Consider the following 72,089-nt stretch of genomic DNA (forward strand, 5'->3'; position numbering starts at 1 on the left):
TATGTATGTTTTCATCATGCGAGGTGGTTTTGGACCTAAAGATGAATATGTGCTTAAAAGGATGGATTTAGAGCTCAAAAGAAGATAATGAAGATTGGAGATTTGGAGATCATTAATGAAGAATTCGCATGCCAAAGATCCAAGAAAAATAAGTACATGGGATGGAGAAAAGATTGGAAAAATCACAAGTCCAACAATATAATAAACAGACTATTCAATCCCGCTTAAGGTCAGTTCGGTCCGACCGAAAGTGCACAAAACAATCTAGCAAGAAATTGTGGTTTTCATAATTAATTCGGCTCGACACTTCAGTTCAACCACAGACAACTTCGGTCTCGCCTAAGAAAGCTTAGGTGGGACCTAACTTAAACATATTCTACCGATATTTTTCACATGAAATTCGGTGTGATCGAAAGCAACTTCAATGCGACCAAAACATACTGAATTGTGAGAGTTTGAAGTCAGTAAGTTGGTGCGAACTTTTATTATTTAAAGGATTTTTTTTAGTTGTTTTAGATAAGAATTAGAGCTTGGGAAAGAGACCAAGGGGTGGCGGAGTCTCTACGAAGTCGTTCTTCTTCTTCTTCGACTTCTTAATTCTAGTTTGTCTTTCTTTTATTTTTCTTCTAGGTTATTAGCCATGTTAGGCTAACGTCTTAGCTAAGGATAAGGGATGAAGCTTGAAGTTTATTATACTATTTAGTTTATTTCATTTAACAAGCAGTGGTTGAATTATGATATTAGATTGAATTGATTTAAATTTACTTTAAAGTCTTTGAGTTGTTTATTTCTAGATTTGTTGTGCACTCCATGTACAATGAATGCTTTGATTTAACAATTGTTTAGCCTTGATTTAGAGAAGAATTCAATCTGTATAATTGCTTGATTTATGGTCGCCTAAGGGGGCGTTTGGTGCATGGTATTAGATAGGATTAGGTGGGATGGAATTGCATTTGGTCTTGTGCTAATTCCACTCAATGTTTGGGAAGAATGGAAAAGCATGGAATTAGATTAGATGGAATTACATTGGGTCTCATGCCAATTCTACTTAATGTTAGCAAGTTGCGTAGGTCCCACCATGATGTGTGGGCTATATTCACACCATCCACCCATTTTTCGAGATCATTTTAGAACATGGGCCAAAAAATCAAGTAAATCTAAAGCTCAAGTGGACCCCACCATAGAAAGCAACGGGGATTGAATACCTACCGTTGAAAACTTCTTTGGGGCCACATAGATTTTGGATCTGCCTCATTTTTAGGCCCATGCCATAAAATGAGGTTACAAAACAGATGAACGGTTTGGATATAACACATATGTGTTATTCTCAATAGTTTCAAATGATGGTGGGTATATCTATTCAATGTACCACCGTATTACAAACATAGCATGGAATTAAGCTTATCCCATGGTAATAGGGGACAATCCCTGCCATACGTAATAATTATATTGTTTTAATCACATCCCACCTAATCCTTCCCAATACCATGTGGTAAACACCCCCTAAGGGTGCTATAGACACTTTTAATCCATGCGATTGATGTCCATGTGCTTCATGAGAGAATTGTTCAATTGAATTCATATTTCAATATTGTTAATGATTGGTTTAACCGCTCTATCTTTCAATTGGATAGGATATGACTTTGATTCCAATTAAGTTATAATCGTTGAATCAATAAAATAGATATTGTGATTACTATAAGTGGATTCCTGGATATATAGTCATTTTTCTTCTTGTTTAACACCATTTTTATCTCGATTGGATTAAAAACCCAAACCAAATCTTTAGTTTAGATTAATTCTAGCTGTGTTCTCACCATTATCCATGTGGATACGATCTCAGTCTCACCGAGTAAAACTACCATCGTATCCCTGCACTTAAGGTTGTCAATAAGTGGCACCGTTGTCGGGGAGAAATTGTGTTGAGAATACTTAGGTTTGATTTCTAGTTTTCTGAAAATTTTCTAATTAGTATTTTCTAATTTTTAAAATTTTAGTTTTATAGTTTATCTTAATTTTTTTCTAACATTATTTATTGTTTCTATTTTATAGGATCTTCACTCTAGTTCCTCTCTTCTGGTGACAACCTTCCTTACTCCATTACTTGCTTTCCTTAATGTTGTAGGATTTTTTTTTATTAAAATTTTTTTGTTAGGGTTTCATCTTATTCATGCTACAGTGGATACATGAATACTCTAATCAACTTCTAAGAGACGAGAGATTTATTAAAGGGTTGTTAAATGATTATGTTAGGAAACAACCTATATCTCAAAATTTTACTAAAACCATGATCCAGAACCAACTAGGATATGATTCTCTACCAGTTAAGAAGTCACTATGTGATTATATGAGGGAGGAAAATTATCATCCACAAGTTAAAAAGACAATGTGTGATTATATTATGGGTGATAACGCTTACCAACAACCATCAAATACTTCCACATATTACCCATATGACTTCAATTAGTGGAAACATCACAGTTTAAATTGGAGAGGTGAACTAGTCAAGGATTTTAATGACAATCTCCTTAGATCTCTTACTTATGAGATTCCACCAGAAACAACCCAAGAGGAGTCACTTCAGAAATTCATGGATGCTCAAGAGCAATTTAACCAACACATCATGCAAACAATCACAAATATTAAAACGTCATTAGAGTTACTTGAATCCTCCATTCAAGAAATTCAGTCACACCCCATTAATGAGGAAGAGTCTTGTCTAGCCCAACCTCAGTCCAATCTAAAATTGTTGTTAATCGCTATAAGTGAAGCTTGGATATATGTCTAATCGTCCTAGAGGAGGATGAATAGGACTTTTCAAATTTTAACTTTTTGCACTTACTTCTAATTACTTAAGTAAAGAGATTCAAACATGAGTAAGTGCGCAATACATAGTTAAGATAGTGACATACATCATTGTGGCATAATATCAAACATGTGTTGTGCAGTAAATGAGTAAAGCATAATAATCAATCATAAGACATGAAATAAATCATTCAACACATTACACAACAATATATAGTGGTTCAGCTACATGCCTACTCCACTCCCGGTTGACCCACTCTCTCCTAGAGTGTCCTGGATTTCACCATCCAATGGTTTTAAAATAGGTTAACCATAAACCTTCACAACCTACACAAGATTACTAAAATTGCTTACATAAGGCACTTGACAAGTCCTACATAAGGACAATAAGTTCAACACAAGAACTACAAAATAGTCCTACACAAGGACACTATATGTACTCTCCCATCGAAGGCCTACAAAAAGACTTAGTGAGTTTGAGGAAGGACAAAATCCGAATCCCAATCCTATACAAGGAAAGGTTTTCAAATACAAGATGGACTTGAGTACTTATGAAATGGAGAGCTTGCGATGTCCTAAAGGGGGGTGAATAGGACAATGCCAAATAATCGAAACAAGTGCAAAATATGTAAATAATACTTATGAAGCCTTCTTTTTCACCTTCCTCCCTTCTTCCTCTGATACCTTCAATCTTCTCTTCTTCTCCGGAGCTCTGATCTTCTTCAAAATCTTCAACAGTGTGCAAATGAGAGGGGGAGTGGGGTATTTATAAGCATCCACACGTGCAAACCCTCAAAATCTGTGTCGTGGGCCCACCTTTCATCAGATCTCAGCCATCCACATTAGCATGCCCAAACCATCACTTGAGCCTATTCGCACAACACCTAACCCCATTTACGTGATCCGCACAATAGTGTACTATTGCGTGGTCTGTCAATAGGACTACAACAGATTCAATCAGTTAACCCTTTGTGCAGGTGCACACAATTAAAAAAAATGGGATTTACGCCAACCCGCCCAACCAATACCCTTTGCGCGGGTTCGCACAATACCATGAGTCTTCACTTTCTTCATTCTCTTCTTTCTATTTTCATAACTTTCATCTTCTTTTTTTTATTCAATCTTGATCCTTTATTTTATGCCTCAATAGATGCCCCCTTAATCCTTTTTGTTCATCCTCCATTTAATGTAGAAACAGGATTAAAACTAATTTCACTACCTTTTGTGCGGGACCGCGCAAAGGACCTAATCGGGTCCCATCAATTGGATCTGGTCCAACATTCCCCTATAAATACCAGGGCCGGCTCTTCGTTTTCATCTTCCTTCAACTCTTTGTGGAAGCTTTGCCTCTTTTCTTCCAACCCGTGCAACTGCTTGTGTTTGCACATCCCCGCGCAACACACCTCCTTTTTCTTTCAACAAATCCACCTTTGCACACCCCTGCGTAACAATCTTGTCCTTGAGCATTCCTGCACAGGATTTCCAAGCCATTCTCCCCTACTTGCACAATACCACGCAACTGATCCCTGTTGCGCACCTGCGCACAATCATCTCTCAGATAATTTCTCTCAAAGTCTGAGAATTTTCAGATTTTGAAATCCTTCTCCTGCCCTTGAATCCTTCATTTTTCAAAATTTCTTCTTCATCTTGACAACTCTTAGCCCATAAACATGTATCGCTCGCAAGCTTCCTCTTCGAAAAGAAAGAATCACCCATCTTTTTCAGGATCCGAACAGCCTCTCCATCATTCTTGGAAATGTGTAGAGATGAACGAAGAAACTTTAGCGCTTCACAACCCTTTTACCAACAAACTAACCATTATTCTCATCAATCTGCGGCGCCACTGGTCAATCTTACACAATGAATCGTTTGACTGACGAAATATCTTTGTTTCTGTAGACAATTACATCATGAAGGAACCAAGAATTCTGACAGGATATTTGAAAGAGAACGGCCCTCATCAAAGAGCTGGTAGAATTCATATGATGAGATTTTTGTGTCCATGCCACGATCCTCAACAACCTTTCCCTGCCCACTATTTTGAAACTGCTCAGTAACGCTTCTTCTCTGAGAAATTACCTTGGAACACAGAAAAATTCTCAGCAATAGGCCTCCTATCTCTTCAAAATTTCTATAACGCTTGGGCTCGAGCTGTTATTCGAAGACACTCCGCCATTCTAGAGCAAATCAACCTTTCTGATGCAATCATAACTACATCAGAGCATTTTCACGTGGATGCTACTATCTTCAGAGGCTTCCTTAATCATTGGTCTCCAATCACCAACTCATTTCATCTTCCTTCAGGCGAAATGAGTATCACTTTATGGGATCTTCTTTTTATAGCAAGTCTTCCCATTATGGGCAACATTTTTGATGCATATGTGCCTTCTAATGGAGAACTTGCTCTAGCATCCGCGAGAGGAGGCACATCCGAGATTTCAAAGACCACACTTGAAGTCTTCAGTGCACTAGCTAACTTCCCTCACTGTGATCGTGTTACTTCTCTTGAATTGTTGGCTCACTTTTCTTGAAAACTGCAGTATATTTTTCTTCTTTCTATTTTTTTCACAATTTCGATCTTGTATGGTCTGATTTTAATGATCGCATTTTCATCTTGACAGCTTTGCAAGCCATAACCATCAAGAACTCAAGATCATTCGCGAGAACACTAAGAACACTGCTGAATATATTCTTTCTATAAACTAGCTGCTTTCTTAGCTTACTAGTTAAGCATGGTATTATTCCCGGATTCTGAACAGACAGACATCATTAGGCCATCCTTCTTTGTGGCCGCAAGCGCAATGGCGGAAGGCCAAAAATATTCACTAGCTCCTCCGGTCCTGTGTTCTCTATACCGTGCTTTCGGGGACGTTATCTCTGGCTCTAAAGATCCTTCTTCCAAATCTTTTCTTGTCGTGCACCCTGGCATTTCTTCATGGGTTGGCTCGGAGAATATTTTCCTTGGACATTTACTGACTCCGAAGGAGCGTATTCACATCCTAATCACCTTCCTCTGCAACATTATTAATTGAGAAATGATTAAGAAGTTGAATGGATGGGTTACTAGAAAAATAGAAAGCAATGATCCTATCGACTTTTACCAATTCCCTTTCTCTAGCTATCATGATGGCATAGCAGTCATTGATAATGATTCCATTTCATTTGGTGAACATTCTTTCCTTTTCTCTATCAGGTCCAGCACCCTTCCTTGGAGAGAACGTAGCGTATTCTGGCGCGAACCATACTATCCTAGCAGATTTGCTCGCCAATTCGGATTTGATCAGACTGTCCCGGAGACTTGTGATATTGTTACCAGAGCAATGAGAAGTTACAGCAGCGGACCGTATAATTGGGCTCTGATATGGAAGCAACTTTTGAATGTTCGCACCAGGTCACACTTCATAATTCCTGGCTATAATTACCCTTTTAGCGCTTCTTATTCCTGGATGCGGTGGTGGGTTCACCAATATTACTTGGTAGAACATTGTTACCCTGTAGATCATGTCATATGGATTCTTCCTCCTCGCCTAAGAGATTTCCAGAAAGACCAAGGCATTGGATATTTCGAAGAAATAGATCATGCCCCCTCTCCAGGCCAACTCTACATAAAAATTTCTTCCGCAGATAATATTTCTGAAACAAAACCTGTTGATACTCTCAAGGATGGATAGCCTTTGGTACGCCTTTGAAGAATACCCATGCATTTCCTTCAAAAAATAATGATTCTTTGCAATTCTATCCTCCTCCTCCTTTGCAGATTTTAAGAAATAATATTCCTTTGGCATCGGAAAGACATCGCCGTCCACCTCAGAAAGATAAACATATTATCATTGAAGACTCGTTCTCTTCAGAAGAATAAACATATTTTGAAGCACTTGGCTTTAGAATAGAAAATAGCAAATATTTTGATTAGACTTGATGTTGTCGTAATCTGTACCTGTTTCAAAAGAAACATATTTTATATGTCTATTTATTCGAAGTATGAAATTTTCATGACTTATGTCATCATATAAGGCAATTTGCATCTTCGAGCATATTTCAAGTAAACAGATGATTATGTATTTTTGCAACATTTTGATGCTACCATAGTTTAAGCTCTTGAATAATGGAACTAGTGTACTTTAACCGACCATACCTTTACTAGAATAGACTAGACAAAACTTGACTGGACTTGATTGGACAAAACTTGACTAGACTTTATTGGACTTTTTCACATAGTTTAAGCTCTTGAGTAGTGGAGCAAGCACAATTTCTTTGACTCATGTGGGAGTCGGGTCTTACACGAATGGTCTCTGTAACCCTCTAGAGTTCGTTGGACTTATCACGGTCGGGGAGTTCACAAACCGCGATCCATTAGAGGGGCCCATTGAAGCTACCGGGGCCGTGAACTCGGTGGGATTTACGCATAGGGTTGGCCACAGTAACTCTAGAGTTCACAGGGCGCACAAGGCTACCTTTAAGTACTAAATCTAAGGTCGTCAGTCCATCAATGACTAGGCTAAAAACCCTTCCTCATGAGTTTTTGCTGGAATCAAACTAAGAATCTGGGGGCTCTTACGCATGGTTGGCCTATCTATGGTCAAAGCCATAGAGCTCACACTGCGGCCCACTTTTCCTTCGCCTGCAAGGTCGGACCTATTCACGGGAGGGTATTTTCATCCCTCCCCATGACGCTATCGAAAGATCTATAGGCGGCATTGGTCTCACGCGTGACTGGCTGTTGAGGACTTTTTGGCCACTTAGGCTTTTAGTCATTGGCTTCATCCGCTGCCCGCATGGGTATGCATATGATGGCCCAGATGGGCTTTTTAAGGCCACTGGCTTCTCATTGTTGGCCGAATAATATATATAGCACTGATGATGATAAGTCTTATGTGTAGTTGGTCGTATAGGGCTTGACTAGGCTACCTTAAATGATAAGCTGCCATCGTTGTCGTCAACTTTATATGTGGTTGGCCATATAGTTTTATTCCACTGCCATGAATGGTGAATCGATAATTGATATTTCGCCATTGCTGATAATGTTCTGACAACATTCATGTTATATTTTTAAATAGTATATCAGCTTGGCGATGATAACAATTTCGATAAGATGAGTTTGTATGAGCGATTGATGATGACAGCGATAGTTGCTAATTTTGGCGATAATCATCGACGCTTAGCGATTTTGGCGATATCATCACTTGACGACAATCATCGACGTTTGGCGATATTTGACGATGACATCACTTGGCGATAATCATCAACATTTGGCGATAGTTGATGATGTACTTAATCTTGATATGTCTGATATGCTTGAGAAGCTTTGCTTGAAAATTTACGCCTTTTATTCATTCACACAGAGAGGATTACATGACTTTGTCTTTTGCAGCCATTTTATCTTTCAACTTGTCATGCCCCCTTTTGATTAGGAAGTATTATTCTGATAATCTTTGTAATTAAAATCATGATGTTGCGATCTTTAACAAATATACTGATGCCGCATTACCTCATACGGATTATCCAAAATTATCATTGCCCCCAGTCTTGAAGTAATCAGGCCTGTGTACTCTTATTTCCTCTCTTATATCATATACTTTCCTTATGAAAATTTCGCCTTTATTAATCATTTTCTGCAATTTATTCTTCAAGCTGAAGCAATTCTCAATTCGATGTCCGAGGAAACGATGATAATAACAATAATCACCTTCACTTATTTTCTTCATCTCCTTTAGACGTTTTAGCCATGGCAATTTGATCTTTTCTAATGCCAGCAATTTGTTCAGCACAGGAAGTATATCATCTTCTTCGAATGAATACTTCCTACGACCCTTGGGTTGTGCAAATTCTTTCTTTATTTTCTTGGCTATATGTTCATCCATGTTTCTTATATCAGATCTTTCTTGCCCGTCCTGTTGATCTTTCATTTTTCTTTCTTCTTTAGTTGTATCAGCTGAATTTCTCCTAAGATTCAGAATCAAGTGGTTTATACAAAAGTTAGACACTCTTGTAATAATCCTTTCTAAACTATAAGCCTTTGCGATCAGATCTTGAAATGTCTGTATATTTGAACCCACGGGACTTAATACAATACTCAGCTTTATGCATTCCATGCATAACTTAATTTGTTTTTTTTCTTCTTTCACCAGTCGCAAACGTGATGAAAGATCATTATTTCTTATTCATGTTGAGTTCATTTACATCCTTTGATTTCCCTTAATTCTAAGATAGAATATTCAGAATACAAGAATTGAGAGAGTTTGAATATCAAATTCGGTAGCATTTCGACTTGTGATTTGATCATCTCATCAAGAGGAATGTTGTGTAGATCTGATCATCTGATCTCTCCTTCTTGAGCTTATATCCTTGTGCAAAAGGAAAATCGAAGATTGCCAAGACTTCGGAGATCAAATCAACAGTAATTTTAGCAGCATTTCAACCATTGGACATTGATGGTCGCGCAACAGTGTGTTATTGTGCCGGCCCGCGTGGCTTGGCATGAAGCCTTCTTTTTCTCCTTCCTCCCTTCTTCATCTGATACCTTCAATCTTCTCTTCTTCTCCGGAACTCTGATCTTCTTTAAAATCTTCAACATCATGCAAATGAGAGGGGGAGTGGGGTATATATAGGCATCCACACGTGCGAACCCTCAAAATCCGTGCCGTGGGCCCACCTTTCATCAGATCTGAGCCATCCACGTCAGCATGCCCAAACCATCACTTGAGCCTGTCCACGCAACACCTAACCCCATTTGTGTGGATCCGAACAATAGTGTACTGTTACGCAGTCCGTCAATAGGAGTACAACAGGTTTAATCAGTTAGCCCTTTGTGTAGGTGTGCATAATTAAAAAAATGGGATTTGCACCAACCCGCCCAACCAATACCCTTTGCGTGGGTTGGCGCAATACCATGAGTCTTTACTTTCTTCATTCTCTTCTTTCTATTTTCATAACTTTCGTCTTCTTTTTTTAATTCAATCTTGATCCTTTATTTTATGCCTCAACACTAACCAATTATTCAAATATCAAAGTTGAGATTGATCAGCCATGATAGTGTGGTGGGATCCATTTCCTAGGCATTCTTAGCATATGTAGCCTAACACATGATCAGGCGATGATTATATCACAATTAGCTTATAGTATATAAAAAATTACCATAAAATGATTCACCGGGTACATGAAGGTTGGTGGTAGGGCCCATTTATGGAATGCATTTAATCAACATGGGGCCCACCATCACATCTTAAGTTAAAAGTTTCACCTCACAACAATATTCTAAAATTACTCTTTATAGCTAAGCTTAGTTACACATAGGCTTACCACTAATCATCATAATCTTATGGCGAGGTCAGAGAGATATCAAGTTCTTTTATGTTGGCCCACCATAATTTTAATGATGAGATATCGTAACCAACTAATTCATTTATATTTTCAAAAATGACTAAAATAAATAAATAACAAAATTTTAAATCTAGATGGAAAAACTCACATGTACGAAATCTTATAAAAGGGTAGGACCCACCCTTACCATTCATTATGTCCACACATCAGTCCCATGCGTTTTCCCACATAAGGCAACATGTGGGGTACCACATTGCTGCTTACATGACAACATGTGGGACTCACACATGCTAGTCTCATGGTGAGCCAATGGTTCATCTTACTTTTACATGTTGTGGGGCTCACTCGAATTTGATCTAAAATATTTAAGAGATATAACATTAGAATACTCACTTGATAAACAGTTTGGATCAGAAGGTGAGTTCACAAAACTTCTATTTTCATCTCTCTCTCTCTCTCTCTCTCTCTCTCTCTCTCTCTCTCTCTCTCTCTCTATTTAAAGTGTGAGTGCTTACGAGGAGTGGTTTGGCATGCTTTATATAGATGAACAAAAGCCCTCTTGCATTATTATACATGTATAGTAAACACTTGATAAATACATGGTAAACATGTAACCCTTATCTTAAAGGTGTGAGGTAATGAAGAGAGGTTTTAGGGTGGACGGGTACAAATAATATGTGTATACGTGCCATGGAAATGTGGATCCCACATGTACAATCTCCTTGATCTAAGCGCATGATTAGATTGTTTATATGTTATGCCCTCTTGTAAAAAATGATTTCTTGATTAAAATTATCATGGTTAATTATAATGAAATTATAAGTATTCGTAGAGGTGGTGGTGCACCTATTATTGTACACATGTTCATTTGAAGTAGTGTATATTAATTGAGTGTTTACATGCCACGATCGTGTGAGTCATACTAAAAGATTCTATGTCAAATTACTATATCAAAATAAAGTTTTATTATAAAGATCATGGGAAAAATAATTTCAAAGTATTAAAAAAAAAAGTATATAATAATATGGGTTGTGCTCAAATGTATGGTTATAATACATATGGATAATTTCTATAATTTTTCATATGCTAAAATAATTTAAAATCATAAACTTAAAGATCTACTAGAGTTATGAAATAAAAAGATATTATACTCTACTAGAGTCCACAAAACATGCTAAAAATCACGGTTCAAGAATTCTTGGCCTTAGATCTCAGCTTTTTATCCTTGTTCGAGTTAAGATTTTTATATGGCATTGTTAATATTGTGTCAAAGAACATATTAAATGGTGGTCTATAAAAAGATCAAGTGGTCTAATGAGCAATTTTTAAGATCTTGATGATACATCTGTCATATGGTAATTTTAACAATAGATTTGAAAATCGACAAGTTACTATTCAATGTAGATGGTTTGGTTCTAAGATTCATGATTTGGATTGGTGATCGAATGGATGGATTATCACAGATCTTGATTTAAATAGTATAAATGACCCACTTGATGATCGGTTATGATAAAATAATTGGAAAAAAAAAAATTTACCATTCAAAATTGATAGTATATTACAAATACAATGCAGCATTACTTTTCATCTCTACGTTGCATATCCTTCATTCACCATAAACACTTGTCATTATTATTATTCTTCAATCTAACTTTTCAACTACCAAGGCCAGTGCTATGCTGCAAAACTAGCCTAGATTGAGTAGATAAGAGCAAGATAGATTAGTCACCCTATGTCTACAACCACGTCGTCAGGTTTAAGATGATCCTTAGGTTTCGAACGGATGACCACTATGACCATCTTTCCTCTTTACCTAATGATTTTGCTCAACCATCTAGCCATGAAGTGTAATCAAGTTACAAACAGGTTGTCATTTAACTATGATTGCCTCGCGGCGGAGCCCGATCGAGTGACGAAAAGGTGGTCATTCCACGACAGCTTTGCCTAAAGAGTCAAGATCCAAGCAATGAATGGATAGCCATTTCTTTGATTGTCTCACCATGAAGTGTGCACTTGAAGCGACAAAAAAGGATTGCCACCCCACTAATTTGCCCACCAGACTGCCGTGCAGAGTAACAAACATACTGTCATTTCTCAACGACTCTCTCGCCATGAAATCATGTCATATAATGAACTGATTGTTGAAGATTCACCCACCATTGACCATTTTGCCATGAAACCCGGCCTTACGCGATGAATAGACAATTGCTACAACGGCTGTCTAACCACGAAATCAATCGAAGGACAAACAAAAGTCTACCCTTCCATGATAAACAGACAGTTGCTACAACGGTTGTCTAACCACGAAATCAATCAAAGGACAAACAAAAGTCTACCCTTCCGCAAACCATCAAGTGTCTCGCATAACAAAGTGCAATCCACAATAAATGAATTGTCATTCCTAACGACTATCGAACCACAACACTAGTTGAGTAGGCGTCCAACTCGTGCGCCTGACGATCTTCTTGTCATGAACAAACGGCCGATTCTAAAGACCATCTTGCTATGAATAGATTGTTGTTAGTTATCATTTTTCTTTTTTCTTATTTTGTTCTAGTCAAGTGTACTTGAAACTTATTTACTTAATTGATCGGTCTCAACCTAATTTATTATATATATATATATATATTCCTTTATTGTTGAATGGTGTAATGCAAATCATGCACTTAACTGTAAGTTCTCGTTTTAAAGGCAAAAGGAGCTCATTAGAAAGACAAACCTTTCTTTGCAAGCTGCTTGATTCTCCACAATGTTTTGCCTGAGTAGTCAAGTTGATCTTCTCATATCCATTCCTATGCCGACTATTTCGATGTTTGGAGTCACAGGGTGTTTTAGTTCGAGTTGTGTCAATATTGGTTGAGGCATGCCCGGCACACCCATACACGCATAAATAACACATCCCACCGTATTCTAAACAAAGCCCTAGATAGCTGTGTGACAACTTATTTCTACATACCCATTGGAGAATTAGCATTCCACTAAATGATTGGATGCAAATTTCCATAAAACACCATTTTGGCCAGCATGCCACTTAAGAGTATGAAATCCGTTCCATGAAAAAGGATAGGGCTCGGTAATAAAAATCATGTCATAAAAATCAAACTTGTAATCACATTAGGTGGACCTCTCATTTTAACGCAACGGTCCTAGGAAAAATACTGGTGGCTCATCTTTAGCAAAATGATTTTCATCATCGGTCCTAGTATTTGCAAATTATAAATATCCTGGACAAGTAGGAGGTTGGTAGGAAAGATAAGAGCTGCATGATAAGTAAAACATTGAGTTAAGTGTGAATGTGATAATTCCCTTTTTTGTAAATAATTTTTTGGCCAAGTTTCGACCGGCATGAAAAAGATCTAATCAACATGATTCCCCATGTTTTAATGTGGCACACGTGTATGAGAGTTTCAGATGTCCATTATATATGCATCCCACTTTATAGGTGCCTTTTTACTTAAAATCCATCTGCTTCACTTATCAAATGCGCATCCTTTTTTTCATGAATAATGCCATGGAGAGTCAAACCAAAAGTCCAATTCGTTGGCCCATTTGGGATGAGAGACGACAACGGAGGGGAACTGAACTCGCTCCTTTGTTCATCACATGGTCAGTGAAAGTTTGTAAAGTAGCATCATTCACCATCATGTTTAACCACGTCCAATTTATATTTATTTCCTTGGCCTCCAACAAAAACAGAATGAGATGATGGCAAATTGGACTGACTGATGCCCTAATTATGAAATGCTAGCAGGGGCTTCAGTGAACCAATTGAAGACAAAGCAAGGGAGTTTTGGGTGTGGCTGATAATTCTAGTATCGCATCCCAAATTTGGCAAAGCATATTTGTATACAAATGTTGTGATGTAGGATTCTTCTTCTACCTCCTTTGATCAAATGTTTCACATAAATCAGCTACGGTTGCTGAGCAAGACATCCACTTAGTCCCAAAGTAGAGAAACAGGAATGTGGGGTTCTACCATTTCCTCTATCCAAGCTTAAACCTAGTTGGACGACAACGGGAAGGACAGGCTTGTCTTTAGCATGTACAAAGAGACAAATCTATGCTGCTTTGTTGGCTGGTTTTGAAACAAGTCCATTCATTTGTCAACTTCATCTGGTCACTTTGTTTTATTGTTTCTGCCAAAAGTCCTCTTCCAGCTAGCCCAACTTCTGGGCAAGGGATCCATGCACTGGAGCCTACCTGATGGATGGCTCATACATTTATCATACGCACCACACTGGAAAGTATACGGGCTGCGCACTATACAAGCCAGTTGCATATCCCCAGGGCAATGAAGTCTTCCCTATTACTCGATAGCAACACTGATAGAGTTGTCATTTTGCCAATAAATCACGAACTTTTTGATGTTGCATTGCATCACAAAACTATGGATAAAAACGATTTCCTTATCAATAAGTCTTTGATATGCTTTAAATCCACACAGAAGTTCACCCCCATGCCAACAGTGCTAACTTATAGATCTTGCAACAACCCAAATCAAATCTATATGCTAAAACTACAGTGGAAGTACAAAGGTTCATCTGCATAGCAAGCCCCGCATTTGTTTACCTTTTGTACAAGGCCAGATGATTTCTTAATCACTGCCCCTCTCCTGATTCTTGTTTTGGAGCCTCCTTAATCTCATCACCAGCATCCTCCTAATAACAAAAATAACCGTGTCAAAAAGATTAAGCTGTGGAAGAAAGCAGATAGAAAAAGCCCACCCACCATCATCATCACACAGTACAAATGTTTTTTTTTTTCTTTTTTTCTACACTCCGCCTCATTGGTGAACTATGTCAACATTCACCGCCCAGATAATTGTGAATTTTGTCATTATTAACAGTGCATAAAAATCTTATGAAGAATTCTTTTTCCTTTTTTTTTAAAGAGAAAATCATATAAAGAATTGGCAACTAGGATCATCATATCGATCTCATATTTGGAATATGGCCCATAAAATAGGTAAGACGATAGGTCGAATGTTCCGGATCCATGAACAAATACACAGATTGTGGGGTGGTAATGGGGCACATCACACTTTGGTGGTGTATCCAATCTGGACAGTGCTGTAGATGGACAACTTTCTTGAATGGATGGACCACTTTCTTCAATGGATCATAGCTTGGATTATCCAAACTGTTCACTAAATCACATAAGATTTTGGAAACAAACAAGGGTCCAGGAAAAGTCTGTCACTCACAAGTTTTATGGCATCTCACAAGTTTGGGACTAACCCTTATCCAAGAGGCCAACCATATAGTGCACAGTCTGGATGGATGAACACATCAATAATAACATGGTTCAACAATGTGGTCAACACCAGTAAGACTAAATAGACATGCGCACACACTCATAGACAGGTCTCACACACAACTATGGATGATAGTGTTATCTTCCTATAGATCATGATTGTATGACATGCAACCACTCCCACAAGTTGGCCCCAACATGAAGATTACCAAGCACGGAAATCAGGTCAATCCACCAACCAGGTTGGCCACATGACATCAGGTGATACCAGCGTTGTCCATTGCTTTCTATGGTGTGGCCCACTTGATGAGTGGAATTCCCTGAATTTTGCACTAAGTTCTTCATGGTGCAGCTAAACTTTCAGACAGGTTTATGTTGTGCAAACTTAACACGTTCAACATTTTGGTGCTTTGGATGATAACACTAGCACACTTAACACGTGGGCCCCAACATGAAGATTACCCAGCACAGAAATCAGGTACATGCACCAATCAGGTTGAACACATAATTCAGGCAAAATGGGCATTTTCATTGTTTTCTATGGAGTGGCCCACCTGATGAATGGAATGCGCTGATTTTTGCACTATGTTCGTCATTGTGCAGCTCACCTTTCAGACAGGTCATATGTTGTGCACACTTGATACATTTAAATTTTGGTGCTTTGGATGATGCACACTGGTACACTTAACAAGTTGGACCCAACAAGAATATTACCTGGCACAAAAATTAGGTCTATCCATATATGGATGTTGTCCATGGTTTTTTATGGTGTGGCGCACTTGATGAGTGGAATGCCCTAATTTTTGCACTAGGCTCTTCATGTGCAGGCTTTCGGACAGGTTGTATGTTGTGCACACTTAACACGTTTAAATTTTGGTGCTTTGGATGATAGCATTATCACCCAACTAATGTTTGAGACTCCATATAAGGGGGATGCTAATCTCCCTGCTTCATGGGGACGATGTCCCATTTTTTAGGGTTATATGAGAGGCCTAATAAAAAATGCAGGGCCATTGATTCATTCACACAACTAGGGGAAGTATGCGAGAGGCCCAATTATCATCTTATCCATCATGTTTGTATGACATTGAACTGCTCCAACAAGTTGGCTCCAACATGAAGATTACCTAGCACAAAAATCAGGCCAATCCACCGATCAGGTGGGCCACACACATGCTTCAGGCAATATGGGCGTTGTCCATTGTTTTCTATTGTGTGGCCCACTTGATGATTAGAATGCCATAATTTTTGCACTATCTTCTTCATGGTGCAGCTAACCATTCATACAGGATGAATGTTGTGCACACCTAACACGCTCACATTTTGGTGCTCTAGACGGTAGCAAGATCATGCAACCAGTGTTCAAGACCACATATAAGGAGAATGCTAACCTCCCAGTTCATGGGGACAACATTTTTTTACTGGTTATATTGGAGGCCCAATCACCAATCCAGGACCATTGATAATTCAGACCACTAGGGGTAGGCTATGGTACAAAAGTCAGGCCAATCGGATAATACTAACCATCCAATGGATGACATGAAAAATGGATAGTTTGGTCATGGGCAACAGAGACTATGAACCGTGCCATTAGGAGTGAGTGGGTACAAGTTGAAGGCTCTGAAAGGGCAAGGGGAAGGCCCAAAAGTACATGGATGTAGTGAGAAAATATTTGATGACCTGTGGTCTAACTGAAGGTATGGCCCTTGATAGAGTAGAATGGCAGATCAGGATTCACATAGCCGACCCGAAGTAATTGGGATAAGGCTTGGATGATGATCATCATCAGCATCCTAAAACATCCATTTGATAGGTCCTACATGAATTTCTTATGATTCCAAATAAGCACTTGGGTTTGCTGATGCTAACCATTCAGTCTATGACTCAAATGGTGGTTGTAAAAACTGATCCACATTCGAAGGGTTAGGATCATAAAATCCACATAATTTTTTCACCATGGATTGCTCCCAATGGAATTAATGACCAAACAGTCCAGATTGATGACTAGCCATGCTACTTGCCACTTAAAAGCTTTGGGGATGTTACCAACGTCCCCACGAACACGAAGGTTGGAACACATGCATGCGCATACTTGCAAATGCATGCACACAGAATGACTTTTTAATGTACCCAGGGGCACCAACTCATGTTCTTTCCCACTTTTTTTTTTTTTAATGATAGGTAAGATCAGATCAAGTTGAAACATACCCTCTCTAGCATTGAGCTATGGGCTTGAAGCAGGAATCTATAAGCATTTCAAGATTTGAAGTTTCAGAAGTCCATTTTGAAATGTGTGCTTTCCAAAATAAAGTTTTCAGAAGTCCATTTTAAATGTGAGCTAAGATTATGGCAGGAGATGTGTGTTTGTGTGTCAAACAGATTAGTGTGTGTGTGTGTGTGTGTGTGTCTGAGAGAGAGAGAGAGAGAGAGAGAGAGAGAGAGAGAGAGAGAGAGAGACCGTAATGTCAGAGGTCCAGAGTGTCAAATTGTCACGGAGAAGCTGCATAATCAATGTGCTATCCTTATAAGATTCCTCGCCCAAAGTGTCCAGCTCCGAAATAGCCTCATCGAAGGCCTGGAAGACAACCATGAGTATCATGAGAAAAGAATACACAAAGATTTTATTTTTTTAATCAAGAATAATACTCAACAAGGAGTTTTTCAGGGGTGAACTAGAAGTTCAATTGTTGTATGTTCCAAACTACGAAACAAAGATATGTACAGAAGAAACTAGCCTCAGCCCAGGTCCGCAGCAAATTTGGCTTTGAATAGTCAGCCATTCCGTAACATGAAAGAAATCAATTCGAAAATAGTTTACAAACCTCTTGGGAAACCAACATTTGATGGTGATTCATCCACCAATACCAATTATCTTGATCAGTAATATGCATTCAAGTTCCCCAGAAGATGTTGTAAAAAAATTCACAAGAGCAACAGTGCAACAAACAACCATGAGGAAGAAAATTGAAACATTAACACCCTTAAGAAACAAAATAAGAAAGCAGGCACAAGCAAGAGCAAAGATTTAGTAAATTGTGTTTGTTGGATACAGGTACCAAAAACCATTTTGAGCTTATCCAAAATTGGGAGTCCTTGCTGCATAAATCACTTTTACAGAAATGGTGATGACAATGGACCCATGCCCAGAACCCAGGCCTAAGACCAATACCAAGGCCAGGCCCATAACTTTCTTGCAGGCCCAAGTGCCCATGGTCTATTCTCAAAATGTATAAGAAGGTAAAATGTTCACTTATCATCCACAAACGGATGGCCAGACAGAAATGGTGAACCAGATCCTGGGAAACCTACTTCGATGCTATAGTGGGGGATTGTTTCTCCACGTGGCATTTTATTCTTCCACCGCGGAGTGCCTATAATTGCTAGGTCAATCTTACGATAAAATGATAGCCACATGAGATTGCCAATGGGATCAAACCTAGGCAGCCAATAGATTCAATTCCTTTATCCGCGACTACTCGAACAAATAAAGATGCTGATGGATTTACTAACCACATTAATGATATTCATTACAAGTTTGATGGAAGATTGTTCTGAACACGGAAAACTACAAAGAGAAGGCTGAGTAAGAGATTTCCAACTGGGACATGCCACAAGATCCATTCAAAACAAACCGGGCTTTGCAGCATTCTCAAGAAGTTTGGGAGAAATGTTTATCTGCTAGAGCTTCTACCAAAGGTACGATTCGGCCCATCTTCAATGTCAAAAATCTCATTGCTAACTTCGGACATCATATGGATTTTAGACCAGAAGATCATGACATTTGACTGCCTCCAACGCCTAAGCAGAATGATGACAAGATTTGAGGATGTGCATGATGACCATTTAGTAGTTTGCATCTCTAGGAACTAGATTAAAACCATGAGAATGCGAAAACAACAGCTCTTTAATTTCACGTATCCTGAAAAACAAAAATGCTTCCGAGGGCATTGCTTACCATCGACACCAGAGCAATTGCACTCTAGAGTCTCTACAATGACAATTCTTTCAAGGGATCCAAAAGCGTTAATGGACAGCTGCAAAACAGTTATATTCGCTTCCAAATATGTACAATTTGGATCACTAAACCCAGAGGGGACCCTAAGAATACAAGCTCGGTATCACCAAGGTCGTCTATCACAAATCCACCCATACTAGATGGACCTAGGTTTCATAACAAACATCCATCCACATCATTCATATCAGCCTGATACGGCCCCATATCGCATATTGTCTCGTGCAGATATGGACACAATACGACCATATTGGCCGATATGATACCGATATTCAGATCTATCATATCGGGCAATATGGTCATATTGTATCCATATCTGCACGAGACAATATGTGATATGGGGCCGTATCAGGCTGATATGAAAAAACTAAACCGTATCAGCCTATCAGCCGATACGCCTATAAAAACCCAATTTTTATTTTTTATTTTTATTTTTTCAAAGTTTCAGTCGTCTCCTCTCTTCTTCTTCTTCTTCTTCTTCTTTCATTTAAAGCATAGAGGAAGCTTAAATTTCATTTTCAGCTAGATCTAGACCTATTTTGGGATCAAAACCAGTGATCTGAATGGGATTTGACAAATCGAAGCGAAGTGGACCATTATAGGAAAAATCAGAAAGAAGAGTAAAACCTTCACTTTCTTTTTGATATTTTTATCTTCTTTTTGTTGTATTTCAATATAATGGGCCCTAATTCACCAAATCATCCTTGCTTTGTTTTAATTTAGGGCCCATTTAGTTGACTTTCAACAAGTCAAACTGACAGACAACATTCTCATCAAAGAATGGTCCAATACACCATCATTGCATGTCCAATATATATATATATATATATATATATATATATATATAGAGAGAGAGAGAGAGAGAGAGAGAGAGAGATTCTTGGATATCTTATTATTCTTTTTTCTTCCCTGATATTTTCCTTAATTCTTTGGTCTTTTTTTTTTTTTTTTTTTTTTTTTGTTACCGATACAAGCCGATATAGTCCCAATACGAACCGATACAAATACACAATGCCAGTATTGTGTCGTTTTTTGGCCGGACCGATACGCCCCTCGATACCAATATTCAGAACCATGATCCACATTGAGCTTCAACCACCCTTAGGAGAAGAAGTCCATTAAACCATCACTTTAGGTGGCTTCCTAGAGTTGTTCAACACATCACTCTAATTGCTATCCAACTCAACGACAGAGATCCCCTTAAGTTCTTTCAACACCAGGCCCCATTCCGTGTGGAATAAAAAAAATTCTCAATGAGGAATCAACTCATAGGGCCCTATCTTCAAACAAATTTCACCAAACATAGGAAGCGTTAAAAGAAAACACTGTTGTCCGAGAATGGAAGTATCTATTTTTTTCTTCACCACGCAACAGTCCCCATTGCGGTTCTTCACTAATCTACATCAATGCAAACAGAGGCTCACTAATCTAAATCAACGCAAACAGAGGCTCACTAACCTCTGAACCTGGTTCATCAGCCCATGAATGCTAGACAAATACTAACTTTTACTATTAAATGACACAAATTTATCAACGAGTATTAAAAAACCAAAATTATTTTTAAAAATTCTTCAAAACTCCATATTTATCAAACTCAACAATGGCCAATGCAACATGCACCATACAAAAAAAAAAAAAAAAAAAAAACAAAACAAAACAAAACAAAACAAAAAACCAAAAAACCAAAAAAACAAAAAAAGTTTTATACATCAAAATGTATTTACAAGTTTTTAAAATTCATCCAGGGTGCTTGGGTCCAATAAAAAGAGATATTTGCAAAAATAACTACAATGATCATGTCAACTGGGTTTTCTTGGACTATATGCTTAGCAGATTGGGCAGTGGTGCCAAATGGAGATTGTGGATGAAGAAGTGTGTGACCTCGATCAAATTCTCAGTCCTGGTAAATAGATCACTGAACGGTTTCTTTCCAGCTTCTAGGGTTCTTCTCCAAGGCGACCCTTTGTCTCCTTATCTGTGGTAGTCATGGAAGCTTTTAGCAAATTGCTTGAGATATTTGTAGAGATTGGGCTGCTGGAAGGTTTTGGGGTAGATAATTCCAATTTTCAGATTTCGCATCTTCAGTATGTAGATGATACGTTGCTTTTTTGGACAGAAAACGAGTGGAAGTGCACAACCCTCGGTCCATTTTAGTGTTTCGAGGTGGTATTGGGTTTAAAGGTGAATATCAGGAAAAGCGAGATTCTAGGTGTCAGGTTATCTAAAGAAGATTTGCAAATCTTCGCATCGATTATTGGATGCAAGGAAGGCTCTTTTCCATCTACTTATCTACGGCTTCCTGTAACAACCCATACATTTTAGTACTCGGTTGTTACCATGAAGACCTAATTTAGCATAAACACATATCTAACTTATTTAAATGTTCACCTTCATTCTAGCTTGATTTGACCATTGGGAGTAATCTTCGTCCATAGATCAAGTCATCCATCAATTGATTTTCAAGATGAACCATCACATCATCATTTGTAACAAAAATTGGATAATCTGTTCACAAGACCTCATTTCTAAAATCCCAACCTAGACAAAACTTAGTGTGACACCCTATTGGGTAGAATGAACTGTCCTTTGTCAATCTTGAGACTTGAATCACAAGATCCACCATCCATCAGTCCATAATGTTTAGTCAATCAAAAATCCCCATTTGAATGTATTAGATTTTTTATTCAATTCAGTATTAACCGTCAGATTCCATGAAATCTTCAAAGATCATCTGATATTGTCATTTAGATGCATAAATCGAGAATTATGGTCCACCTTAGTTCTGGATCAGCCTCATTTTAGGACCCATGGCCCAAAACGGGTAGACTAAATGGATGAATGGAGTGGATCTTAGAAAACATCACTGTGGACCCCACTTTAGATATGGGATGTACACTAGCGAGTATACAACCGTTGCACACTGAACCTCAACACCCGGTCAAACCGGGTTTGACCCAGAGAAACTCGAAAAGGAGAGGCTTCCCTCTTCTTTCTCTTGTTTTCCCGCCGCAACGAACCCAACCGTCCATTTGAATTGTGGCCCACCTCCAACTCCTACTCGAATGATCTGAACCATCCATCTTGATGTGCTGACAGCTTCGACCAAACCCTAACTCGTTCTGTTGTTTGAAATGCACGTGTGTGCACACAACAGCAGGCACAAATCAAGCTATTCGTGCGGAGTTTTCCGAAAATGGAAACTTCGTTGTAGTTGTGCTGGAAATCTTGGGAGATTTTTCCCTTACATCTCAACCGTCCACCTTGACAAATCCTAACCTCACAACCTAGCCGTTTTAGGGTTTTCATATGCCAAAGGAAAGTGCACGGAAAAAAATTTCCGTTGTGGTGTGTTGGCTTGATCCCATTCGTTCATAAGCGTCTAGAAATTCCCTTGGAGCATCCTAGACGTTGGTTCTATGGCATCGGAAAGTGTCTCTCATGTCAGTTGTGCTCTTGCAGGAAATATCGTGGTCTTGCACGAAAACTCGCCTACGGCTAAAATTCTCACGCATCACCAAGATTTAGTGATATTTCTCTACGACGTGGGCCCCACAAGGTCTCTGTGGCCCATCTGGACCATCCAAAGTATTAGATCCAAAGGTCAACCACCTGATTCGGTTTTGCCATTAATGGGGTGGTCGATCATCATCTCCGTTTGATCAAGAAACCCACTTACTTGTATTGCGGCCCATTGGTTGATCAAAGCCACTCGTATGGTAGGCCAGGGTGCCAGTAAATCATCTATGTAAAATAATTGATTCTGTGCAGTCGTTGTGTCATGATTTTGGATTCCTTTCAACAGGAGTTCTCGAGCCTTCCTCAAATTAGCAAGTAACTAATCGCTTGATTAATTAGTTCCGAATCCTCTAGAAGATAATTAGTGGAGTTTATTTTAGGCTACTTTTTAGGGTGACCTTTCCAAAAATAGAAAAATCAAGAGAAAGGGTGAGCGTCGTTTCTGTCTACCACACTGAGTCTCGAGTTGAGCCGAGTCGTGGTCCGAGTCGAGGCTTGGGTCTGGTTCGGGTCGTTGGACTTCCAAAAATAAGAAAGAGGGAGAGAGATCATAGGAGCAGGAAGTTAGAAGAAGAGAAAGGAAGGAGTCAAGGCTGGGATCTTCTGGTCGGCCTGACTGACTCGCTAGGAAGTCAAGGTTTCGAGTTAATTTTAGTTGGATTGGAGTCGAGGTGTGTGTTGGTCAAGCCCAGGTTCTTCTAAACGCTCTAGAAGAAATGAAAGAAAGATTTTGAAAGGGGAAACTAGGTTTAGTCGAGTCTCACTATCGAACTCGACTCGAGGATGTCCGAGTTCCTCGACTCGATGACCTGTGTTTTGGCATGTTCTGAGCTGGTCTGGGTGTCCAGTATGGAGATGAAAGAAATAGAAGCAAAAGGAAGGAGAAATAAGAAGAGAATTAGAAAGAGAGAGGGGAAGTCATTGTTTCATCTCAACCGGGTTGCACCAGCTCTAAGTCAACTCAGCGAGTTGCGCTCTGAGTTCAGCTCTCTGGTGGATGTGATTTTGGGAGAAAAGAAGAGGAAGATGAGGGAAAGAGAGAGGGAGACTCTGCCGAGTTTAGGCGAGTCGACTCGGTGACCGATCGGGTCAAGATCTTGGTCGGTCTGGTTCAAGCATGATTTCAAGCCAACAGGCCAGGTTCGGGTCAAGTTGCACCAGCGATAGTTTGGTTTTAGCATGTCGCAAGGAGCAGTTTAAATCGAGTTGTGTTGAGCCAGGTCGACTTGGCAAACTATTAGGTGTGCTCGGGTAAACCTTGGTGAGTTGTTGTATCAACTATTATTATTTTTATTACTTGATCAACATTATTAATAAAAATATTATTATTATTATTATTATTGATATTGTTATTGTCGATTATTATTAAATTAGTATTTTCTTGTAATAATTAATGGTAGGATTATTAATATCAGACAATAATATTAAATTTATTATCAGTATTATTGTATTTTAATTACTATTGTTAATATTATCAATATTATTATTGTTAGTAGAAATTACCATTATCAATATCATTACTATTATTCTATGGTCGAATATTATTATTAGTTATTATAACTATTATTGGTGGTTATTATAATAATAGTTATTATTTACTGATTTTTGTTGCCTATTACCTTATTATTATTGTTATAATTGTTATTAATGATTACTAATATTAATTACTATTATTATTATTTTTATACCATTAATGTTCATTGTTATTATTCGATTATTATTTTTGGTAATTATTAATAATGTTATCAATTGCACATCAATTAGAGTGTGAATCTTAAAATCGAAGCCTAGACCCAGATTGCAGGATGAAACCCTAAATATACGTGATCTAAACCTTAAGCTTTGATCCTAACCGTATAAATTTCGTAACGTTATAATCTAACCGCTCAAAGTGTTCTAATCAAGGTGTCCCGTATCGGTATCGGTTGGCGTAACGGTGCCCTCCGAAACCGATACGGATACGGTGACGTAACGGCCCGTAACGGCGCAAATTTATTTTTTTTTGCCAAAAAAATATGAAAAAATATGGATTAAATCTGGAATATTCTAAGCATTCCAAATATGCATTCATTTATAAATTGGAACATGTTTATGGTGGTGTAACGGTCCACTCTTTGGTGAGAAGTTGTATCGGATTGTCTGATGAATTTATGAACCAGATAACCTGAATTTGACTACAAAATTCATATATTTATTTTTTAAAATATCTAATTTATATACTTAACGATTTGATATCATTTCCCCCAATAGTTCTTTAAAAAAATGAAATTAAATTCAGGTAGATGGCGTTGCCAATTTGGGGCTGACTTGGAGGACTAATCCATGCCCCAAATCAGCCTCAAATTCATGCAATTTATTGGAATTATCCCACTTATGAATTGGTGGACATTTATTGGATAGTGAATCATGAAAAAAAAAAAATCAAAAGGCCCTATTTTAAAAAATAAGCGTCCACAAATTAACAATTAAACTATTCAAACAATTTGATTTTGGCATTATGAGTTAGCAATTACAGTTCATAATTTAATTGGTAAATTTTAAGTTAATACGTGTCTTGTGTACAATTTTTTAAGGGCTCAAATTAGATAGGACTTGGATTGTGAAGTGTAGCACACGAGTGTCAAAGTTTTTTGGGCCCCACCCGTGATGAATGTGTTATATCCACACCGTCCATCTATTTTGCCAAATAATTTTAGGGCATGATCCCAAAAATGAGGCAGATCCAAAGCTCAGGTGGACCACACCATAAGAAACAACAATAATTAAACGTCCACCAGTAAAAATTTATTAGGGGCTACAAAAGTTTTAGATCAAGCTGACATGTGTGTTTTCCCTTCATCCATGTCAGTGTGACCCTATTAATAGGTAAGATGGAAAATAAACAATACAGTGGACCCTAAGAAATTTTTAATGGTGAGCATTCTATAACCACTGTTTCCTATGATGTGGTCCACCTGAGATTTGGATCTTACTAATTTTTTGGATCATGACTTAAAATGATGTGGCAAAATGGATGGACGGCATGGATAAAATACATATATCATGGTGGGGCCCATGTGGCATGTGTACCATTTATTAAGTTGTCCGTTAAAAGGGTGTCGCGTACCCAGTCCATTCATTTGACGTCAGCAACTCCTATGGGCCTGATCATGAGGTATGTGTTATATCTAAACCGTCCATTCATTTGACGAGCTCGACTTAAGGATTGACACGAAAAATAATACAGATCTAATTATCAAGTGGACCACACTGCAAAAGCAGTGGGGGATTGAACGTCTACCGTTGAAACCCTTTTTGGGATCACAGATGTTTTGGATCAATATAAAATTTGTTTTTCCTCTTCATTCAAGTCTTTTTGACCTTACGAACAGATTGGATGGAAAATAAACGTTACGGTGGGCCCTACGAATTGTTTAACGGTGAAAATCATTATCTCCACTGTTATTTTTGGTGCGATCCAGACGATCTTTGGATATGATTCATTTTTTGAGTAATGCTTTAAAATGATCTCTAAAATTAGATGAACGGTGTCGATATAATAAATACATCACTGTGGAGCCCATGTAACTTTGATCTCCTTTGAACCGTTCGTACAATTCGGAGCTCGAGGAGTGTCAGCGCTTGTCTTAGCATGACACGTACCTACAGCAGCTACATAGCTGGTGTGTGGTACACCAGCAAATCTGCTTCCCATTTTATTTCCGGCGCCAAATGAAAAAAGAGGAAAAGAAGAGGGAAACCTAAAAAAGAAAGAGGGAAAGAAGGGGGGGGGGGGGGGAGAGAGAGAGAGAGAGAGAGGGAAGAAGAAGGAGGCCACAGCCGCAGCCGCAGTAGTCCAGAAGAAGAAGAGGAAGAAGAAGAAGGAGAAGAAGAAGAAGAAGAAGAAAGAAAAAAGGAAAAAAAAAAAGGTACGTTTTTTTTTTCCCCTTTTTCTTTAGCCCGTAACGGCCGTTACGGTCACAAAATCGGGGAGGGGGGGGTACCCGTTTCGACCCCGTATCACGTAACGGTGTCGACCGTTACCGTTATGGCCGATACGTAACCGATTTGGGACACCCTGGTACTAATTTTGTTAGATTTTGATCCTAAAGTGTGTACAACTAACTATAGCATCATTGGGAGATGAACCGGCTCTTGATAGGTGAGGATCATCTTTCAAGCTTTCCTACATTATGATAATTAATTTATTTCTATCACTTACTCAATACAGTATTCAGTGGAATGAATGATAAATATTAGTTCCTATTTGAATAACTCTTTATCTAGGATTGATGCTTAGATTTCAATTCAAATATTCTAATATGTTATGGATCTCAAATTTCTCTATTCTGGTCTAACATGTGTATTTGATATCGATGTTGTATGTTGTTTTGATTGCAGCTTGTTTTGCCACTCGGAGATTACTGGATGGTTTTTTTGGAGTTCCTCGAACCAGTGGCCATTTATGAAATAGATTAAATAGAAATTGGATTGTAGACTTACTATCTCGTGGATCATTTGTGCCTATGTGGCTTTTGGGTCAACCCCTTTTTGTCGTATCCTTGAATAGACTTTTTGCCCAATGTAACTTTTGTTAGATTATTTCTGTATAAACTTGCGATGGTAAGTTCTACTTGTTGTATCATGATAGACCACTAGTTGTAAAGGTTACCATTAACATCATATTTATTGAAGTCTCATGAGTTAGGCATGGTGGTATGGAACGCTATGCCTGAGCTGTCGACTTATGCTGGGTGGCTAGCCCCCCATAGTGAACTTAAGCTTTCTCAATACGGCTGCTAGTAAATTGGACTAATAATGGTTGATTTAATGATGTATTTCATGGCATACGGGCGATATTAGGTGGCTAATCTGGATATTGTAGTAGCACATACCCTTTCTCAAGATATTTTCGCTAGCTCCCAAAGCACTGTCAATTGACCCAATTTGTGTGAGCTAGTCACTTGAGCCCGTACTTGTTGTACTTTCGTTGGTGACTAACCAGTTGAGATTAGATGTGGGTTTTGCCCCACTCGTGGGTTTTTGACCTAATTGTCAGCTAAATGAGCATCCTCATGTTGATGTGCATATGCATACATCCATGCATTTAAATAAGATTGCATTGTGAATTATTTTGTATGATTCTTATTTTAAAACTATCATTGGTTAATGTGATTGATTGTATAATCTCACTTGTTATTATCATTATAAATGGTTCAATGTATACCTATCTTGGGAAACTATGTTTAACTATTGTGATGGTTTGGTAAATCTTGAGGGGTATACCTCACTAGGATAGCCATTGACGCGCTATCAAACCATATTCAATGGTGCAAGATACGTAGGTGATGTGGAGGTTGGTGCTCATATGGAGCATGAGGAGCTAGATGATGATGCAGGACATGAAAATGAAATATCATATGGGAGATTTCAGGCTTAAGATCACGTTAGTTCAGAAATAATTACACAAATTCCATATCCCACATGAAAGTCCAAACATTCAATTAAGGAGAATCTATGCAGGTCCAGGCCTACACATGATAGGGCTGGATCAATAAAAATTATGAACCAAACGATACTCAAAGATACGAAATAATCATCCACATATGCATATTAATCAGTCCATAATCCAAGGGATTCAGAAATTCCAATTCAGGGAACCCTAAAGTGGCATAAAATTAGAGATTTGAGTAATTTAGGATTAGGTTTAAGGATTTTGGGTGAAAGCGGAGTGAAAGAGAAGAGAGAGACGAACCAGAGAAGTACCGCACGCGTGGACAACAATAGTGGCCCAGACGCACGTGCATGTGATCCCGGCCGCACGTGTGTGGGGGCCACTATTCAAAAAAAAAAGGCCACCTTGGCCCTGGTCAGCCAGGGATGGACTTCAAAACCCACAAATCTCAGCTCGATCCGATGTACGGTTTGTGCGTGGTGCTCCGCCGAAGTTTCAGCCCTCCTATAGGGCCAGATTCTGAAATTCTAATGTAAGGAGGAGAATTGCTACAATAGATGATTGATTCGAAGTGTAGATAATGGGGTAAGATGAGAAGGGATGGTAGAAGATGGGTAGTAGAAATGGCGATGGATGGGGGCGAATCGGGATAGATGTGGCTTTGCACCATGGTAGTTAACCCTTCGATGAAGGGAGGACTTCACACCCAATTAGGCTTCACAACTCAGAGAGTAGGAAAACACAGAATTTTTATTAATCTTCAATCTATTAAAAAAAAGCTACAAGGGGTGTCTAGTTATAAGAAAACCTTATACCCCAAAACTCGCGCCATGTGCGCAACCTATTACTTGGCGATGAGGTAAACCAAAATAAAAACTAATCAAAGAAATCTAGAGCATCCATGATGTTCTAAATAACATTAATAAGCAAAACTTAAAATATGAAATCAATCTGACTAATAGGCCACAATCATGAGATCCCATGACGGGCTTTTCTTGACTAACGGGCCCACTCTTTTGAATCAAAACTTCGTCTTCTAGGTAGGAGGCCCTCCTTGGACGTCGTCATCAATCCAGATCGACGGTGGGGCCCTCCTTCTGGCGTACGTGCGTAGGGGGGGCGTGAGTGCGCGTGTGCGCGTGATGTCCCCATCAGATGATCTTGCGGCTCTAAATTCTAGATTTCGTTCATATTGATTTTGTATTTTCCTGTATTAATAATACTTGAGTCATTGGTTTGTATAAGCCCTATGGGCAGCCACTTGTATATCTTATGTATCTGGAATGTATATCTATCTTATTGAACAAAAATGGTGATATTGTTCCTCCATTGATCAAGAATTTCGATCCTTGGAAGTATTATGATCATCCAATAAGAAGGGTTTCAATTTATTCAAATGAACGATTTGAACACCTATTGATTCTAACAACTGATTGCAGAGTTTATCATTCAGGCCTTTCAATTCATAGATGTGGATCTCGGACCTATGAATGGGGATATTCCCGATACTCACAAAGAAAAAAGTGACTTAGAAAAAAAAGAGAAGTGACTTGGACAAAAAGAGAAGTGACTTAGACAAAAAGAAACGAAGTGACTTAGACAAATCTTGTTTGTCGATAACCTCGGACCAATCAATCGAATACTGATTAATAAGTAATCAATCGAACACTACTTGAAAACGGTGCTTCTGTTCAGAAACAAAATGTTCCTAGAAATTCTTGCTCCCATTGGACCATTTGTATCTATATGCATCAGGATCCCGATTCATGGATCTCTCAGTTCGAGAAATAAGAGGATCAAACCATTTCTTCCGACTCTTTTTCAAATTCGATAAATGTCAGTTGATCATATATTTTATTATAGTTAGATGATTCAGAGTATCATTTCCGATTTGATCCCTTTGAATTCCATATTTGAAGTTGCGATCGGATCTATTCATTAAAAAGAATCGATTCGATACATTTCTTGTGTACCCATAGGTGCTATATTGGATTTGAATCAAATTTCAGATCAATCTATATTGATTGACCGCCTCCATTATGTTGTTGCTAGCAAATACCACTATTTTTGGTTTTGGATCTTCCAAATCATACCCGCAGGAAATCCGGACTTATTTTTTTCTGATCCTTCGATAAAAAGATTCATTCTCTTCATCAAAAATAGGAGGTAGAACCCATAAAGATTTCTTTTTCGATTCATCCCTGGAGTTGAATACCTCATTCAAGAATTTTTTTTGATCCAATCCGTAGGAATCAATAGAAAAGGCAAATCCCTAATGATACACCAGATCCGGCTCGGTTATTGATAGAGTGAATAGATCTGCCATTTCTTGAAATCTCTCTTCTGATTCAAAATCGTAGTGTAACGTGTATCCCCCTTTGTTCCGGTCATGGAATAGATGAAATAAATCCAAAATTGGATTTTTATTCAATGCTCGATTTGTCTTTCTTCCGTTGCGATGCTCACTCTTAAGATGAAAATATATATATTTGGTGAAATGTGGGTTATCTTTAAAGGTTAACACTCAGGATTTTGGAAAACAAGTACTAAACTCTGAGTTAAGAAATCCCAAGCGTTACACTTCCTTTGTGTATTCGAAGACCGGCTAAGGCCATGTGGGATAGAGTATTGAACGATGGGAGTGGAAAATGTCCAATTGGAAATCCCAATGCCTATCTTTGGGAGGGAGAATTACTATGATCAAAGGGTCAATGTCGAATCTTCTGGTTTACTTCATGTCTCTTTTTAAATGCTCCAAAGCGGTGCTCAACAGTCTAGAGAAATTAAGGCGGAACTTGAATGATACAGGAGAGAAGCATAAATTTCATCTTTTGAAATGGGAAGAGGTTTGTAAACCGATTGTCCAAGGAGGAGCAGGCTATAGGGTCTTAGAGAAGATAAACCTTGCATTATTAAGGAAATGGGTTTGGAGGTTTAGGGTAGAGGCGGATGCTAGGTGGAGGGTGGTGATAGTGAAATACGGGATGGATGAAAGGGGATGGTGGACCAAATATCATCTCAGCTTTATCGTGATTCTTATTTGTGGAAGTCGGTGGCAGCTCTAAAGAATCGGGTATGGGAAGAGATAGGTTTTCAGTTGGGGGATGGTTTGGGAGGACAAATGGTTGGAGGATTCGAAATTTTGTGACGAGTGAAATTTACGACATCTTTTTCTTTGACATTTCACAACGCGATCACATGTCGAATGAAATCATCAGCTCAGCTTTATCGTGATTCTTATTTGTGGAAGTCAGTGGCGGCTCTTAAGAATCAAGTATGGGAAGGGATAGGTTTTCAGTTGGGGTATGGTTTAGGAGGACAAATGGTTGGGGGATTTGAAACTTTGTGACGAGGCCCCGGGGATTTATGACATCTTTTTCTTTGACATTTCACAGCGCGATCGCATGTCGAATGAAATCATCATCTCAACTTTATCGTGATTCTTATTTGTGGAAATCGGTGGCTGCTCTTAAGAATCGGGTATGGGAAGGGATAGATTTTCAGTTGGGGTATGGTTTGGAAGGACAAATGGTTGGGGGGCCCCCAAATAGAATAAACCTTGTTGATGAAGAAATTGAAGATTTGGTTCGGTTACTTTGAATGCTAGATAAGGAGTCTCCGTCATTAGCAATCACAGACTTGCTTAGTCAGAACAAAGAAAAATCGGATATCTTCTTGGTGAAATCTTTCTATAGGATGGTAAGTAGTGATTTCATAGGCGAAGGGAATTGTCCGACGAAATTTGTATGGGACTATGGAGCTCCATTAAAGGTGGCGGCTTTTGCTTGGCTAGTGGGGCACAATAAGGTTCTTACCCTTACAACCTTTGCAAAAGGAACTTCTCTCCCGACCGTCTACCTTCTTTGCTACCAAGATGCAAAATCGGTGGATCATCTATTCATCCATTGTTCTATGGCGAGAGAAGTTTGGAATGGCTTTTTCAGGCTCTTTGAAGTGGAATGGGTTTCCCTGCACTCTATAGATTCTTTCCTTTTATCTTGGCACAGTGATGGTTGTCAGAAGAGAGGGACAACAATTTGGAGATCATGTATGCTAGCGGGTTTTTGGAGTCTTTGGCGAGAAAGGAATGGTCGTTGCTTCAGGAATAGAAAGGGGTTAGCTGTTATCATTTTTGGTAAGAAACAAATCCCAGGTTATGGAATGGGCCTCGACTTCAAATGTCGTGACCCAATTTCCAATTTCTTGGCAGTTGTTGTAATTACGTCATATATTTGTTTTTTCCTCTTTTGGTTTTAATAATATTGTTAATGTTCAAATAAAAATAGCAAGTGAGCCAAATGCATGTTTGACACTATTTGACCAGCACCAAATTGCGCTTTCACACAGGTTTCTGTTCTGAATTGTAGAAAACCCACTCAAAAGCCTGTCAATGGACAGTCCACCAAACAATCTTGGAATGGAAAGTGTGCCTAAATGCAGGTCGTGGGATACTTTACACAATGACTATTTTCAACAATAGCAATATAAATATATTAACTTCCAAATGCACCATAAACAGTGCATTTCTTTTCCACAGGAAAACACAAACCAAGGCAAATACACTCTACGAACGAAAAAACAGCGATCCAATTTGGGTGGAAACAAGCACAAAAATGCACCTTAGGAACGTGGAATGGCTAGATTTTGTGGCTTCTGACAACGCATGATAATCATGGTGTGTTGTAAAGGCCGTTACGAGGCCGTAAAGGCCGTTACGTAAAGGTAACGGTGGCAATCATTACACGTTACAGGGTCGTACCAGCTGTAACAGCCGTTATGGAATAAAAAATGACCCATAATTGCCGTTAACGGCACGTTACATCCCCTATAAAGGCCATAATAACCCTGTAATGGTCTATCACGGGACATATAGGTTTTTCATACTTTTTAATCAACATTACGGGCAGATACAGGTTTTTCTAGGTTTTTTCAATAAATAAACAAAATAAAAAAGAGAGACCATAACAGTCATTACGGGGCCGTAACAGCCGTTATGCCCCGTATCGTAAAGGTAATGGTGGTGGCCGTTACGGCAACCGTTACTGTTACGGAACACCTTGATTATAATGGCACACCTATCGAAGTCCTAAGTGCCTAGTACTAGGTCGAGTTTTGCAAAATCAGTATCAAATGAAAAAAGAAGGGGGAGAGAGAGAGAGAGAGAGAGAGAGAGAGAGAGAGCGAGACGATATGATAATTCCTCTCTGGAGGTTTCCATTTTATAAATATGATCCTCCCATCATAAGGTAAATAACTAGAAATATAATTTCCAAAATTATATTCGATTTATGATAACACAGCATCAAGAATTGGTTTCCTCATTAAAAGATGAATAATGAAAAACCTGGAAATGTCTTGAAGTGAGAATGACGCTTCTAAATCTTTTATTGTTTGATAAACATCTTTCTACTGTATACACATGCGAGTGGACTAGCATTCTGTACAGAGACTTTTGCAGTTCTTGGTGTGTGCAAACAATGTTATGTAAAAAGTGTATCAAGCTAAAAATCAAATGCATAAACTAGCAGCAGCACCTCTTTGCAGGTGACCCACAGATGCAATTCCAGCTTAGCGAATCACACTTCAATGGTGCTAAAGATATAAGACCAGACAGGTCACAGTCACAATACCACTAGAGAAAAGATACTAGTGCATGCAGGTTAAAATTCCGACTTTCAGTTACCTAGACATCAGTGCTGCCACAACTAATACAACTAAGATGAGCCACACCTAGTTGATCAAGAACTTAATTTACATGGTCTCACTTTGTTATATATCCTCACTGAACACAGAGTGTGGCTTGTTCTAAATAGACAGGGCATGGGCTTGCTCAGTTGTGTTGCAACAAGTACCGAGGGACTTGTTCCATCCAGGCATTGCTACCTCATTTCTGAGTAGGGCTTGCAAATCGTCTCATCTAGGGCCAATAAAGAGTCGACCTCATATTGGACCGCTAAACTATGAGTAGCTGTGAAATAACCAAAAGGAAGCAAGATAGATCCAGACACTGACTAACTTACAATCAGAGAAAGAACAAACCTGCTTCGCAAGATTGCAAGCACGATCTGGTGAATTCAGAATTTCATAATAAAACACTGAAAAGTTAAGTGCAAGCCCCAGCCTTATAGGATGAGTTGGAGGCAGTTCTGTGAGAGCAATATCCTACACAACAAAATTAAAAAATAAAAACAGAAAAATAAATCAAAAGGAGAAAAAAAAAAACCATGTGACAGTAAAAACACAATGAAACCATCGTGCATTGAACCACCTGAGCAGATTTATAAGCCAACAATGTGCTCTCCGCAGCCTCTTTTCTCTCAGCACCAGTCTTAAACTCAGCGAGATACCTATGATAATCACCCTTCATCTTAAGGTAAAAAACCTTGGACTCTGCAGCAGTGGACGATGGGATAAGATGGGATTCGAGGAGACCCAAGATTCCATCACAGATCTTGCTGAGCTCTGTCTCGATCTTCCCCCTGTATTCCTTGATCATCGCCACATGATCTTCATTCCCACGGCTCTCTTCCTTCTGCTCAATGGAGGAAATAATCCTCCAGGAAGCCCGTCTGGCTCCAATAACATTCTTGTAAGCTACAGAAAGCAGGTTCCGCTCTTCAACAGTAAGCTCTTCGACGTCAACCATCTTGGCAACATTCTCCATGAATTCGACCATTTCTTCATAGCGCTCAGCTTGCTCGGCCAATTTGGCCATGTATACATTTTCCTCCCGAGACGATTCAGCTGGAGACATGATGTTTCTAGTGCAAATCTAACCCACAGTTACTGCAGGGGGGAAGATAGCACAAGTATAAATAATTAAGACCTTGATCTGCCAAAAAAAAAAAATCCCAACAAAGGAAAGAGAAAATATGACAAGAGCCTTGCTAAGGCCTACTTATGGGGAGAGGATTTCGAATCCTACTCATTCCAAGGCACGTTTGTGCAAGACCCAGGCCATTCACCACGAGGCCCCATCATTTATGCCCATATGCAGAAAATCAGGCCCCTGCTCTCAACAGATGTGTCACACATGTATGTCATATGTGGAACTTCTGTCGAATTTTGATTGACTGAACAGGCTGATTTTTTACCACGATGCAGGCATGAGGCCCATCTGATTGACTGAACAGGCAATTTTTGGTCCATCATGCATACATGGTGTGGCCAACCAGATGACCAACCCAAGTCCTGCACACATACCCCAAATATGCCCATCATATTTCTCATCTGCAAGTAGAACACCAGCCCACAACCTATTATATGTGGAACACCAGCCCACAACCTATTATATGTGTTCGAGTGTACAAATAACACATTTCTCATTTGCTTGACCCATTCAGAATGGGCCACAACTATACAGATTCCATCACGGCTTTTTGTTTCCCATGCTAACTGAGCCCAACCAGTGTTTTAAATAGCGGTAGCGTGATGTGCAGCGCTCAGCCCTCTGTAGCGTGTAGCGTAAGTTACATGATACTTCTATTTTTTTAATTTAAACATAGGACAAATATAATAAATAGTGGAAAAAAGGAAAAAAAATATAAAAATGCCTAAAAGATGATTCATTTGATCAATTATAAGCATGTTCAAACAAGTTATTAGTTATCATTTATCAAAACCCAATCCACATATATAAACCAAATCAAATAATTATCACATCAACAACTTTCTAAGCAAACCACTTTAATTAATGATGTCTAATTGAAACCACAAGTCACAATTATGAAAAGAAATAAAAATCCCATAGGTTAAAAGTATCAAGTACAATACAAGTGTCACATTCCTCAACATTTAGATACAAAGAAAACATAAAAATTAAAAAAATTACATTGTAGCATACGCTACATAGTTGTAGCGTACGCTACGACCCCTGTAGCGTATATTTAAGCTATTTAGGACGCTACGTAGCGTACGCTATGCGCATTATTTGAAACACTGAGCCCAACTGAATGCCAACACCACATTAAAGGTGTCAGCTGCTCAGCCACAGCTTTTTTGTTTTATTTTTGTTTCACATGCTAACTAAACTCGACTAAGCACTACACCACATTAAAGGTGTCAGTTGCTCATCATTTGTTGGGTGAATTTCCTAGGGTTAGGATCTTCTCTCCTTCAATGGCCTGCCTATAAATCCACTTTTTTTTTCTTTTTTTCTTTTTTGAGAAGTAATGAGTCCAAGAGATCTCAGGTAAAGGAAATTTGTAAGAAATCCAAGTCTAAAATCATTTCTTTTCAGGAAACAAAAGCTTCGTCCTTTTCTAGTTCGCTGTTGAATGAAGTATGGGGGGTGAGGTCCAAGGATTTTGTTTCTTTGGATGCTGTGGGATCATCAAGGAGCATTGTGGCTGCTTGGGACTTGTCAATTTGGAAAAAGGAAGATTGTTGGATTGGAAACTTTTCTGTTTCCATTGTTCTGTCCGACATATCTTCTAGGTTTAATGAACCTACACTGCAGTGTATGGCCCTAGTAAAGCTCCAAGCATATCTAATTTTAGGGTGGAGCTCCAATCGGTAGCAGGTAGTTGGTCTTTACCATGGTACGTTGGGGGGATTTCACTGTTGTCCGATTCTGCCGTGAAAAAATCGAATGGCACAAGAACAACTAGAAGTATACGGGACTTCGGCGATCTTATTCAACACCTAGAATTTATTGATATTCCCATGTATGGAGCTAAATTCACATGGTCGAATGGCAGGAGTAATCTGACGCTCTCACGCCTGGATAGGTTCCTCGTAAATCTGGATTGGATGGCCAGATTCCAGCTCACGCATTGCATTGCGCTTCCAAAGCCAGTTTCCGACCACAGGCCTATTTTACTCCAAGTTGATAGTGACAGTTGGGGCCCCAACCTTTCGTTTTGAGGTAAGCTGGTTGGAGGTGGAAGGGTTTAAGGATCTTGTGCAAGATTGATGGCAGTCCTTTCAGGTTACGGGCAGGGTTGGCTCAAGGCTCCACAAGAAGTTAAAGCTCTTGAAGGAGAAATTGAAGGTCTAGAGAAGGGACGCCTTGGGAGCTACGGAGTACGAGAGAGCTAGTCTGCTGGAGGATTTTAACGCTATTGATTTGGAGGAGGAAGGGAAAGCCTTATTCGAGGAAGATCAAGCGAAGCAGTTAGCAACCCTCATGGAATATTCTAAGCTACTTAGGGAAGAGGAAATTAAATGGAAGCAAAGGTCAAAAGAACACACTTCTTCCATAACATGGTGTCGGCTAGAGCTAGAAGAAATAGAATATCCTCCCTTGTTATCAATGGCACCAGAATTGAGAAAAAAGGAAAAGGTCTGCGGAGAAGTTACTTTCGAAAGAACAATGGCGTAGACGGAGATTAGACTATCTCCCATTCGACTCTCTGTCCAAACTCCAAGCCAAGGATTTGGAAAGGCCGATCTTGGAAGTTGAAAGATCCAGGACATTTACCAGGATGGTCGCAACATGAACATGCACTGGCCCAAAACATCTTGCTGGTCCACTCATCGGGTGGTCAATCATGTACATTCGATACAGATGGTTGGTCATTTCTTTCCAAACTGTCCATTTTTATCAAGCACATGTGGTCAATTTGCTGAATGGAACTGCCTGATTTTTGTGCCAGGTGCATTGTTCAAGGTAGGCATTATGAATGGCCAGGATCTCACACATACTTGCTAGAGTGGCACATTTTTCATCCATCCCTGCGACAATCAACTTAACAATTCAATAGTGACAAAGGAACCGAGGACATGGAGCTCAAGAAAGGAATTACAGGATCCGGGTGCATCATGGAGTGAACAGTGTGCTGATCCACCACGTAGATGCCAGGGTCCATGGTCCAGTCATCTATTCAAATGATCTGGTTCGCCCCACCATAGAAGGGATTTTTTTTTTTCTTCTCTTTTTCTTTTTTCTTTCTTTTTTTATTGAAGGATAGACCATAGAAAGGGATGCCGAAAACAAGAAGAAGAAGAAAAATCACAGACTGGATGATCCTAACTATCTGATATATGGCTTTTTCCTCTGAACCAGTTTGATATACTTCCTCTTAGCCATCTATTGGTAGGACATCAATCGAAGGGCTAGAATTTCCCAGCATAAGAAAGTGCATCCCCATCAGGACAGATCACACCATATCGACGATGAGGATCAGAAAGCATGTTCCCGCTCGTACGAAATGGTGAATCGGGATATTGCCATCCACGTCCTGATGCAACAGGACCTACAGTTCCCACACCACAGATGAAAAATCGAAAAACAAGAATGAAAATGACATGGTTTTCTCTATCAACGAGATGGAGATCCAAAGAGAAAGATGTACCTTTCTTCTTCACCTTCACCTTGGTTTTAGGAACGGAGAGAAATGCTCGGCCGATTCCTCCCTCTTCTCTCTCTCTCGAGAAAGACAGAAACCCAACCCAAGAAAAACAAACGCAGATGGGAGGAGGGGCTCCCGAGGAGGAGCTGGGCCCTTAAAATGCTCGCCCAATATCAGTCAATTGTCCAATAAGAGGAAGACACGTGTGCATGACACCCTGAGCTTTCCTTGGATCCTTTTTAAGGCTTCAGCGAATCGAGCGCGACATTAGCGCTGACGGTCAAGTCAAGCGTCTTTGCCAAAATGTGGCAACCGGTGGTTTATCTGATGCACTAGCTATCTACGATCATCTTATCTACACGTGCATACAAGTTCTCTTGAGTAATTGGCATCCACTCATTTTAATCTGGACCGTTCAAATGCACCTTGAAGACGGGACATCGGAAAACATAAACATCAGTACGAACAGACTTGAATTGTTCCCAATAGCAGACAATAATAAATGAATGGATGTACATCATTTGTACAAAATCAATACAAAATGCCCTCTCATCTAAGAAATGATAATTTAATCAACCAAATTTGGATAGACAGTGTACCATTTGATGTTTTCGTCTCTAAGGAGAGGAGGAAATTCCTGTGTTCACCGATTAAGCCGCCCTTCCTCTCTATTAATATTTTGTTACGGGGCTTTTCAGGTAACGTGTTCGATTTACCACGCTAACGTCGGTGATTAAAGCCGATTTACTCGGCTAACGTCGGGAGGCACGAGACACCACCGTGTTCGGACGAAACAATCGGCACTGAATTGCCCGTTTGTCAAGTACATGGGACCCACTTCTGTAGTGGCAGACCGTCTTCTGGTGGGAGCACGCTACCATATTCCCAAAACCTCCGGAGAAGCAAAGCGACTTAACCATTGGATTCGTGGACTGCAAATTGACAAGTTGGCAATTTCGGGCTACCGGCAGGTTGAGCAGCTTCATGTCACGTCCCATTTTAAGAAATGAGTACCTGATCCAATCGGGTTCATAGTATCGTTTGATGTTTAGGTTGGGATTTGGTATGCGGAATCACCCATATGTGGATATAGGATAGCAATCCAAGAGCACCAAGTAATCACATGAGAACACAAAGATTTAATGTGGAAACTCTTTTCAAAAAAAAAACAACGGCACAAAGCGACAAATCGTCACTTTGAAAATAAAAATTACAAAAAGAGAGGACTTACCAGATTCAAACAACCTCGAATCTCATCATTGCTACACCCTTTGCAAGCCCTAGAACCCTTTTAGAAACCCTTAGAATACATTTAAAATGCCTTAAAATACTTTAGAATAGCCCTATGGACTCCTATTTATAGTTTAGAAAACTCCACTTATGCACCGACTTTGGAATAATCTGGAAACTGCCTAAAATTCACAGAGTCCGTGTGCAGTCTGCGTAACCTTCGACTAGTCGAGCCTGACCTTCAACTGGTTGAAGATCACGGAAATTCCAAACTTTTTCAGATATAAGACATCTTTTAACAACAATATCCATCATATCTTCGATCTTCAAACGTGTGGCTTATTGTCATTTTCTCTTATTTCTGCGTCACATCGTAGCTTCGATCAATGCTTCTCGTGCACACTTCATCCTTCTTTTATGCCATCGTCAAGCCCAAAGAACTTGCACAGAACTTGAACTTTTCTGTATGAATGACCTCAGTGAGCATGTCTGCTGGATTCATGCTGGTGTGAATCTTTTCCAGTGTTACGCCTCCTTCCTCAAGTACCTGTCGGATAAAGTATTAACGAAAATCAATGTGTTTAGTACGTGAGTAATAAATAGAATTTTTAGCCAAATTGATAGCGCTCTCGCTATCACAATTAACCGGCATGACCTCTTACTGAAGTTCCAACTGATTTATCATGCCTCTAACTAAACACCTTCCTTAAACGCTTCTGTCACTGTCATATACTCTACTTCGGTCGTGCAAAGAGCCACCACGGACTGAAGCTTCGACATCCAACTAATTGCTCCACCCGCTAGTACAAACGTGTTACCTGAAGTCGACTTTCTGAAATTCACACTTCCTGTATAGTCTGAATCCACATACCCTATCAACTTTGTTCCTGTTTTCTCAAAACTTAAGACGTAGTCTTTAGTACATCAAATGTATCGAAGTAACCATTTTACCACTTTCCAATGTTGCTTGTTAGGGTTTAACATGTATCCGCTCACAACACCGACTGCCTGTGAAATATCTGGTCTCGTACAGACCATGACATATATTAAACTGTCAATCGCATTCAAATAAGGTACAGGAGACATAACCTACTTTTTCTCAATTGATTTAGGACAATGTTCTAAGGAAAGCTTGAAGTGAGCCGCGTGGGGAACGTGTAAGTATTATGATTTTATGCTCCTTTGGTTATCAAATTTTGTGATGTCAAAACATCAATCTATGTCTTGTGTAACTCATCGGTATATATGATCAAGACATTGCATCACCGCTCTAAACACTTTGCTTCAAGTCAAGAACGAAGAACTACTTCAATCCATTTCAAGAAATGCAAGTACAAGCTAAAAAGAAGTGATCTTGTTCAAGACCCAAGTCAAGTGAAATTCAAGCTACAGGAAGTACAACTCAAGATTAAGTGTAATATAAGCCCTAGAAGATCTCAAGCTCAATGTTACATCAAGAATAGAGATCTCAAGCTTTATAATCTTCCAAGGTCATCTATCATTTGAAGAAATGGTATTTCAATGTTCATACTCCATGTTCCAGGTATGAAAGACCATAGATTGACCTTAGGGTAGGTCATTTTGAATACATAATTCAAATTGAATCATTTTACAAGTATTTGGTCTGTTCTAAGACTAGTCCTGGACCTTTTTCGAATAGTCCTAGCACTGGCTCGACCAGTCCTAGAAAATCCAAGACCAGTCCTAAGTTTGTTACAATTTTTCAGAATTTTCTGTTCATCTACGACTAGTCCTGGACTCTGTTCGACCGGTCGTGTGAACAGTGTCGACTAGTCATTCTGTAACGCCCTGAAATTCGGAGGTCGAGCATAACTCAGCTCCCGAGTTCCAAAACATCACTTATACAACATATTTAATGATGGATGTATGTTGACTGTATTAGTGCATAAAACATGAAATAGATTAAGCCAAAACACAGATATAATTCAGGGATAAGTGAATAAAGCAAGCGGAAAACTATAGAAATATATGTGTACAAGTGTAAATCCCTGAAGTACATATACAAACTAGGTTGTATGAAAGTGTTACTTAACAAAATTTCAAGTATTAGATTACATCGTTTAAATCCCAAAATAATCCTAGAGTCCCGCGCATCAGACCAAGGCTCGCTAGAACCCGTCTGAAAACTGCATAAACGAGAAAGCAGCATCATCATCATCCATCTCCCGCTCTGCCTCAGAAGTCGCATTAACATCTGCAACATCAGAACCTAAGACAGAGTCTGGTGGGTGTTTAACACCGCCCCAGAACGTGGGAGTGAGTGATCAACTCAGTGGAACAATAAGGCACTGGTTAACATGTTATCAGTTCAATCAAGCAGTAATGATAAAGCAGAACATTTAAATAAATCCTAAGTACTCTTGTTAATGCAAGGATGTATGCAAAATGATACGTGCCCTCACGCGTACACCCTCAGGGCTTCATCTTACGTTACGCATGACACCACCTCAAAGTGCGCCACATCTACAAAGCACATGCAAATGCGGTGCATGAATATGATTACCAAGTTGTTATTAGTCCTTTTCATACAGCAGGATTGGGAAGCTAAGATACCTTCCTCATATCATCATCCAAACAGTGATCCATACTAGGGTCGTTAGTCCTAGACATCTCATACGATCATATATTTAAGGTCGTAGCAAAGGGCTCGTCACCAAGCAATGCACGCCTTTCATACCTTTATTTCCACAGTTCGGCTCGTCACCTCATTGCGATATCCAGGTATGCTCGAGGTCACTACAAAGGGCTCGTCACCAATCAATGTAGGCCGACAACACGAATATAGTGTCCCATACCACCATAATTGGCTCACGAGTTTAGTTGCTCACTGGTCACTACGGAGAGGCTCGTCACACCAGCGTAGGCCGACAGCTCGGCCACGGTGTCCCATACCACCATGTCCAGCTCATGAGTCTTAGCGGATCAAGGTACCATGGTTAATAGGATTTCACTGGTAAGTTCGGTACTCTAGATTCAAGCAGTAGCATCCATACATGGTGAACATACATCGGACAATCGGGTTACTTGATGAACTCGACTAGCATGAGCGCACGTTGGGTTGAACGACATAGAGTGCGCAAACATTCCGCGTGGCCAAACCACTGCCGCCAACTCTAATACGGCTCGGGTTCGTCCAATTACGTCCTACGTGGTGAAAGCAACCTCAGCCACGATCATAAAGCAGATTACCGATTTCCTGGACTAATGCATAGTGCCACACACATTACACTATGACAGATATTCATATTAAATGTAAAACAGTAATGGAACAACAACTTAATTCAAGTGGTACTCAAGCATCTGAAGAATATCAACTTAACATAAATGTAAGCATAGTAATGCTTGAAATTAAATAACATGGAATGTAACTTGCATAAAGGAAATCATGTACATCAATAGGAGTGTTGAGAATCACTTCTCAACGCCCGCAATTAGTGTAATAAATTACACTTTAGATCATTCAGACATTTCTGCAAACACTTAAAATACATGGATACAACATACATGACGTATGTTGAAATACATGCATTTGGACAATTCCTTTTACCAAGGAGTCGTCACACATACATCTAACATACATACATGACAAATAATCATGGCAAACACAAGTGCATAATTTATACGTATACGATACTTTATACATACACATAGAATACATAAATCTCAATATAACACATGCATATCAGGAACGCAACATAAATACAACATTTGGCATGTGAAATCCCATCCATAATAACAATAAATCACTAACTGGCATTGAAAGCCTTGAAAACCATAACCTATTCACTTAAAGTCCGCACCTTAAGCCAGAAAAGAAACACCGAACTGATTTAGACGAGTTGTCTTCGTCAACGGCGATAGAATACCCTAAAACAAGGATAGAAATGAGATACAACAACACCAAGACTAATCTAAGCTCTAACACAGATTAGGGTTAGGTTAACTTACCCCAAGATGAACTCAGAATCGTCAGAATAATTATTCAAAGTGAAGGTTCAAGGATGCAGAAGAATAGGAAAGAATCCAAGATGATTCACCAACTTCTCTCTCACTTTCTCTCTCTTTTCCACACTCTTTCCAAGCTAGGGTTAGAGAAAATTCGTATGAAAAAGAGAGCTAGGGTTTAAGGACTATAAATAGGCCTATAATTGATGAAAATAACCCCAGGGTCAATGTATACTTAGGGTATAACCAAAACCTGCCTCTTACGATCCAACGAAGCACTTCTGGTGGGCCTATAACCACGAAAGGTCGGACTTAAGCTCACTGACCATGGATCTAGGCCCGGCTGAGTTTTCGTACCGACCGGCTCTTCAGATCAGCCGTGGCGGACCACACTCAATTCAACGGTCACAGAATCTCGATCAGGTCCAAAAGCACAAGAATATGCCTGGGCCACCTTCCCTGATCAGAGGGTAAAATTGGGTCAGAATCCAACGGTCAGATAGCTTAAAATCATCGCGCAAGCGACACGACTCAGATTTCATAAAAGCTTATTGAATTTCCAACCGTTCTCACACTCTTCACTCCGAACTCAAACAAATCGACCCAGAACATCACATGGACTTGATTTTCGAGGTGATGGTCAAGCCCAACTCGGTGACTGCAACAGCCTAAGATCATCGCTATCGGACTTTTGACGCGCGGTCCAGGTCCGATCCAAAACTTCCAAAAATTCTCCAGAACAACTGGATTTAGCGATGGATCCCAGATTTTAGAGTAACATAGCGCTAACTAATCTACAAGTTTAGAGCCATGCAGATACAATTTAAAGTGATTGATACGAATTTTACAAGCAATCGAGTATATCACTAATTACCCCAAAAACAACTACTTAAGGAAAGATTAGCACAAAAAATTTCTAAGGTCGTTACACATTCGACCAGTCCTAATTCTTCGACTTAAACTACAGCAACCAATCTTTGAGTCCTACAACCAGTCGTGGGTATTCTATGACTAGTCGTAGAGGTCCTACGACCAGTCATAGACACCCTACGACCGGTCGTGTAACTGTCTAATTCAATCCCGCTTAAAAATTGAAAAATCTGTTTCATCTACGACCAGTCAAAGGGTTCCCAAGACCAGTCATAGACGTGATTTTTGCATCTATAAATAGACGACAAAATTCAGAGTTTGATAATTCAGTTCAAGGAAAATCAAGACATCACTCTGAGATAAGTTTGTGTTTATTTTAAGCTACATTGTGCATATTTAAAATTCTCTTTTGTTAGCTTATTTAATTTGATTTTGTTTCTATATTCCAATCTAAATTGAAAAGAGGAATTGTTGTATTCATTCTTCTTGGAATCAAAATCAAATATAGCTAGCCCAACTGGTTTAATTTAAAATCAATTAGGACCTAGAACCATTTCAAAGTGAGTACTGGACATTGAACTTCTGCATTTGAACTTTTACTCCGATTGGTTCTTCTGGGCTGCTACAAAGGAGAAATCCAGGTATTTTACATTTATTGTAAATTCCATTATTTTGGTTTTGTTTGAGGTTAAGCTAGAAAAATCTCATTGTGTTGGTTATCTGAGGAGAGCCAAAAAACTCAGAAAGTGGGGATTTTTGAATTGTGTAAGCCCATTTAAAAGACACAATTGTAAAGGTTTTAGGTGAACCTGTGAAACCTATTTTGATAGTGAACGCTGATATCCCCTGTGTGAGGATATTAAGAGTGGAGTAGCTGTGTGACGGCTGTTTAACAGTTGGTGTACACACAGGCGAACCACTATAATTTCTTATGTCTTGTGGTTTGAATGTTCATTTAATTTTTCCTATCTTTTATCATTTAGAATTGTGGAATGTTTGTGTGGATATAAATGTTGTAAAATTTACATTTCAAGTACAGTGGGGAATGTTGTAATAATTTAGATTTAAATTCTTGCAATTTATTTCAATTCATTGCTATTTATTCATTCCTTTTCAGTTTGAGTTCTTGATACAAAGAACGTTTTAGAAATAAGTTTGTACTGCCATAAACCCTTGGTTTTTATGGTATAAGGTTGTCCTTAGAACAACATTTGTATCAACCTCTCAATTCTTGATTATTGAGGTTGCTTTGCATTTCCAGCATTGTGAATTGATTTTTTTAATTAGCTATCATATTCTTTTATTCTGCTGTTAAAGCTTAAATTTAGCATACTCCTATTCACCCCCCCCCTCTAGGACATATAGCTTGGCCTTTTCAAGTGGTATTAAATCCTAATAGCTCGCTTTTAATTCTTTATTCTTGAATTCATTTCCTGAGCTAACGATCTAAGCTATAAATAAGATGTCAAATTTTGATAGCCTTTCAGTTATTAGGCCTCCACCATTTGATGACTCCAACTATTCCTATTGGAAAGCCATGATGAGGATTTTCCTCAAATCAATGGATGAGAGTGTATGGCAAGCCACAGTGACTGAATGGACCCCTCCTACTATGGAAGTAACTAGAGTCGATGGTTCAAAATCAATAAAAATTTCACCATATTTTTCTTGGACCACTCTTCAGAAAAGTGAGAGTAGTGTCAATGCAAAAACACTAAATGCAATCACTTACGCACTATCACCGGATGAATTCAAAAGAATTATATCCTATGATACTACAAAGCAAGCTTGAAATATTTTAGAAATGACACACGGGGGTACTACAATTGTCAAGAAATCTAAAGTCCAACTCTTCACAACCAAATTTGAGGAAATACATATGGAAGAAAATGAAATGTTTATGGACTTCTATACTATATTAAATGACCTTGTGAACTCCATGTGGGGTTTTGGCGATAAAATCCCAGAAAGTAAAGTGTGTGCAAAGATACTGCGCTCACTACCTGAATTGTTCAACTCAAAGGTGACTGCGATCCAGGAACTTTGTGATACAGACAATATGAGGGTAGAAGAACTAGTTGGGTCTTTACAAACCTATTAATTAAATTTAAAGCTCCTAAAGGCAAATTTATTGCTCTTAAATCTTCTAAATATATTTCTCAAGAAAATTCTGATTTAGAGAATTCTGAAGACGATATGGCGCTTTTAGCAAAAAAGGTTTAGAAGATCTTCAAAAGTAAAAAGAGGGTTGATTTTTAAAAATCAAATGATAAGAAAAGATCTAAAACTAAAACCTAAAAATCTTTAAAAGATAGTCAATGTTACAACTGCCAAGAATATGGGCATTTGGCAAACAAGTGTCCTAAAAGGGACAAACCCAAAAGGAAGAGCATGTTGACTACTTGGGATGAATCCTCTGATTTTGAAGCTACTTCTGAATCAGAAGATTCTGAAAACGAGTCGAGCAATGAAATTAAAGCCCTTATGACTCTAGCCAAATTCACTTTCTCAAATAACGATGATTCAACAAGTGAAGAAAATCTGAATAGTGACTGTGAAAATGAAGATGATCTTCAAGATGCCTACAATGCCTCATAAAAGGAAAGTTGTAAAAATGCTGTCAAACGTAAACTACAAAAAGAAAAATTTTCAAAGCTTAAAGACAATTTTAAGTCTCTTGTTTTAGAAAAATCTCATATTTCAGATTGTTTTAAAAAGACTAAATGTGATTTAGAATTTAAAACTTCCTTGATTGAAAAACTTTAATCTGAAAATGATAAACTTAAGCTTGAGAACTCTTCACTTTTGAGTTTAAAAGATACATGGAGATATGCCCAAGGAGATCCGAAGTTTGAAAAACTTCTATCCGGATTTAGAAAATGTGGCGACAGATCCAGGTTGGGCTATGATAAGAATATACCTTCTAAACAGAAGAATATTCCTCCTAAGTTTGTGAAAGGAGAAATCTCTAACTCAAAAGGAAAAAGTATTAATCAAAGTTTTTCTAAAAATGCTAAAACTTTTCAAAAACCTAAAAGCAATTATGTCAGCTATAAAACTCAAAACCAAAACCCTTTATCAGAAAAAAATAGTTGATTTACTTAAAGAGCTCTTAAAATCTAACTTAGTGGGTCACTCGTACATCAATTACAAATACAAGAAGATCAACTATACTCCTAAACCCAAAACAATTATGAAATGGATTCCTAAGGTTACTTGCTTGGTTGCCTACACTGCTTTCAAAGCTACAAGCCATTCAAAGTGGTACCTTAATAGTGGGTGCTTCAGACATATGATAGGCGACAAGGCTTTATTCATCAATCTTAATGATACGACTGATGGGTCAGTCACATTTGGTGACGGCAGCAACTGCAAGATTATTGGCCAAGGTATGGTTCAACTCTATAACCTTTCCTTATTTAAGAATGTTTTATATGTTGAGGGACTAAAACACAACCTGTTAAGCATATCTCAAATATGCAATAACAATCATAGCGTAAAATTTTCTAATAAAGGTTGTGAAATCTTAAACAAAAAGGATTCTGTAATATTAACTGGTCGCAGGACTTTTGAATACTGCTATATTGTAAGCGATGGTAGCTCATCTAATCAATTGTGTTACATGATACATACCGATGAAATAGAATTATGGCATAAATGCCTTTAACATGTACACTACCGTAATCTATATAGATTGAGCAAAAGAGAACTAATAAGAGGTCTACCTAAAATATAGAAAGTAGACAAAATATGTGGTGAATGTCATATTGACAAACAAACAAGGAGCTCTCACAAAAAGGTGAACTCTAATGTCATATCTAGACCACTTGAGCTTCTCCATATGGATCTTATAAGATCAACCAGGACGAAGAGTCGAGGTGGGAAAAAATACATTCTGCTGATCATGGATGATTATACCAGATTTACATGGGTAGCCTTCTTAACGGATAAATCAGAAACCCTTGATGAAGTAAAAAGAATGCTCAAACGGATTCAAACTGAAAAAGGTTCTCAAGTCAGTAAAATCCATAGTGATCATGGATCTGAGTTTGAGAATAGCAGTTTTGAGAAATTCCGTAGTAATCAGGGAATATCGCATGAATTCTCTACTCCCAAAACACCACAACAAAATAGAATTGTGGAGAGGAAAATAGAGTGCTTCAAGAAATGGGAAATGTAATATTGAATAGTATGAAGCTCCCTAGAAATCTTTGAGCTGAAGCCGTAAATATTGCGTGCTATATTATTAACCGAGTTTTTCCATGTAAATCTAATAATAAAACTGCTTATGAACTTAGGTTTGATAAGAGCCTATTGTCAAATACTTTCGAGTTTTTGGCAGTAAGTACTATATTTTGCGTGACCATGAAAATTTGAAAAAATTTGACACAAAAAGTGATGAAGGGATCTTTTTAGGATATTCTTTAAACAGTCGTGCATATCGTGTTTTGAACAACAGGACCGGTGTGATTCAAGAGTCAATTAATGTAGTCATTGATGATCACTTGAATACACTTGCCCCTAGTTCAGATAATGATGAAGTTCTTTTGATTGACAAACCAGATATTTCATTAAGTCAAAATAATTCTAAATAGAGGACTGTTAAATATCATCCAATTACTCAAATTCTTGGAAACTCTCTCACTGGTGTGTGCACTCATAGACAACTAGAAGACATGTAATTACGTGTCCTTCACATCCCAGATTGAATCGGTAAATATAAAAGAAGTTCTTTCTGACGAAAACTGGATAGTAGCTATGCTGGAAGAACTTAATCAGTTTGTTCGAAATGATGTCTCGTACCTTGTTCCTAGACTTATAGATAAACATATTATTGGAACAAAGTGAATTTTCAAAAATAAGTCTGATGAACTTGGTAATATTATTCGAAACAAGGCAAGACTAGTTGTACAAGGGTACACTCAAATAGAAGGCATTGATTACTATGAAACTTTTTCCCTAGTTGCTTGCCTTGAGTCAATTAGACTTTTTATATCCATTGCATGCTTTAGAAAGTTTAAAATTTATCAAATGGATGTAAAGAGTACTTTTTTGAATGGTGATTTACATGAATAAGTATATGTTGAACAACTTGCAGGGTTTGAAGACCGTAAATTAACTGATCATGTATACCGTTTTGAAAAAGCTCTATATAGTTTAAAACAAGCTCCCAGGGCATGGTACGAAAAATTGACTAAGTTTTTACTTAGTCATAATTTTAAAATGGGTAGTGTCGATAAGACGCTCTTTGTTAAGAAACATAACAATGATATCTTAATGGTTCAAATATATGTTGATGATATTATTTATGGATCAACATGTATTAACATAACTGTTGAGTTTGCAGATTTAATGAAATCTAAGTTTGAAATGGGCATGGTTGGGGAATTAAATTATTTCCTAGGGTTACAAATAAAACAACAACCTAATGGTATTTTTATTTCTCAAACCAAGTATGCCTTGAACTTGATTAAAAGGTTCGGATTTGAGAATGGTAAGAATTTTGATACTCCTTTGAGTACAACTTTAAGACTCTCAAAGGACTCTAAGGTAAAGATGTGGATCCTAAACTATATAAAAGTATGATTGGTAGTCTATTTAACTGCTAGTAGACCTGATACTGCTTTAAGTGTTAGTATTTGCGCTAGATATCAGTCTAATCCTAAAGAGTCACATCTAATTGCGGTTAAGTGGATTATGAGATATGTCGCAAGTACTACTAAATTGGGTCTCTAGTATCTATATGATACTAGTGTTCAATTGGTTGGGTACTCTAATGCTGATTGGGCTGGTAATATTGTCGATAGGAAATCAACCAGTGGTGGTTGTTTTTATATTGAAAATTGTTTAGTTTCTTGGTTTAGAAAGAAATAAAGTTCTATATCGCTCTCAACTGCTGAGGCTGAATACATCGCAATAGGAAATGTATGTACTCAGCTTGTTTGGATGAAACGTATGTTAAGCAATTATGAAATTACACAGGAATCAATGATATTATATCGTTATAATTCCAGTACGATAAATATTTAAAAAAATCTAATCCAACATTCACGTACCAAGCACATTGACATCGGGTATCATTATATTCCTGAATTAGTGGAAGAAAAGATAATATCAATATATTCCGACTAAGACTCAACTTGCTGACATTTTCATTAAAACGCTCGATAAAAGCTGGTTTAATAAATTAAAATTTGATCTTGGTATGTGCATTCAAAATTGATTATTCATACACATATGTATCTTAGTGTATATATATTTGATACTTTATGTGTTTAAATTACAAATTTTTATAATAAATACATGTTTTTTTTCTTGTACACGACCAGTCGTGGATGTCCTTGACCGGTCGTGGTACGACCAGTCGAGGACAGCTCAAGACCGATCATGGAGCACGTTGGGTCTTTTAAAATTTGGAGAAATATCTCATCTTTCCTCATTTTCTATTCCCTCTCCAACGAGCCGACGCCCGACCAATCGAAGCCATCGACCTAGATCTTCAAGGTTAGTGCGTCATTTGTGTTTTTCTTATAGATTCTAGTATATACCATTTCATTTTCACTCTTCGAGTAATCTATTTGATCTTTCATTACATGTAATGCCCTGAAATTCAGGGGTCGAGCATAACTCAGCTCCCAAGTTTTAAAACATCACTTATGCAACATATTTAATGATGGATGTATGTTGTCTGTAAGAGTACATAAAACATGGGATAGATTAAGCCAAACTACAAACATAATTCAGAGATAAGTGAAGGAACGCAAGCGGAAGACTTAAAGAAACATAAGTGTACATGTGCAAGTCCCTGAAATATGTATACATACCAAGTCAAACTTACAAGTGTTGCTATAAAAAATACAAACATCAAAAGACATTATCTATCCCAAAAGAAAATCCAGAATTCCTGCACATCAGGACATGGCTCACAAGAACCCACCCGAGAACCGCATAAAAGAAAATGCGGCCTCATCATCCTCGAACTCCTGCTCTTCCTCAGGGGTCACATCAATATCTACATCTAAGATAGAGTTTGGTTGGTATTTAAACACCATCCCAAAACGTGGAAGTGAGTGATCAACTCAGTGGAACAATAAAGCAAAGGTTAATATGTTATCAATTCAATCAAGCAGTAATGATAAAATAGAACAATCAAACATGTCCTAATTACTCTTGTTAGTGCAAGGATGTATGTAGAATGATGCATGTCCTCGCCTTACTCCCTCTGCGTCTTCATCTCACGTTATGCATGAGATCCTCCCGCAGTGCCAATGACTACCATGCACATGCAAATGCGGTGCATGAGCATGATTACAAGTTGTTGCTAGTCTTTTTCATACAGCAGGATTGGGAAGCTAAGGTACCTTCCTCATATCAATTCCCAACGGTGATCCATTCTAGGGTCGTCAGTCCTAAGCATCTCATACAATCATATGGTTTTAGGTCGCTGCAAAGGGCTCGTCACTAATCAATGCACGCCTATCATACCTTCGCTACTACTCTAAGGCTCGTCGCCCTAATGCAGTATCCAGGCATGCTCGAGGTCACTACAAAAGGCTCGTCACCAATCAATGTAAGCCGACAGCACGAATATAGTGTCCCATACCACCATAATCAGCTCACGAGTCTGGTGTACTCACTGGTCACTACGGGGAGGCTCGTCACCCCAGCGTAGGCCGACAGCTAGACCACTGTGTCCCATACCACCATATCCGGCTCATGAGTCTTAACGGATCAAGGTATAATGGTCAACGGGATTTGTACTGGTAAGTTTGGTACCCTAGATTCAAACAATAGCGTCCATACATGGTGAACATACATCGGACAATCGGGTTACTTGACGAACTCGACTAGCACGAGCGCACGTTAGGTTGAACGACATAGAGTGTGCAAACACTCCGTGTGGCCAAACCATTGCCGACAACTCTAATACGACTCGGGTTTGTCAAATCACATCCTTCGTGGGGAAAACAACCTTAGCCAAGAACTTAAGGCCGATTACCGATTTCCTGGACTATTCCATAGTCCCAAACACATTCCGCTCCAACAGATATTCATATTAACAATTTAGAATAGAAATGGAACAACAATTCAAATAATATAGTATGTGAGTATTTGAAGAATATCAACTCAACATGGATTTTCACATAAGTAATACTTGAAGTTAAACGACAAAGAATGTGACTTGTATGTAGGAAATCATACACATCAATAGGAGAGTTGAGAATTGCTTCTCAACGCCCGCAAATAGGATAATATGTTGCACTGTAGACCATTCAGACATTTCTACAAACACTTAGAATACATAGTTCAATATACATGACATATGTTGAAATACACGCATTTGGACAATTCCTTTTGCCAAGGAGTTGACACACATACAATTAGCACAAGTACACTACAAATAATCATGGCAAACACAAGTTCATATTTTATACGTATACGGTACTTCCTACATACACATAGAATACACAAATCTCAATATAACACATGTATATTAGGAACGCAAAATAAACATAGCATTTGGCATGTGAAATTTCATCCATAACAAGAATAAACCATTATCTGACATTGAAAGCCTTGAAAACCATAACCTATATGAATATAGTCCGCACCTTAAACCAGAAAAAGAACAACGAACTGATTCAGACGATATGTCTTCGTCAACGGCGAAAACATAACCTAAGGCAAGAATAGAAATGAGCTACAGCAACACATAAACTATTCTAAGCTCTAAAACAGATTAGGGTTAAATTAACTTACCCAAGAAGGAATTAACTTACCCAAGAAGGAACTTAGAATCGCTGGAATAACGATTCGAAAGTGATGGTTTAAGGATGTAGAGTAACAGGAAATAATCTCAAATGATTCACCAACTTCTCTCTCACTTTCTCTCTCTTTTCCTCTCTCTTTCTTAGCTAGGGTTAGAAAATTCGTATGAAAAAGAGAGTGAGGGTTTTAAGGTCTATATATATGCCTAACATTGATGAAAATAGCTCCAGGGCCAAGGTATACTTAGGTTATAACCAAAACAGGCCTCTCTCGATCCAACGGAACACTTCTGGTGGTCCTTTTTCCACGTGCGATCGGACTTAAGCTCACTGACCATGGATCTAGGTCAGGCTGAGTTTTCGTACTGATCGGATTTACAGATTAGCCGTGGCGGACCACACTCAATTCAACAGTCACCGAAACTCGATCAGGTCCACAAGCATTATGACATGCCTGGGCCACCTTCCCTGATCTGAGGGTGAAATTGGGTCAGAATCCAACGGTTAGATTGCTTAAAATCGTTGCGCAAGCGACACGACTCAGATTTCATAAAATCATATTTAGCTTCTCACCTTTCTCACACTCTTTACTCCGGACTCAATCAAATCGACCCAGGACATCATCTGGACTTGATTTTTGAGGTGATGGTCAAGTCCAACATGGTGACCATAATTGTCTAAGATCATCGCTATCGGACTTTCAACGCGTGGTCTAGGTCCGATCCAAAGCTTCTAAAAATTTTCAAGAGCAACTGAATTTAGCGTTGAATCCCAGATTTCAGAGTAACATAGCGCTAACGATTCTACAGGTTTTGAGCCCTGCAGATCAAATTTAAAGTGATTGATGCTAATTTCACAAGCAATCGAGTTTAACGCTAATTAACCCACAAATAACTTCTAAGGAAAATAGAGGTAGTACTCGGGTCTTGGCACGAAATTTTTCGGGTCATTACAATCTACCCTTCTTAAAGAAAAATTTCGTTCTCGAAATTCGTACCTTCTCATATTCCTCAAGGATCTGAGGGTAGCTCTTTCTGACCTCAGCTTCAGTCTCCCAAGTAGCCTCTTCTTCACTATGATGCGTCCATAGTACTTTCACAAGAAGGATGACCTCGCTACGCAATACCTGCTCCTTCCTGTCTAGGATACGCGTCGGTCGCAGTACATATGTGGCATCCTCGCTCAACTACACCTGCTCCCAACTGATAATATGCGAAGGATCAGGAACGTACTTCTTCAGCATAGAAACATGAAATACATTATGCACGCCCGCAAGTGGTGTGGGCAAAGCAAGGCGGTATGCTACCGCTCCCACTCGATCCAGAATTTGAAATGGACCAATAAATCTCGGCGTGAGCTTTCCCTTCTTACCGAACCACAGAACTCCCTTCATAGGGGAAACCTTAAGAAACACATGGTCTCCAACCTCAAACTTAAGCGGTCGTCGCCTCGTATCAGCGTAACTCTTCTACCTGCTCTGGGTTGTCAGAAGTCGACGTCGAATAATGTTAACTTTCTCTGAAGTCGCCTGAACCAACTTCGGGCCAATCAAACTACGCTCGCCAACTTCTGCCCAGCAATGTGGTGCTCTACACGGGCGACCATACAATGCCTCGTAGGGAGCCATGCCGATACTTGCCTGGAAACTGTTATTATACGCGAACTCTGCATAAGGGAGACAATCATCCCAACTGTCCATGAAATCCAAAACACAAGCTCGCAACATGTCTTCCAGAATCTGATTCACACGTTCCGTCTGCCCATCTGTCTGCGGATGAAACGCGGTGCTAAACTTCAATTTCATACCCATCGCTTCCTGGATACTAGTCTAAAAGATAAATGGGAAACGCGTGTCTCTGTCAAACACAATCTCCAAGGAAACTCCATGCAGACGTACAATCTCCTTGATGTACAATCTAGCCAACTCGTATGCAGAGTTTGTGACTCTGATCGGTAAGAAATGAGCCGACTTCTTTAATTGGTCGACGATCACCCAAATAGAGTCATGTTCCTTCCTCGTTCTCGGTAACCCTGAAATAAAATCCATAGAGATGAAGTCCTACTTCCATTCTGCTATGGGCATGGGCTGAAGCAGCCCAGGAGGTCGGCGATGCTCTGCCTTGACCTGCAGGTAGTGAGACAACGAGATACAAACTCAGCAATATGAACCTTCATGTTGTCCCACCAATAAGATCTTCTCATATCCTGATACATCTTCGTGCTACCAGGATGCATCACAAGCTTAGAATTATGGGTTGACTCGAGAACCTCTCGTCTCAAGTCAGGAATGTCTGGGACACATAACCGGGCATGAAATCGTAGGCCCCCATCTGAACTAACACTCCACTCAGAATTCACATCTGTACTAACCTGCTTTCTTATCTTTGCCAAAAGCTCATCATTTACCTGAGCTGCAACGACCCTCTCGTCAATGTGGGGCTGTACACGAATATGTGCGATAACCTTATACGGCTCTTCCACCGTAAGTTTCTGTTCAAAGTCTCGCACAAACTCCAACATGTCCCATTCTACTATCATTAGCGGAGCCACAAACTCTATAGCCTTCTTGCGACTCAACGTGTCTGCCACAAGGTTCGCCTTGCCCGGATGGTAAGAAACATCGAACTTAAAGTCTTTCAATGTTTCCATCCATCGGCGTTGCCTCATATTCAAGTCACGCTGCGTGAAAATATACTTAAGGCTCTTGGTGTCGCAAAAGAGCTCGAACTCCTCTCCGTAGAAGTAATGTCTCTAGAGCTTTAATGCAAAAATGACAGCTGCCAACTCCAGGTCATGTGTAGGGTAATTTTATTCGTGTTTCCTCAACTGTCTCAAAGCATAAGCAATCACCCTGTCCTTCTGCATAAGGACACAATCCAGACCAACGCGAGAGGCGTCAGTATATATCATATACTTAACCCCTTGCTCTGGCAATACTAGCACAGGGGTGGACATCAGCTTGTCCTTCAGCTCTTAAAAAGCTATTTTCGCCCTCTCATTCCAAGCAAACTTCAAATCTTTCCGTGTCAACTGAGACAACGGTCTGGCTATCTTCGAGAAGTCTCGTATGAAGCGTCGATAATAGCCTACTAGACCCAGAAAGCTCCTCACCTCATTAACTGAACCAGGCTGCTTCCAGTCCTGAACTGCAGCTACCTTAGCAAGATCGACAGCTATCCCTTCCTTGGACACCACTGTCCCAGGAACTTGACTTCCTCTTTTCAGAAATCGCATTTCTTGAACTGCGCAAAAAGCTGATTCTTCCTAAGAGTATCCAAGACCGCTCTTAAGTGCTCCTCGTGCTCTTCCCGACTCGCAGAATATATCAAGATGTCATCGATAAAGATAATGACGAATCGGAACAAGAATGGCCGAAACACCCTGTTCATCAGATCCATGAACAGGGCCGGTGCGTTCGTAAGACCGAACGACATCACAAGGAACTCATAATGGCCAAAGCTAGTGTAATGACCTGGAAAATTTTGTGCCAAGACACGAGTACTACCTCTATTCTTTCCTTAGTAGTTAATTGGGGTAATTAGCGCTAAACTCGATTGCTTGTGAAATTTGCATCAATCACTTTAAATTGGATCTGCATATCTCAAAACCTGTAGAATGGTTAGCGCTATGTTACTCTGAAATCTGGGATTCATCGCTAAATCCAGTTGCTCTTGAGAATTTTTGGAAGTTCTGGATCGGACCTAGACCGCGCGTCGGAAGTCCGATAGCGATGATCTTAGGTTGCATTGGTCACCATGTTGGACTTAGCCATCACCTCAAAAATCAAGTCCATGTGATGTTCTGGGTCGATTTGATTGAGTCCGGAGTGAAGAGTGTGAGAACGGTGAGAGATTAAATAAGATTTTATGAAATCTGAGTCGTGTCGCTTGCGTGATGATTTTAAGCAATCTGACCATTGGATTCTGACCCAATTTCACCCTCGGATCAGGGAAGGTGGCCCAGGCATGTCCTAGTGCTTGTGGTCCTGATCGAGTTTCGGTGACCGTTGAATTGAGTGTGGTCCGCCACGGCTGATCTGTAGATTTGGTCGGTACGAAAACTCAGTCTGACCTAGATCCATGGTTAGTGAGCTTAAGTCCGACCGCATGTGGAAAAAGGCCCACTAGAAGAGCTCCGTTGGATCGAGAGAGGCCTGTTTTGGTTATAACCTAAGTATACCTTGGCCCTGGGGTTATTTTCATCAATGTTAGGCGTATATATAGACCTTAAAACCCTAGCTCTCTTTTCCATACGAATTTCCTAACCCTAGCTAAGAAAAAGAGGGAAAAAGAGAGAGAAAGTGAGAGAGAAGTTGGTGAATCATCTTAGATTCTTTCTTGTTCTTTTTCATCCTTAAACCTTCACTTTTGAATCGTTATTCCGGCGATTCTAAGTTCCTTCTTTGGGTAAGTTAACCTAACCCTAATCTGTTTTAGAGCTTAGAATAGTCTTTGTGTTGTTATAGCTCATTTCTATTCTTGCCTTAGGTTATCCTGTCGTCGTTGACGAAGACATATCGTCTGAATCAGTTCGGTGTTCTATTTCTGGTTTAAGGTGCGGACTTTAATTGTATAGGTTATGGTTTTCAAGGCTTTCAATTTTAGCTAATGGTTTATTCTTGTTATGGATGAGATTTCACATGCCAAATGCTATGTTTATTTTGCGTTCCTGATATGCATGTGTTATATTGAGATTTGTGTATTCTATGTATATGTAGGAAGTACCGTATACATATAAAATATGCACATGTACTTGCCATGATTATTTGTTGTGTACCTATGCTAACTGTATGTGTGACAACTCCTTGGTAAAAGGAATTGTCCAAATGCGTGTATTTCAACATACGTCATGTATATTGTATTATGTATTCTAAGTGTTTGTAGAAATGTCTGAATGATCTAAAGTGCAACATATTAACCTAATTGCGGGCGTTGAGAAGCGATTCTCAACACTCCTATTAGTGTGTATGATTTCCTTCATGCAAGTTACATTCTTTGTTGTTTAACTTCAAGCATTCCTTATGTGTAAATCCATGTTAAGTTGATATTCTTTAAATGCTTAGGCACCACATGATTTGAGTTGTTGTTCCATTACTAGTCTAAATCGTTGATATCAATATCTATTGTGGTGGAATGTGTTTGGGACTATGAATTAGTCCAGGAAATCGGTAATCGGCCTTGAGATTGTGGCTGAGGTTGCTTTCACCATATACGACGTGATTAGACGAACCCAAGTCGTATTAGAGTTGTCGGCAGTGGTTTGTCCATACGGAGTGTTTGCGCACTCTATGTCGTTCAACCCAACGTGCGCTCGTGTTAGTCGAGTTCGTCAAGTAACCCGATTGTCCGATATATGTTCACCATGTATGGATGCTATTGTTTGAATCTAGGGTACCCAACTTACCAGTGCAAATCCTATAAACCGTTGTACCTTGATCCGCTAAGACTCATGAGCCGGACATGGTGGTATGAGACACCGTGGTCGAGCTGTCGGCCTACGCTGGGGTGACGAGCCTCCCCGTAGTGACCAGTGAGCAACCAAACTCGTGAGCCGATTATGGTGATATGAGACACTATATTCGTGTTATCGGCCTGCATTGATTGGTGACGAGCCCTTTGTAGTGACCTCGAGGATGCCTGGATACCGCATTGAGGTGACGAGCCTTATTGTGGTAATGAAGGTATGATAGGCGTGCATTGATTGGTGACGAGCCCTTTGTAACGACCTAAAACCATATGATCGTATGAGATGTCTAGGACTGACGACCCTAGAATGGATCACTGTTTGGATAGTGATATGAGGAAGGTACCTTAGCTTCCCAATCCTGCTGTATGAAAAGGACTAATAACAATTTGGTAATCATGTTCATGCACCGCATTTGCATGTGCCTGGAAGATGTGGCGCACTTTGAGGTGATGTCATGCGTAACGTAAGATGAAGACGCTGAGGGTGTACGCGTGAGGGCACGTATCATTCTACATACATCCTTGCATTAACAAGAGTACTTAGGACATGTTTGATTGTTCTGCTTTATCATTACTGCTTGATTGAACTTATAACATGTTAACCTTTGCTTTATTGTTTCACTGAGTTGATCACTTACTTCCACGTTCTGGGGCGGTGTTAAACACCCACCAGACTCTGTCTTAGTTGAAGATGTTGATGAGACCTCTGAGGTAGAGCAGGAGATCGAGGATGATGAGGCTGCACTTTCTTTCATGCAGTTTTCAGGCGGGTTCTAGTGAGCCTTGTTCTGATGCGTGGGATTCTGGGATTTCTTTTGGGATTAAATGATGTAATTTGATACTTGTAATTTTGATAGCAACACTTGTAATACGACCTGGTATGTATATGTATTTCAGGAATTTACACATGTACACATATATTTCTTTAAGTCTTCCGCTTGCGTTCTTCACTTATCCCTGAATTATTTTTGCAGTTTGGCTTAATCTATTCCATGTTTTATGTACTCATACAGACAACATACATCCATCATCAAATATGTTGCATATGTGATGTTTTGGAACTCGGGAGATGAGTTATACTCGACCCCCGAATTTCAGGGCGTTACAAGTTGGTATCAAAGCATGAATTGGATTAAACCGGACCTGGGTTATGGTCACACATCGCACGCTGTCGCCACTTTAGTGTATTTGGGTGCGAGTTTATCGTAGATTGTGTGTTTGTGTTCCGTTGCTTCTATCGGCGAAAGTTTACTGAAAACGATCGTCGAGATCGAGTCTGTGCTCTCTCCTTATCACACACAGCGACCCGAAATCCCTTCTAGACCATCTATTAATGAGTCTAGATGGTTTATCCTCCCATATCAACCCTTCAATTTGTCAGAAATCTCTGTTTGTATCAGATTTCTGCCCGAATGGCCCGATAGGCGTCAAATCATGCAAAGGGGCTGATCGGGGCATTTTCAAGGGGACCCAGGGGGGGCCCACCTCATTTTGGAGCTAAGGGGCCATGAGCACCTCGCCCAAACGGTGAGTCATCGCTGGACGGTCCAGAGACCGGCGATATCCTCGCCGGTTCGGCGAGCCCTCGCCGATAGTTGGTCAAGCCAGGTGGGTCGGCTCGGGCCGACGAGTTTTTAGCCTAGTGTGGCCCACCCTTCCACGGTTTGCTGATAAAAACCCTATCTCCTTCACAATCCACCCTCCCAAGCTCTCCTTTCCTTCAAGCTTCTCTCAAAACTCCACCAAATCTCTTCCAAATCTTCTTCTTCTTCCATTTTCATGCACACCTAACCAACTCATCTCAAAACCTCACCCCTCATTTCTGTTTACACCTTCTTTTCTTCTCATTTGGGCTCTCAAATCCTCCTTTGGGATCTCAAGTGTGTGGAAGCTTCACCATTCTTCCTATTTCTCTCTTTCTCTCATTTCTCATGGCCCTCTTTGAGTTTATCACGGCCATCTTTTCCATCTCCACCCTTATTTCTTTGATGGGGAAGAAGAGAGCGCCCATGGATGAAGCCGGGCCTAGCCGCCCAACCTGTGCACGGAGGCCGAGAGGTACCGCCGCGAGCACGACCGCTGCCCATGAGTTTCAGACCAAGCGGGACCTTGATCCTCAAGCTCCCATTGGAAGAACCTTGTTGGCGGAGCTATCGCATGGAGTCTATAAAGGCCGTATGGTCCTTTTTGAGGCTCACGTTGATCCGCGGCTATTTGGCAAGTTTCTGTTGTTGGAGCATCTGGAAGGGGCTGGTTGGTGTTCCTTGTTTGAAGGCGAGTATCGCACGAATGCAAGTACTGTTCGAGCTTTTTATGCCAACATTCATGATCCTTCAGTGGAGCCTCTACAGTTCAAGATTCCTTGTGATAGTGGTCAGGAGGCCACGGTCAACGTCGCTTTGATATCCCGACTCCTGAATGTGCCACTTGGTGAGGTGCATGCCAGTGAGAAGAATTTGAACAGCATGCGCGAGAGAGATCGTCGCACCCGGTTCTTGTGTGGTCGTTTGGTCGAGTGGCAGCCAAATCGAAGTCTTCTAGCTACCTACATGATGGACGACTTCCGCTTGCTTCACCAGATGTGTACGTTCAATGTATATCTAAGGTGGAGCAATCGCAGCGAGTGTACGCGCCTGATGGTAGATTTTCTGTATCAGGTGGGGCAAGGAGCGAAGTTATGTGTGCCGACGTACATTTTGTGTCAAATTATCCTTATTGCTCGTTCGACTAGGAGGACCGAATCGCTTCCATTTGGCCGCCTCATTTGTAAGCTTGCACCTGAGTTTGGCTATCGGCTTGGGGCAGAGAAGCCGGTTCCTGTTCATCATATTAATCTGACGACCCTTAAGCAGATGGAGATTGGTCCTCGTCGTCAGGCCTCAGAGAGTGAGGATGAGTCAGAGAGTGATGAGGATGAGAGTTATGCTGAAGGTGGTGCTGAGATTGAAGAAGAATCAGAGTAGGACGAGGAGGAGGTTGAGGCACAGGATACGAGTGAGAGCTCTCCTCCCATGGCACCAGAGCAGAGCGCAGATCAGGCTGCCAGGGATGCCCTTATCGCTCGGCTTGAGGAAGGGCAGGCTGTTCTACGCCAGGATATCATGCATCTTCGAGGCCTTGTGAAGCATAAGTTTAAGAAGGTGACTCGAACTCCGAAGTCTATCCTGTGTTGCTTGTAGGATAAGGGTGCCCCGCCTCCATCTCCTGATTCTGACAAGTAGTTGTCGTTGTAGTCGTCCTTTGCTTTGTTTGTTGTTTCTTTCTGTGTGTAGCCGTTGTTGGCTTTTGTAGTTGGAAGTTGTTTGTTGTTATTTGAAGTTTTAGATATTGTAGTTCACATGCTTTCCTTGTCGTGATTCATGTAATGCTACACTACCTGTATTGCGACAAATTTTGTTAAATGGAATATATGCTGTTTATCTTTGAAGTTGTGCTGTGAGTGCTGTGTGGATGGATTATGTGGACGTAGAATCTTACAGGTTGCATCCTCTGTTGAATGTAGGGTATGCCTCCTAAGGGTTCGAAGACTTCGGCCCGTCTCTCCTTAGTTGAGTCAGTTGCTGGGGTTCCTCCCCTGAGCGATAGCCAGACGGATTCACAGTCGGGCCCGTCTCATGCCGGTGTTGGGCCGACACCGATGGCTCCTCCAGTCACACTTTTGGTTTTTGAGCCGAGCCGTGCATCTTCGTCTGCTCCGCTTTCTGATAGGTTTGAGCAGATGATGCTGTTGATGCAGCAACAACAGATTCAGCAGCAGCAGCAGCAGTTTCTATCTTCCATGGATGACATCTTTACTCAGTCGGTGGGGGCGACTCCACCTGCTTCACCTATGCCCCCATCTGGGAGGGCTAGTGCGAGCGGCACTTTTGAGCGATTCCAGCGCTTAACGACCTCCCACATTTGCGGGTTCTCATAGACTCGAGGAGGCTGAGTATTGGATCGATCACATCTCTAAGATACTGAGACTGCTGCACTGCTCTGAGGTTGAGCAGGTCGAGCTTGCCTCCTTCATGTTTGAGAAGGAGGCAAGTCTATGGTGGGATAGTGTTCTTCGCACTATCGAGGAAGGATTTGAGTGGTCGTGGCAGGCGTTTGAGGCACGCTTACACGAGAAGTATTTTCCGGTTACGTATCGACATGAGAAGGAGAGTAAGTTCCTTCGCCTCCGCCAGGGAGGGTTGTCGATGACGGAGTATGAGAACCGGTTCACTGAGCTAGGTCAGTATGTTCCTTTGATTCTGGGCGATCAGTCGATGAGGATGCGGCGCTTTTCTGAGGGATTGAGGCGTGAGATCCGATCGAAGATATGCTGTGCTAGCATTTCTTCCTATGCGGAGTTGGTGAGCATGTCCTTGCGAGCAGAGCAGGACGGGGACATGTCGTCCTGTATGCGCGCACCTATGGTTCCTAGGCTGCGACCTGACTTTCAGGGTGCATCTTTTCTCGGCAAGAGGTCGCGGGCAGATTCTTCTCCTTGGCGTTCAGCGCGGCCCGCTCAGCAGATGCGAGCTGATCTTCGCTGTTCGTATTGTGGGAAGATGGGGCATTTGGATTATTTTTGCTTTTCACATATGCAGGCCAGTAGTTTTACTCCACCGCAGAGGATCAGTTGTCCGATGCCTCAGGTTATTTCTCCTCCACCTCTTCGTTCAGCACCAGCTCATCCATCCTTCAGACCTTCAGTACCTAGCTTCAGGCCACCTCAGCGGCCCATGGTTCCTCCGCCAAATCGTTAGCAGCAGGCTCGAGTTCATGTGCTCTCAGCTGAAGTACCTATGTCTGACTTGGTGCCAAGATCCTTCAGGTTACAACGCACATTGAAGGTAGTCCCATTTCTATGTTGGTGGATACAGGGTCTACTACTTCTCTTATATCATATGCGGTAGTTAAGCATTTAAGTTTGAGCACTATTTCTATAAAGAGAGTACGCTCACTACCGCTATGGGGATTTTCTCTGCTATGAACAAGCATTATATGGATTGTTTGGTTGATCTAGGAAGTGGATCGATTCGTGTTAATTTCTTTATCGCACCTCTTTTTCATTACGATGTTATTATGGGTATGGATTGGCTCACGAGGATGCGAGCAGAGATTGATTGTGAAGCAAGGTCGGTGACAATCCATGGACCTGAGGGCGAGACTGTTACTTTCCCAGTTCAGGTCAGTTACCCTTTTCGTCTTGATTATTATACTTCTCTGTTGGAGAGTATGGCTAAATCGGTGTTTGATAGCATGCCTGTAGTTCGGGAGTTTGAAGATGTGTTTGAGTTGATTCCTAGATTACCTCCTCAGCGCAAGATTGATTTTACTATCGATCTCATGCCTGGTGCGGCGCCCATTTCTTTGCCCACCTATCGTATGCCTCTGAGTGAAATGGAGGAATTGAGGAAGCAGATAGATGGTTTATTGAATTTAGGCTTTATTCGGCCTAGTGTGTCTCCTTGGGGAGCACCTGTCTTGTTTGTGAAGAAGAAAGATGGTTCCTTGCTATTATGTATTGATTATCGCAGGTTGAATCTGGTAACTGTGAAGAATAAGTATCCTTTGCCCAGGATAGATGATCTGTTTGATCAGTTGAAGGGGGCACAGTACTTTTCAAAGGTTGATCTGCAGTCAGGGTATCATCAGTTGCGCGTCAAGAATGAGGACGTGTAGAAGACCGCTTTCAGAACTAGCTTCGGTCACTATGAGTTCATTGTGATGTCGTTCGGTCTTACGAACGCACTGGCCATGTTCATGGATTTGATAACAGGGTATTTCGGCCATTCTTATTCCGATTCGTTATTGTCTTTATCGATGACATCTTGATATATTCTGCGAGTCAAGAAGAGCACAAGGAGCACTTAAGAATGGTTTTGGATACTCTTAGGAAGAATCAGCTTTTTGCGCAGTTCAAGAAATGTGAATTCTGGAAAGAGGAAGTCAAGTTCCTGGGACATGTGGTGTCTAAGGAAGGGATAGCTGTCGATCTTGCTAAGGTAGCTGCAGTGCAGGATTGGAAGCAGCCTGGTTCAGTTATTGAGGTAAGGAGCTTTCTGGGTCTAGCAGGCTATTATCGACGCTTCATACAAGACTTCTCGAAGATTGCCAGACCGTTGTCTCAGTTGACACGGAAAGATTTGAAGTTTGCTTGGAATGAGAGGGCAGAGGTAGCTTTTCAAGAGCTGAAGGACAAGTTGACGTCCGCCCCTGTGCTAGTATTGCCAGAGCAAAGGGTTAAGTATATTATATATACTGATGCCTCTCGCATTGGCCTGGGTTGTGTCCTTATGCAGAAGGACAGGGTGATTGCTTATGCTTCGAGACAGTTGAGGAAATTATGGAGAGGAGTTCGAGCTCTTTTGTGACCACAAGAGCCTTAAGTATATTTTCACGCAGCATGATTTGAATATGAGGCAGCGCCGATGGATGGAAACATTGAAAGACTTTAAGTTTGATGTTTCTTACCATCCGGACAAGGCGAACCTTGTGGCAGATGCGTTGAGTCGCAAGAAGGCTATAGAGTTTGCGGCTCCGCTAATGATAGCAGAATGGGACATGTTGGAGTTTGTGCGAGACTTTGAGCAGAAACTTATGGTGGAAGAGTCGTATGAGGTTATCGCACACATTCGTGTATAGCCCCTTATCGACTAGAAGATCGTTGCAGCTCAGGCAGATGATGAGCTTTTGGCGAAGATGAGAAGGCGGGTTGGTACAGATGAGAACTCTGACTGGAGTGTTAGTTCTGATGGGGGCTTACGATTTCGTGGTCGGTTATGTGTTCCTGACATTCCTGACTTGAGATGGGAGGTTCTCGAGTTAGCCCATAGTTCGAAGCTTGCGATGCATCCAGGTAGCACGAAAATATATCAGGATATGAGAAGATCTTATTAGTGGGACAACATGAAGCCATATTGCTGAGTTTGTCTCTCGTTGTCTTACGTGCCAGCAGGTCAAGGCAGAGCATCGCCGACCTCCTGAGTTGCTTCAGCCCATGCACATAGCAGAATGGAAGTGGGACTTCATCTCTATGGACTTTATTTCTGGGTTACCGAGAACGAGGAAGAGACATGACTCTATTTGGATGATAGTCGACCGATTGACGAAGTCGGCTTATTTCTTACCGATCAGAGTCACAAACTCTGCAGATGAGTTGGCTAGGCTGTATATCAAGGAGATTGTACGTCTGCATGGAGTTCCCTTGGAGATTGTGTTTGATAGAGACACGCATTTCATATCTATCTTCTGGACTCCTATCCAGGAAGCGATGGGTGTGAAATTGAAGTTCAGTACCGCATTTCATCCGCAGACAGATGGGTAGCCGGAACGCGTGAATCAGATCTTGGAAGACATGTTGCGAGCTTGTGTTTTGAATTTCAAGGACAGTTGGGATGATTGTTTCCAGTATGCAGAGTTCGCGTATAATAACAGTTTCTAGGCGAGTATTGGCATGGATCCCTATGAGGCGTTGTATGGTCGCCCATGCAGAGCACCGCATTGCTGGGCAGAAGTTGGCGAGCGTAGTTTGATTGGCCCGGAGTTGGTGTAGGCGACTTCAGAGAAAGTTGACATTATTCGACGTCGACTTCTGACAGCCCAGAGTAGGCAGAAGAGTTACGCTGATACGAGGTGGCGATCGCTTGAGTTTGAGGTTGGAGACCATGTATTTCTTAAGGTCTCTCCTATGAAGGGAGTTCTGCGGTTCGGTAAGAAGGGAAAGCTTACCCCGAGATTTATTAGTCCATTTCAAATTCTGGATCGAGTGGGAGCGGTAGCATACCGCCTTGCTTTGCCCACACTTCTTGTGGGCGTGTATAATGTATTTCATGTTTCTATGCTGAAGAAGTACGTTCCTGATCCTTCGCATATTATCAGTTGGGAGCAGGTGCAGTTGAGCGAGGATGCTGCATATGTACTGCGACCGACGCGTATTCTAGACAGGAAGGAGCAAGTATTGCGTAGCAAGGTCATCCCTCTTGTGAAGGTCCTACGGACGCATCATAGTGAGGAAGAGGCTACTTGGGAATCTGAAGCTGAGGTTAGAAAGAGCTACCCTTAGATCCTTAGGGAATATGAGAAGGTATGAATTTCGAGGATGAAATTTTCTTTAAGTGGGGTAGATTGTAATGACCCAAAAAATTTTGTGCCAAGACCTGAGTACTACCTCTATTCTTTCCTTAGTAGTTAATTGGGGTAATTAGTGCTAAACTCGATTGCTTGTGAAATTTGCATCAATCACTTTAAATTGGATCTGCATGACTCAAAACCTGCAGAATGGTTAGCGCTATGTTACTCTGAAATCTGGGATTCATCGCTAAATCCAGTTGCTCTTGGGAATTTTTGGAAGTTCTGGATTGGACCTAGATCGCGTGTCAAAAGTTCGATAGCGATGATCTTAGGCTGCATTGGTCACCATGTTGGACTTGGCCATCACCTCAAAAATCAAGTCCATGTGATGTTCTGGGTCGATTTGATTGAGTCCGGAGTGAAGAGTGTGAGAACGGTGAGAGATTAAATAAGATTTTATGAAATCTGAGTCGTGTCGCTTGCGCGACGATTTTAAGCAATCTGACTGTTGGATTCTGACCCAATTTCACCCTCGGCTTAAGGAAGGTGGCCCAGGCATGTCCTACTGCTTGTGGTCCTGATCGAGTTTCGGTGACCGTTGAATTAAGTGTGGTCCGCCACGGCTGATCTGTAGATCCGGTCGGTACGAAAACTCAGTATGACCTAGATCCATGGTCAATGAGCTTAAGTCCGACCGCACGTGAAAAAAGGCCCACCGGAAGTGCTCCGTTGGATCGAGAGAGGCCTGTTTTGGTTATAACCTAAGTATACCTTGGCCCTGGGGTTATTTTCATCAATGTTAGGCGTATATATAGACCTTAAAACCCTAGCTCTCTTTTCCATATGAATTTCCTAACCCTAGCTAAGAAAGAGAGGGGAAAAGAGAGAGAAAGTGAGAGAGAAGTTGGTGAATCATCTTAGATTCTTTCCTGTTCTTCTTCATCCTTAAACCTTCACTTTTGAATCGTTATTCCGGCGATTCTCAGTTCCTTCTTTGGGTAAGTTAACCTAACCCTGATCTGTTTTAGAGCTTAGAATAGTCTTTGTGTTGTTATAGCTCATTTCTATTTTTGCCTTAGGTTATCCTGTCGCCGTTGACGAAGACATATCGTCTGAATCAGTTCGGTGTTCTATTTCTGGTTTAAGGTGCAGACTTTAATTGTATAGGTTATGGTTTTTAAGGCTTTCAATGTTAGCTAATGGTTTATTCTTGTTATGGATGAGATTTCACATGCCAAATGCTATGTTTATTTTGTGTTCCTGATATGCATGTGTTATATTGAGATTTATGTATTTTATGTATATGTAGAAAGTACCGTATACGTATAAAATATGCACATGTACTTGCCATGATTATTTGTTGTGTACCTATGCTAACTGTATATGTGACAACTCCTTGGTAAAAGGAATTGTCCAAATGCGTGTATTTCAACATACGTCATGTATGTTGTATTATGTATTCTAAGTGTTTGTAGAAATGTCTGAATAATCTAAAGTGCAACATATTAACCTAATTGCAGGCGTTGAGAAGTGATTCTCAACACTCCTATTAGTATGTATGATTTCCTTCATGCAAGTTATATTCTTTGTTGTTTAACTTCAAGCATTCCTTATGTGTAAATCCATGTTAAGTTGATATTCTTTAAATGCTTAGGCACCACATGATTTGAGTTGTTGTTCCATTACTAGTCTAAATTGTTGATATCATTATCTGTTGTGGTGGAATGTGTTTGGAACTATGAATTAGTCCAAGAAATCGGTAATCGGCCTTGAGATTGTGGCTGAGGTTGCTTTCGCCACATAAGACGTGATTAGACGAACCCGAGTCGTATTAGAGTTGTCGGTAGTGGTTTGGCCACACGGAGTGTTTGCGCACTCTATGTCGTTCAACCCAACGTGCGCTCGTGCTAGTCGAGTTCGTCAAGTAACCCGATTGTCTGATGTATGTTCATCATGTATGGACGCTATTGTTTGAATCTAGGGTACCCAACTTACCAGTGCAAATCCTGTAAACCGTTGTACCTTGATCCGCTAAGACTCATGAGCCGGACATGGTGGTATGGGACACTGTGGTCGAGCTGTCGGCCTATGCTGGGATGACGAGCCTCCCCGTAGTGACCAGTGAGCAACCAAACTCGTGAGCCGATTATGGTGGTATGGGACACTATATTCGTGCTGTCAGCCTGCATTGATTGGTGACGAGCCCTTTGTAGTGACCTCGAGCATGCCTGGATACCGTATTGAGATGACGAGCCTTATTGTGGTAACGAAGGTATGATAGGTGTGCATTGATTGGTGACGAGCCCTTTGCAACGACCTAAAACCATATGATCATATGAGATGTCTAGGACTGACGACCCTAGAATGGATCACTGTTTGGATAGTGATATGAGGAAAGTACCTTAGCTTCCCAATCCTGCTGTATGAAAAGGTGAAAAGGCCTTGCTATATGTCCTAGAGGGGGGGTGAATAGGACAATGCCAAATAAAATTTATAACAGCAAAATTAAAAAGAATATGATAGCCAAAGTAAATCACAATGCAGAAAAGTAAAATAGCCTCAAAATTCAGATCTTGAGAGGTTGATACAAATGTTGTTCTAAGGACAACATTACACCAAAAACCAGAGTTTATGGTAGGACAACCTTATTTCTAGAAAGATCTTTGTATCAAATCTCAAACCGAAGAGGAATACAAAAATAAATACAAACTGAATTGAAATAAATTATAATCACAAATTTATTGTTCTAGGGACAGCCATACACCATAAAAATGGCAGGGCAACCTTGCTGGAACAACTTTTAAAGGAAATTAAATATCAAGCTGATAAAGGAATAGCAGAAAATAAATTCTAAACTATTACAAAATTCTCACAATGCTTGAATTAAATGATTACAACATTCACCACCATACATACATCCCACAAAAGAATAATTAAAGATCAGAAGTATAAATCATTCAACCACAACACAAGGGATTATAGTGGTTCGCCTGTGTGTTCACCAACTGTTAAACAACAGCCACACAGAATGCTACTCCACTCCTAATATCCTCACACAGAGGATATTAGCATTCACTAACAAAATAGGTTTTCCCAGGTTCACCCAAAACCTTTACAATTGTGTCTTTGTCTGTGGGCTTACACAATTAAAAAAATCTCACTTCTGAGTTTTCCTGGCTCACCTCAGATAACCAATACAACAAGATTTTTCTGGCAAATCTTGAAAGAAACCAAAACAAAAAGGAATTTACAATTAAATGTAAAATACCTGATTATCTCCTTCGTTGTAGCAGCCCGGTAGAACCAAACCAGAGTAGATGATTGAATGTCCAAGTTCAATGTCCAGTACTCAATTACAATGGTTCTAATTCTAATAGATTTTAAATTAAACCAAATAGGGCTTGCCTTAATTGATTTTGATTCCAAAGAAAGGGAATAACAATTCCTCTTATCAAATTAGATTGGAATAGCAGAAACAAAATCAATTAAATAAAGCTAAGGAAAGAGAGTATTAAATAAGCACACTTAGCTTAGATGGAGCACAAAATTATCTCTCAGAAGTTCGACGAAGATTGGCTTGAATGGATTAATTAATTCGATGATTTCTTCTGAGATTTGTGCACCATTTATAGGTGAGCAGATCGCGTCTTCGACTGGTCTAGAAAGCTCTTCGACTAGTCGAAGCAATAACAGATATTTGAAAGATCCGGTGGGATAAGCTTTGACCGTTCTACGACTGGTCGTAGGTCACCTACGACTGGTCGAAGGTTTCCTTCGACTGGTCGAAGAACCTAAAAACCTCGCTGGATTTTGAGTTGAAGTTTTTCGACTGATCGAAGATGCAGTCGACACTGTTCCTACAACTGGTCGAACAGATTCCTGGACTAGTCGAAGCCTAACAGATTTTATCCGAAATTTGTAACAAACTCACTACTGATCGAGGAATTTCTTAGACTGGTCGAAGCAACTCTAGGACTAGTCGAAGAAGGCTTAGGACTAGTCGAAGAACAGACCAAACTCATGTAAAATAAACATTCAATTTATGTATCCGAAATGACCTACTTCTAAGGTCAACCTAAGGTCAGTCAAACCTCAACCATGAAGTAAGGACATTGAAATATTAGGAACTAGTGACCTTGAAGTATGAGCCTTGAAGTCTTGATGTAGTTGAAATCTTGATGTAGCTTAATCTTGAAAGTGTCTCTTTACAAACTGCCTTGTACTCTTCTTGAAGTCTTGCAGCTTGAGGCTTGTCTTGTGAGCAGTTCTTGTTTATGAATGTTGATCCTTGAGAGAGCTTCACTTATGCAAGTTATATATAACAGTGATTTTGGCACCATAAATTTGACAACAGACAGGGATATAAACTATAGCACTTACAAAAGGACTAATAACAACTTGGTAATCATGTTCATGCACCGCATTTGAATGTGCCTGGAAGATGTGGCGTACTTTGAGGCGATGTCATGCGTAATGTAAGATGAAGACGCTGAGGGTGTACGCGTGAGGGCACGCATCATTCTACATACATCCTTGCATTAACAAGAGTACTTAGGACATGTTTGATTGTTCTGCTTTATCATTACTGCTTGATTGAACTGATAACATGTTAACCTTTGCTTTATTGTTCCACTGAGTTGATCACTCACTCCCACGTTCTAGGGCGGTGTTAAACACCCACCAGACTCTGTCTTAGTTGCAGATGTTAATGAGACCTCTGAGGCAGAGCAGGAGATCGGGGATGATGAGGCTGCATTTTCTTTCATGCAGTTTTCAAGCGGGTTCTAGTGAGCCTTGTTCTGATGCGTGGGATTCTGGGATTTCTTTTGGGATTAAATGATGTAATTTGATACTTGTAATTTTGATAGCAACACTTGTAATACGACCTAGTATGTATATGTATTTCAGGGATTTGCACATGTACACATATATTTCTTTAAGTCTTCCGCTTGTGTTCTTCACTTATCCCTGAATTATGTTTGTAGTTTGGCTTAATCTGTTCCATGTTTTATGTACTCATACAGACAACATACATCCATCATCAAATATGTTGCATATGTGATGTTCTGGAACTCGGGAGATGAGTTATACTTGACCCCCAAATTTCAGGGC

The 72,089-nt window shown here is 40.0% G+C and overlaps 1 protein-coding gene across 1 annotated transcript; it reads right to left on the bottom strand.

The window, feature by feature from the left end:
- Window positions 1-14,513: 14,513 nt before the first annotated feature.
- On the bottom strand, window positions 14,514-38,790 carry LOC131251315 (14-3-3-like protein). Its single transcript, XM_058251965.1, has 5 exons — window positions 38,636-38,790; window positions 34,609-35,126; window positions 34,380-34,502; window positions 17,837-17,953; window positions 14,514-14,783 (listed from the first exon to the last, which is right to left on the bottom strand). The coding sequence occupies exons 2-5, from the start codon at window positions 35,092-35,094 to the stop codon at window positions 14,724-14,726; spliced, it is 786 nt and encodes a 261-aa protein (XP_058107948.1). The 5' UTR covers window positions 35,095-35,126; window positions 38,636-38,790; the 3' UTR covers window positions 14,514-14,723.
- Between the last annotated feature and the right edge of the window lie 33,299 nt (window positions 38,791-72,089).

Source organism: Magnolia sinica, chromosome 7 (genome assembly GCF_029962835.1).
Source record: "Magnolia sinica isolate HGM2019 chromosome 7, MsV1, whole genome shotgun sequence".
Classification (NCBI taxonomy): domain Eukaryota; kingdom Viridiplantae; phylum Streptophyta; class Magnoliopsida; order Magnoliales; family Magnoliaceae; genus Magnolia; species Magnolia sinica.

Bases quoted from the DNA above. Each gene is read 5' to 3' on its own strand.
- LOC131251315 (XM_058251965.1), bottom strand. From the start codon at position 35,094: ATGTCTCCAGCTGAATCGTCTCGGGAGGAAAATGTATACATGGCCAAA. The intron at 34,503-34,608 runs GTGGTTCAATGC...TTTGTTGTGTAG, and splicing joins TGGCTTATAAATCTGCTCAG to GATATTGCTCTCACAGAACT. The intron at 17,954-34,379 runs GTTTGTTCTTTC...GTTGTCTTCCAG, and splicing joins CTTGCAATCTTGCGAAGCAG to GCCTTCGATGAGGCTATTTC.